Here is a 72,089-nt window from a genome sequence, read left to right as displayed (position 1 = left end):
ATAATATGAAATTCCACCAAAACATGAAAAGACGGACTCTGAGTCCTCAGCATTATGAAAGAGTAAGCAGATGAATATGACTCAGCATTTGATGCTGAAAGGGGTATTGCATTATCATTTTATGATAAAATAAAATATCCACACAAGTTATTTAAAAACAGACTATAAGACAGTTTCTATATTCACTTATTTAGTGGAAGAAAAGCTTTTTATCTCTATATTGAGATAATCAAACCTTTTTCTACTTATTAGTCTACTCTTTTAAATAGCTATAAAAGTCAAAGAAAGACCTACTCAATTAAAAGCCAACCAACCATTCAAACAAAAACAGACACAGAGATCAATGGAACAGAATAGAGGGCCCAGACATAAACCCTCACACTTATGGTCAATTAATCTACAATGAAGGAGGCAAGAATATATAATGGAGATAAGACAGTCTCTTCAATACGTGGTGTGAGGAAGACTGGACAGCTACACGTAAAAGAATGGAATTAGAACATTCCTTAATACCATTTGCAAAAATAAAATGGATTAAAGACATAAATACAAGGCCAGATACTCTAAAACTCCAAGAGGAAAACATAGGCAGAATACTCTTTGACATAAATTGCAGCAGTGTTGTTGTAGATACATCTCCTAAAGCAAAGAAAATAAAAGCAAAAATAAGCTAGTAGGACCTAATTAAATTTAAAAGATATTGCACAGCAAAGGAAACCATTGACAAATGAAAAGATAGCCTACTGAATGGGAGAAATATTTGTAAATAATATGACCAATAAGGGATTAATATCTGAAAATATAAATATTAATAACTCATACAACTCAACATAAAAAACCTCAATTAAAAAAAGGGCAGGAAACTGAAGAGACATTTTTCCAAAGAGGGAGTGCACATGGCCAGTAGGTAAATGAAAAGATGCTCAACATGGCTGAACATCGGGGAAACGCAAATCAGAAATACAGTGAGACATCACCTCACACCTGTCAGAATGATTATCATCAAAAAGACCACTGAAAATAAATGTTGGAGAGGATATGGAGAAAAGAAAACCCTCATACACTGCTGGTGGGAATGTAAATTGGTGCGGTCACTAGGGAAAACAGTATAACGCCGTCCCTGGGATTCTCCAGGCAGGAACACTGGAGTGGGTTGCCATTTCCTTCTCCAATGCATGAAAGTGAAAAGTGAAAGTGAAGACGCTCAGACATGTCCAACTCTTAGCGACCCCATGGACTGCAGCCCACCAGGCTCCTCCATCCATAGGATTGTCCAGACAAGAGTACTGGAGCGGGGTGCCATTGCCTTCTCCAAAAAGCTTCTCAGAATACTACAAATAGAACTACCACATGACCCAGCAATGGCATTCCTGGATATATATCTGAAAAATCCAAAGCCACTATCAGAAAGATATGTGTTCCTCAGTGTTCATATCAGCATTATTTACAATTGCCAAGATATGGAAACAAAGTAAGTGTCCATCAAGAGATGAATGGGTAAAGAAAATGTGTGTGTGTGTGTGTGTGTGTGTGTCTATATATATAATGGAAGACTATTCAGCCATAAAAATAATGACATTTTGCCATTTGCAATGACATGGATAGACTTGGAGGGCATTATGCTAAGTGAAATAAGTCAAGAAAAAGACACATGCTTTATGATATTACTTATATGTGTAAACTAAAAATACAACAAACTAGTGAATAAAACAAAAATGAAGCAGTCTCACTTATACAGAGAACAAACTAGTGGTTACCTAGGAGAGAGGAAAGGGGGAGGGGCAACATAGGATTGATTTTACATAACTAACATTGGGGTAGGGGGAAAGTATGAGTTACTATGGGATTATATGAAATCATGTTTGTGAAACTTTTGAAAATCATAAAGCACTGAAGAATTTTTTAAAAACCTTGATTTATTTTTTCGAAAATGAGAGAAAAAAAGCAACAACAAAAACAGACTGAGTTCTATTCCAAACCAAGTTAATATGTGCATTTACTGGTACACATAGCACAGTTAATGTTTATAATAATTAAATTTTAAATTTATTTTTTATTTTATGTAAGGTTATACAAGTATATGAAACAATTAATGAATTATTAATATTACTACATAACAGTTTTTCCTGAAAAATTTTTCACAGCATTCAAAAACAACAATCCTAATCTTGCACAGAATCCTCTGGAGAATAGAAAGAGAAAAACTCTTCAATTCTCTTTAAGAGCTTAATATTAACTCAAAACCTGTGCACACAATAGCACAGATAATCAGACATAATGTTGAGCAATTATGAAATTCTCAGAAGAATATATAGAATAGATCCCATTTATATAAAGCAAAAGAGTAGGCAAAATGAAATAATATGTTTTAGGGAATTGTAACAATGGTAAAATCGTAATAAGAACCAAGAAAAAGTTTATTATAGAAGTCAAGAAAGTGGTTAGCCCTGGACAAAAGTAGGTAGTTTTGACTGGGAAGGGCAAAAGAGTGTGCTTTAGCAGTGCAACAAAGGTTCTATTTCTTAATCTCAGAGGTGGTTATAACTATATTATCTTAATAATTTTTTAAACTTGAAAATCTATGTATTGTGCATTCTTCTCAGTGTATATATCTCATAATGAAAGATATTTATAAAGATTGAAAGAAGGACACTTGGGAGTATAAATTAATTCTCCAAAGAAGGAAAATTTTATTTCTAAGCCACAAAGAAATGTATGTTTCAAATTAATATCTTGCATTGAAAAACTCATCAGCAATATTCTGATAGCATGGTAATATTTACTAGCAGTAGCTCTTTGTTAACTTTTTTAAAAAAAGTTTTAATTGGAGGATAATTGCTTTACAGTGTTATGTTGGTTTCTACCGTACAGCAATGCAAATCAGTCATAATTGTATATGTACCTCGCCCTCTTAAGCCTCCCCCCTCCCTCCCACACCACCCATCTAGGCTATCACAGAACACCAGGCTAGGCTCCCTGTGCTATATAGCAGCTCCCCACTAGTTACCTGTTTTCCATATGTAGTATATATATGTCAGTGCTACTATTTGTGATTTTTTGATGTGTATGTCTAGCTGCAACTTTTTTCTAGAATAGCAATATTTAAAGTAGTATGCTGTGTCCTTCATTTCTATGGTTAATATGAATTTTATCACATTGCAGAAGCAAAGCATTAGTGTTGGAAATATCATTTCTGTTGTTTCTAACAACATTGCCTATTTGACCTTTAAGCAAAGCTAATTTGGATTAGAAAAGTAAACTATAGCTTGCTATTAGAAAAGAGAATGCATTATTACAAACATGTGAAAGTTTGAGGCCCATACATCTTTTTTGGGCTGTCAAGGTTGAATTTTTCTTTTTTCTTTGATTCATTTAAGATGCAAGAGAGCATGTGTTTGAGATGGTTGATGGGTCTACTTTTAAAGACCTTCAGATAAGGAAATGAAAGTCTTTTAAGACTTTCCATAATTGCAATCTATTTGTCTTATCATCTATATATTTCTAATCTGAGTAATTACTACCCACAGTTTTAATTTGGAAATATTCAGGGAAGTAGTGATCAGTGGTTTTATTTTCCATTATAAAATTTCAATATGGCTTTCATACTTTGCAAATCATATTGTATTTGAAAATCAGAGAAAAGCTATTATAATTAAGGAAAATAAATATGCCTGTCAAAGGACTCTAATGCTGATATTTCAGAGTTTTACCATCATTTTCTGATGAAGCTCTTTTTTGACTTAAAAATATTTATCTATGTGACAAATTGAATGAATTTAAATTCATATCCTTTGTATTATTAAATACTTCTAGCTTGTATATCCATGTTGTTTAGACAGATTTAAACTTTGTACATACACTTTTCTCCTATATGAGGAGCGGTAATTTGTTGGTTTATAAATCTGTTTTGTGTAGTTGCTCATTTAGCACCCTTTTTCAATTCACAAACAACAAAATAAATGTTAACCTTTGACATTACATGAGCAGAAGAAAAGAGCAATGATTTAATTATTTGTTATAAGTAAAGAAAAAACATCTCAAGGACTTGGTTTGAAGGCACAAAGGAAAAAGCATTAAGAGGAGACACAAAATCTCACACGTGTCCTTCCCCTAAAATTACTAGTTCCCCAAATCATTCCTAAACTTTTATGTCACCAGGAAGCTGGGTCATGACGTGCATATTCAAACCAGTGTCACCTGTACACGTAGAATGACTTTCCTATTTATCTTCGTAAGGAAACAGTGTGTAGAATACAAGTTTCCTTACATACTCTTTTGGGAGAGATATCATTAAAATGAAACACAATCCACATTTGTTGAACCTGGATTATAACCTTGATTTGACAAAGCGTGCCATGCATTAGGGCTTCCCTTGTGCCTCAGCTGGTAAAGAACCTGCCTGCAATGTGGGAGACCTGGGTTCAATCCCTGGGTTGGGAAGATCCCCTGGAGAAGGGAAAGGCTACTCACTCCAGTATTCTGGCCTGGAGAATTCCATGGACTTATAGTCCATGGGGTCACAAAGAGTTGGACACGACTGAGAGACTTTCACTCACCATGTATTAGACATTATGATAGATGTTGTAAAATTTATTCCTTTATTTAATTTTCATGACATTTTCATGAGATTAAACCTCCTCCTATTTTACAGACAATTAACCAAAGCTCTGTGTGGTTAAATTCCTGTTCCAATGATGCACAGCTAGTAAATAAAAAATCAGGGGGTGGACACTAGTCTACCTGATCCTAAATGTTTTCTTTATCTCAGTGATAGTTTAAGTAATGTTACAGGCCTGATTTAAGCTGAATTTCGTGGCGCTATTTTATCAATACCCTTACATCTCTAAGCTGGCTTTTAATCTCTTTCCTTTGAATTCTTACCCCATTCAATTCCTTTTCCACCTAGAACTTCATTATCTCAATCTCTGTTAGAGCGTCCTAATTGCTGTGACAATGTATTAACAGTCCACCTCTTTTCAAAGTACAATTCACACTGACGCCATCTTTGCAATGCAAAGTAGCTCAGTGGTTATGAGTGTGAGTTCTGGAATCAGTGCTTGCCTGCATGTGTGCTAAGTCACTTCAGTCATGTCCAACTCTGTGCATGGAATGTAGCCTGCCAGATTCCTCTGTCCATGGGATTCTCCAGGAAAGGATACTGGAGTGGGTTGCCATGCCCTCCTCCAGAGGATCTTCCTGACCCAAGGATCGAACCTGTGTCTCTTATATATCGTGTATTGACCGGGAGGCTTTTTTTACCACTAGTGCCACCTGGGAAGCCCCTCTGGAATCAGACCAGGATTGAAATCCTAGTTTACTTTTCATCTGTCATGAGATCTTGAAGAAGTTATTTTTCAGGATAAAGATACTCTTTAACTTGCTACACAGGACCTTCATGGTTTAATTCCTGCCTGTAACTCTAACCTCATCCCTTGCCACTTGACCTCACAAAATCATTCTACCATTTTGAAAAACTATTTGCAGTCATTCTGCTATTTTATAGTCAGACTTATATGAAAGTTGGGTATCCTACTTAAATATCATCTGAGGGACCAGAAAGATTTAAAATTTGTGTCTAGTCATATGCCATTCTTACTTGTTAGAGTCCTTCCTACCTCCATTAGTTGATTATTTACTCCCCATTCTCTTCCCTCCAGAGACATATCTACTAAAAACCTTGCCCAAAGGTAACCTGTACTATGAAGATCTTAAATATGGAGTCTTTGTTTTTCTTTGTGCTCTATCAGTACACCAAAATATTGCGCTTATTTCTTTGATTATCTCTTACACTTCACTGTAGTTATTGATTTGTGCCTTGCCCCTAATAGAATGAAAGTTCATTAAGGGACATCATTTCTTCTTTGTATTGTTGGAACCTACTTCAGTGCCTGCCATATGGTAACCTCTCCATCACTATGTTTTGAATGAGTGCGTTAAATTTGATATTATTGTTCAGTAGCTAAGTTGTGTGTGACTCTTTGTGAATCCATGAACTGCAGCATGCCAGGCATCCCTTCCTTCACTATCTCCCTGAATTTGCTCAAACTAATGTATGTGGAGTCAATGATGCCATCCAACCATCTCATCCTCTGTTGCCCCCTTCTCCTCCTGCCTTCAATCTTTCCCAGCATCAGGGTCTTTTCCATTAAGTTGGCTCTTTGCATCAAATAGTCAAAGTATTGGAACTTCAGCACAGCACAGTCCTTCCAGTGAATATGCAGGGTTGATTTTCTTTAGGAATGACTGATTTGATCTCAGAGTTTTCTCCAGCACCACAGTTTGAGAGCATCAATTCTTCAGTGCTCAGCTTTCCTTATGGTCCAACTCTTATATCCATCATGACTACTGGGAAAGCCACAGCTTTGACTATACAGACCTTTTTTGGCAAAGTGATGTCTCTGCTTTTTAAATATGATATATTGAGTGCAAATGAAGTCCAACATCCCTATAGATTTAGGAGTAATACTTGTTTATCACCTGTGAATTCAGTTAAGAAAAGCAAATACTATATTGCCAGAGATAATATCTTTTTTGTCAGCTTTAACACATTACTAATAGCAAAAGGTAAGGTATATTATTGGAGAAGACTCTTGAGATTCCCTTGGACTGCAAGGAGATCCAACCAGTCCATCCTAAAGGAGATAGTCCTGGGTGTTCATTGGAAGGACTGATGCTGAAGCTGAAATGCCAATACTTTGGCCATATGATGCGAAGAGCTGACTCATTTGAAAAGACCCTGATGCTGGGAAAGATTGAAGGTGGGAGGAGAAGGGGATGACAGGATGAGATGGTTGAATGGCATCACCAACTCAATGGACATGAGTTTGGGTAAACTCCAGGAACTGGTGATGGACAGGGAGGCCTGGTGTGCTGTGGTCCATGGGGTCACAAAGGGTCAGACATGACTGAGTGACTGAACTGAACTGAAGGTGTAATATTGTAATTTATTTATTTCTTCAAACACAGATGTTCATTAAATAGTCTAATATCTTTTAGTTAAAGTTAGTATAAACTGTATGGCAAATTTGCTTGGTAATGAATGAAAAAGTACTGAACAAATTGAAAATGATAGAAATGAGTACCTGGTGGATTACAGCAGACTGTACTGTAAAGTATAGGTATGTGTACTTTTGAATATGTACCATGGACATTTTAGGATGTGTTGGGGTAAATACCAAAGATTTCCTTGACCAACTGAAATTTCATAAATTTATCCCTGTATCAGGCTACTTTTGGAGAAGAAAATGGCAACCCACTCCAATATTTTTCTGTGAGAAATCCCATGGACAGAGAAACCTGGTGGAGTATAGTCCATGGGGTCTCAAAGTCAGACATGACTTAATGGCTAAACAGCAACAGCAGGCCACTTTGAAAGTGATATTTATTCCATGATCCCTAGGGACTATGCCTGACTATGTGGATGAAATCTCTATGTTTAATATAAATCAGTTCTTTTGATATAAAACATATATCCCCAAAGTACAATGTAATTAGTGTATATCTGAAAGTATTTTCACAAAAGTGAGCTCACCTATGTGACCAGCATTCAGATGAAGAAACAGAATATTAGCATAACAGGAAGTCCCTTCCTCTTTACAGTTACTCACATCAATCCACCTCCTATCCTATACCAAGGGGAAACTGTTTTGAATTCTGATACCATGGATTAATTTGACTTGTCTTTGAACTTTGTGTAAAATGGAGTCAATGGAGTCATACTCTTTTTTTTTTGAAGGGGTGGTCAAGCTTCTTTCATTCAAATTTGTGTTTGTGAAGTTTACCCCTGTTGCTTATGATTCTAGTTCATTTATACTTATTGCTGTTTAGTATTGTATAAATACATAAAATGTTTTGTGTTTCCTATCATAGATGAAAATTTGGATTGTTTTGCATTTGAAACTGTTAACAAGTACTGATGCTCTAAACACTTGTGTTCATGTTCTTTGCTGAACATATATTCACATTTCTGTTGGATATATACCTGAAAGCAAAATTTTCTGGGTTGTAGAATATGCATGTATTTATCTTTAATAGTATAAAATTAATTTTTCATAATGGTTGAAATAATTTATATTCCATATAAATGAGAGTTAATTGAGCTAGAATTTTTTCCTTTTAGTAGTAGATGTTTTAGAGGAAAATTTGAAATCTAACATGCCTAGTTAATGAATATGGACAAATGTGTTATGTTCCATAGTTTAAGAAACTACATCTTAGTACATTTTTCTTAGTACCTATATCATAAAAAATGTATGATATCATATATAAAATATGTGATAAAGGGCTGTTATACTTACTATCTTATCAGTTTGAGTGTTCAGTTCAGTTCAGTTCAGTCACTCAGTCGTGTGGGACTCTTTGTGACCCCATGAATCGCAGCATGCCAGGCCTCCCTGTCCATCACAGCTCCCGAAGTTTACTCAAACTCATGCCCATCAAGTTGGTGGTGCCATCCAGCCATCTCATCCTCTGTTGTCCCCTTCTCCTCCTGCTCCCAATTCCTCCCAGCATCAGGATCTTTTCCAATGAGTCAACTCTTCGCATGAGGTGGCCAAAATACTGGAGTTTCAGCTTCAGCATCAGTCCTCCCAATGAACACCCAGGACTGATCTCCTTTAGGATGGACTGGTTGGATCTAGCAAACTATAGAATTATAGAGGAATCTTTCTTCAACCATGACTATGATAATCATAATTCTAACAATCTACTTAACTTGATCCAAGTTTCTGCTGTAGACCAATGCTGTTGTTTGTTGCAGATAGGTACTAGTTAGTACAGTTTTTAAACTTGGTCACTTTTTAAATCTTGGAAACTATAAACCTGAGGTTCTTTTCTTCCACATTAAATATAACAGAGTGTTAGTGGATTAATGCTGAATTCCAGGTTGTTTGATCATTTTTCTGGGTCACACATAAAATTTTTAAGAATCTTTTACTTTAACACTAAGACAAAGCTTGAACAATTCTTATAAAATGATTTTCCTGGCAAGAGTTAAAAACAGACATTCAAATATGCGTATCTATTTGTGTCTATTTGTAAAAGAATACAGGTAGGTAAGAAGAGTCTGTTTCTTAAAATTTTACCTCCGAGGGGTATCTTCAAACTAGTTTTTTCTCTATTGCTTCTGTCTAGATTTCAGCTGAAGAATATATTGACCTTTCTAACCACAATACCATCCATGAACAACTGATGTAGGTCCCTTTATGATTCATGAGCTCAGAGTCAATAAAACAGTGCAGTGAGTCAAGAGTGAGTAAGAAGACAAAAGTTACCAAAAAAAGGAAAAAAGAATAGGGCATTTAAAAATAGACTTTGCTTGGGGCAAGGCCAAATATAGTATTAATATTCTCCATCCTGCATGCATAAAAATTTTTTATCACTTGATGAGTCATGTTATTATGAATTTGACCCTTACTCATTTTTAATGGTATTCCTTAAAATTGCTATATATAGATACCTAAGGCAAAGATGAAGTTTGGTATAAAAAACAATATCTCATTTATTATTTTTTTTATTTTGTTACAAATCATGCCCTTATTGCATGTATTGGAAGGAAATAGATAGGACAGTGAGCATATAGACTGATACAAGGTTTTAACAAACAAGGAGTCAAAGGAGTCAAGAAATCACCCAACTCCTGATGTGGACATGGCTCCATACATACCAAGAACACCTGGCTTTAAACTTCTCACTGGCCCATCAGGTTTGCTGTAGTCCTTCAGGGATGGCTGAAACTGAAAGCCATGAGAAGATATGCCTGATATCTCTATCCCAGTAAAGCCTGCTGGACTCTTAAGACTCAACTCTAGAGACCAAGCTTTCATATCTACCGGTTACTGTGTTTCTCTTGTACCTTAAATGTTGAAAAACTCGTATTCTCTTAATTAATACATTCATTGGCTATTAATGTCTTTGAAATTGTGAGTTGTGAATATATTAAATTGGTGTCCCTATTGAACTTGAATCAACGCTATTCTGTTAAATCAGTATTCTTTCCATAGTATAATTCTGAGAAATACTCAGACTTCAGATTATGTATAACATTATATATGACAGTTTAGGTAAACTATTTTGGATATTTAGTAAGAAAAGTAAACAATCCATCTCCCTAAACCAACACAAAATTATCTTTGTTTTTATTTACTTAAAAAAATTTTTTTATGGATATCTTAGAGCTATTTAAGATAATCTGGCTAAATTTTGTATGAGTAATATTGGAATATTTAAGAGTATTTTTTCTCTCTTTTTCCTCATGGATTATAATAATCTTGGCTTTTGATTGGGTAAGTATCAGAGGTTATAATTAATTCAAAATGAGAAGTATGATTCCCATTTTTTCCAGGAAATGATTTGGTAAGCAATATTGAGTAAAAAGAAAAGTTAAAAAAGAGGGTTTATTTTTTTTCCTTCTGTTTTTTAGACTGTTTAAGGGAAAACTGGCATGTTAAGTGGGCTTCCCTGGTGGCTCAGCTGGTAAAGAATCTGCCTGCAGTTCTGCAGATCCTGGTTCAATTTCTGGGTCGAGAAGATCCACTGGAGAAGAGGTAGGCTACCCATTCCAGTATTCTTGGGCTTCCCTGGTGGCTCATATGGTAAAGAATCTGCCTGAAATGTGGGAAACCTGGTTTAATCCCTGGGCCGGGAAGATCTCCTGGAGGAGGTCATGACAACCCACTTCAGTATTCTTGCCTGGAGAATCCCTATGGACAGAGGAGCCTGTCTGGCTACAGTCTATGGGGTTGCAAATAGTCGGGTATGACTGAGCAACTAAGTACAGCACTCTTGGCCCCCCGAGTTCCCACTGCTTACCAATTGCATGCAAATTCTAACCTGGGAAATCTTACTATTATCTTCTGGTGTGTCCTCTTTGCTTTCTTGTACCTTGGACACTCAATGTATCTAAGAAAACCAAAAGCTATGACTGAGTTTAAAACACCTCAAAACCGATCTCCCCAAACCAACCAAAACCTAAAACAATCTCAATTCTCCATTTATTGGAAAATACATAAGTTTTTTCATCTTATGTAAAGATGAAAAGTACAATAGTACAAAGTATTTCTTTGTACTAAGAAAAGCCACTATTTGACTCTTAGGTGATAACACATTTGCCATTTGATAGTGTGGAGAAAATAAATTTTCATGTATTTCAGTACAATTGCCTTTCATGGTGAAGGAGTGTAAGGGGTCACATTTTTATGAACACTGATACCAAGAAAGAAGATGTTGTTTCTCTGTTTTCTATATCTGATTTAATTATTAATATAAATCCCACTAGTTGGATTGGGGGCAGTGTTGTATAGAGGTATAGAAGTGTATTTTCAACGAAAACTTAAAAATATGTTAGTTTCTTTTGGTCTTAAGGACGCTGAATGTGTTCATCAAGTCTTTAGTGGGTGAGTTGGTCCCCAGCAACACTGGAGAAAGGTTTCAGTCTGTGTAACCTGGCCCTTGTCCATCTAGGAGGGCTGGCCCAGTCAGCTCCATCTCTGAACTTGCTCTGCTGCACTGTGTGTCACTTTGCCTTTTGGAATGTAATGGCCCATGAGGGCTAATTTGGCCCTTGCCTTCAGATGTTGGTTCTCTGCCACTGGCTGCTCTTCTCAACTGCAGTCTTCTGTGTCACCATTGACAGCTTTACGTGCATGCCAGGCCACTTCAGTCATGTTCGATTCTTTGCAGACTGTAGCCCACCAGGCTCCTCTGTGCATGGAATTCTCCAGGCAAGAATACTGTAGTGAATTGCTATGCCCTCCTCCAGGGAATCTTTCCAACCTAGGACCAAATCTGAGTCTCTACGCAGTCTCCTACATTGGCAGGCAAGTTCTTTATTACCAGTGCCACCTGGGAAGCCCATTGGCACCTTTGTATGTTCCCTATGACAAGTGTGAAAATGGCTGTTACTCCCATGTCATAATGGGTGTCATGCTGAGGTCGCTGAAGGTTGTCTCTTAGGAGCTTATAGACTCCCTCATGCCATGTCCAGGGCATGCTTCCCTATTCTTATCTGGATATTTCTATAGTTTGCCCCCTACCCCCGTTTCACAGAACACATCAGGTTTAAACTAGAATAAGAGATAGGAATAGAAGCATGCTTTCCTCAATTTCTCTCCATTTTGCTTTTTCCTTCCAAAATCCAAAGGATGGAAAGAATAGGGTATACATTGCTTCCTACTTCCTCTTCATGGTGGTAGATCTCTGACTAAGTCACATCTTCTAATTCCTCATTTGCTCTGCTTCATTGTCTTGATGGTGGTTGGGGGCAAGAGGAAGGAACCTGCTTACTAATTAAGACCATTATGTTAGGAGGTACTCAAAAATGATTCTTCATATAGGGTTAGCTCTCTACTTATGGTGAAAACTTGTCACTTTTTGTCTATTGATGAATTCCTGAAGTGCAAGACAAAGGGCATATCAAAATGAATTAGGCACTTTTAGACTTACCCATTTTACCCAGTTTACATGAAATTTGATTTACTGAACAATTCTAACTAAAACTAGAAAGACTCTGAGATAACAGGAAAAGCAATGTCCCCATGGGCTCTGTTATATAAAAAACTTATCTTTGTGATCTTGGTAAAATCTACTAGAGATCACTTCAAGAAAATTAGAATTACCAAGGGAACATTTCATGCAAAGATGGGCTCAATAAAGGACAGAAATGGTATGGACCTAACAGAAGCAGAAGATATTAAGAAGAGGTGGCAAGAATACACAGAAGAACTATACAAAAAAAAATCTTCATGACCCAGATAATCATGATGGTGTGATCACTCACCTAGAGCCAGACATCCTGGAATGTGAAGTCAAGTGGGCATTAGGAAGCATCACTACGAACAAAGCTAGTGGAGGTGATGGAACTCCAGTTGAGCTATTTCAAATCCTAAAAGATGGTGCTGTGAAAGTGCTGCACTCAATATGTCAGCAAATTTGGAAAACTCAGCAGTGGCCACAGGTCTGGAAAAAGTCTGTTTTCATTCCAATCCCAAAGAAAGGCAATGCCAAAGAATGCTCAAACTACCGCACAATTGCACTCATCTCACACACTAGTAAAGTAATGCTCAAAATGCTCCAAGCCAGGCTTCAGCAATATGTGAACTGTGAACTTCTAGATGTTCAAGCTGGTTTTAGAAAAGGCAGAGGAACCAGAGATCTAGTTGGCAACATCTGCTGGATCATCAAAAAGCAAGAGAGTTCCAGAAAATCATCTATTTCTGCTTTATTGACTACGCCAAAGCCTTTGACTGTGTGGATCACAATAAACTGTGGAAAATTCTGAAAGAGATGGGAATACCAGACCACCTGACCCGCCTCTTGAGAAACCTGTATGCAGGTCAGGAAGCAACAATTAGAACTGGACATGGAACAACACACTGGTTCCAAACAGGAAAGGGAATATGTCAAGACTGTATATTGTCACTCTGCTTATTTAACTTATGTGCAGAGTACATCATGAGAAATGCTGGGCTGGATGAAGCACAAGCTGGAATCAAGACAGCTGGGAGAACTATCAATAACCTCAGATATGCAGATTACACTACCCTTATGGCAGAGAGTGAAGAAGAACTAAAGAACCTCTTGATGAAAGTGAAAGTGGAGAGTGAAAAAGTTGGCTTAATGCTCAACATTCAGAAAACTAAGATCATGACATCTGGTCCCATCACTCCATGGCAAATAGATGGGGAAACAGTGGAAACAGTGGCTGACTTTATATTTCTGAGCTCCAAAATCACTGCAGATGGTGATTGCAGCCATGAAATTAAAAGACGCTTACTCTTTGGAAGGAAAGTTATGACCAACCTAGACAGCATATTAAAAAGCAGAGACATTACTTTGCCAACAATGGTCCGTCTAGTCAAGGCTATGGTTTTTTCCAGTTGTCATGTATGGATGTGAGAGTTGGACTATAAAGAATGCTGAGCACTGAAGAATTGATGCTTTTGAAGTGTGTTGTTGAAGAAGACTCTTGAGAGTCCCTTGGACTGCAAGGAGATCCAGTCAGTCCATCCTAAAGGAGATCAGTCCTGGGTGTTCATTGGAAGGACTGATGTTGAAGCTGAAACTCCAATATTTTGGCCACCTGATGTGAAGAGCTGACTCATTTGAAAAGACCCTGATGTTGGGCAAGATTGAAGGCAGGAGGAGAAGAGGACAACAGCGAATGAGATGATTGGATAGTATCCCTGACTCAATGGACATGAGTTTGAGTAAACTCCGGGAGTTGGTGATGGACAGAGAGGCCTGGCATGCTGCAGTCCATGGGGTCGCAAAGATTCAGACACAATGAGCAAGTGAACTGAACTGAAAATCTACTATTGCCAGCTGAATCTATCAGTCCTATATTGTAAATAACAATCTTTAGTATTTTTATAGTTTGCAAATGCCTTTCCCTTCAGACTCTGGATAGATTACTTGAATCCTGGATTATCAAGTAAAAACTTAATGCCACCTTCTAACATCAACCAGAACACAGCTGTCAGTACTCTGTATCATCTTGATATTTTTTATTTATCCTGATAGGTAAGGGACATTTGCCATGGGCTATGCACTGCTCCAAGCAAGTGCTTGAATATTCAATCATTTATTCCTCACAAAATCCCATTAGCTACCTACTAACATCCCCAGTTTGCAAAGGAAACAGGCATAATGAAAAAGCAATTTGGTCAAGAGCACAGAGAATGTGACAGAGCTGAGATCTGAGCCCTCAGGAATAAGGCTTTCCAAGTCTTAGCTCCCTCACCACACTGTGTCTCTGATAGGAAAAAAAAAAATGAATTTTGGTTTTTCGATGTGCAGTTGCTCCCTCATGTCTTGCTATAAATTCTTTACCAGAATGCTAGCAACTGAGCCTATTTTAAAAGTTTGCCTACATAATCATAGCTACACATAAACACAGCAAACATACATGTTAAATTAATTAAACATGGAGCCCATTAGACTGAGGTGGCTTTAATGCTGTGGTAGCTTACAGGAGCCGGACTTCCCAGGTGGAGCCAGGGCAAAGAATCCACCAGCCAATGCGGAGACACAGAGACAGGGGTTTGAACTGGGTCCAGAAGATCCCTTAGAGGAAGGCATGGCAACCCACTCCAGTATTCTTGCCTGGAGAATCCCATGGACAGAGGAGCCTGGCAGGCCACAGTAGGATTGCAGAAAGTTGGACTCCGGCACTACAGGAGCCAACCAAAATCTAAGCCTTCAAATGCCTCAACATTATCAATCCAAAACCTAAGGACAACCAATCACAGCTAACTAGGCTTTTAGCTATAGCCAATCATTTTCCTTGTTTTGCTTCTGCCTTTTCTGTGTAAAAGTCTCTCTGAGTTCCTTTGGGTATAACACTCCTAACCACTTTCAGTTTGGTACTGCCTAAATGAACTCAAAAACTTTCATACACTTATCTTTTAACACAGACAAAGAACAGAATCTCTTTTTAACCAAACAAAAAATGATCAAATGGTTTGAATATGTAAACACAGTCTAAGAATAGAATTCAGCATCTTAATAATAGCCCTCTCAGTAAATGGAGTTTTCCAGAACTCACTCACTCAAACCCAAAGCTTTCTACTAGTATGGCTGCCATTCCATTATGATAACAATGTCATAAGGAGGGAGCATACATTTCTAAGTGATGCCTAGCAATGTGCACTGTGTATTTTCCTCCTGCCTGCCAATCCTCTCACTGATTTTTACTTTGCTTCTAAGCATAATGTGCACTTTCTCTTTTATTTAGAATATCCATTATTCATGTTTTCAAGATTGAACCCGTTAGGACAATTAATGACTGTGAATGCTTCTTCCTTTTCTGTTCATTTATCCATTCTAATTATACTTAAAGGTGGCATTGCATTTTCTTTATTTGAAACTTCAGATGAGAGGGACTAATGGAGCACTCAGACAAAAGGATACAAGCAGGTAGAAATGAAAGATTGTCTTTACTTTATGACTATGTGAACTTATTTGTGTTCGTTTTCAAGGGGCACTTGCACTAAGTGTCTTTCATCTTGTACAAAGCAGACATTAAATGCATGAGAGGAAAAGGACAGACAAAATGCTGTAATTGAAGTGACCAAGCTATTAATATATTATCATCATCCCAAAGCCAGGTAGTAGGATCCCAATATAAAAGGCTTTGGTTGATTGAAGACAAAAAAAAAAAAAAACCTCCTGTGGCTAGTAATTTTAAAAGATGTGAAAATTTTGTTCAGCTATGTAATCTCCTTAAACCTTTAGAGATAGCATTGCAGTTGGGTGTAGGCATGGACGTTCCTGGAATATGCACGCAGAGACTATGGAAACATTAAAAGTCATGTGTGTGACTTTTTACCTTTCCTAGTTGTTTGCTCATCTCTAAAATGTCTTGTGGAGTGTCAGGAATGAGTAGCTCCAGAATTCTTTGCTTTCCATGGATGATGGTTTCATCAACTTTGGTTCAGCAGCTCTAAATAGCAAAACTGGTGGCACTTCAGTCAAGTGGCCAAGCCATGTGTTGAGACATTGTGTGGTTTTAACCATCCCAAGTAGAGTACCATATTACTGGCCTCATTTCTCAATTTTCTTCCTGCTGTAGCGAAAACTATCCATGCCTAACCTCATCGGTAGACAATGGACAAAACAAACACAATCCAGCAAGTCTGTCTATGTTATTGAAAGTGTATATATCTGCCATGAAAGTGACAAATCTGCCATGATGTAATTATGTATGCAAGAGATGTTAATGTTTTAATTGTAAGCACCAAAGGATTTTTGTAATAAATTGGTAAGAATGACTATTTTTAGAAGTAATTTTAAAAACTTTATCTCTAATTCAGAGATGTGGAGAAAAAGAGATGCTTGTGCACTGTTTTTGGGAATGTAAATTGGTGCAGCCACTCTGAAAAACAGTATGGAGATTCCTTAAAAAATTAAAAATAGAACTACCACATTACCCAGCAGTTCCACTTTTGGGTATTTATCTAAAGAAAAGAAAAACATGATTTTGAAAAGGGATATGCACCCCCATATTCACTGGAGCATTATTTGCAATAGTCAAGATATTAAGAGTCCATCAAAAGATGAATGGATAAAGAAATTGTGAATAATTGTGAGTAGTATTTCATTGTGTGTGCATATACCATAAAAAAATGGATGAAATCTTGCCAGTTGTGACAACATAGATGGACACACATCGCATTATACTAAGTGAAATAATAAGTCAGAGAGAGAAATATATTGTATATTTTCATTTATATGCCAAATCTGAAGAACAACAATGGACATAGATACGGAGAACAAACTATTGATTGCCAGAGGGGTATGGGATGGAGGAAACAGAATAAATAAGTCACAAGGATGTAATGTTCAGCATAGGAAAAACAGTCAATAGTATTGTCGTAGCTTTGTGTGGAACATAATGTATAAAAATATCAAGTTACTATGCTATACACCTGAAACTAATTTAATAAGTCAACTATACTTAAAAAAAAAGCAAACAAGAACATGTAGTGCAATGTGTTTAGGTTTGCTTCTGTAGTTTGCCTCTGCCCTAATGGTATATTTTAAATGCTTTTACACCCACCTTTAGCACTCTTGAGCCCTTAATTTTGCTTTAGCTTCACCAGTCCCACCCAGCTGAAATAGGCATAATATTTAGCCGGCAAAGAATATGTTTAGTGTATTTAACTAAAGAATGTTGGGAAATTGCTGTGTAATTAATACTTTTTTTTTTTTTAACTTAAACACTGTTTGGTTTTTAACATAAACCCTGGCTCTAAAAATCAGCCTTTAGAATGCCATGTTTAAACTCTAAATTTTTTGTAAACTTTATATAAAGCTTAAAAATAGGTTAATGTTTTCTTATTTATGTATGTGATCATGGGTATTTCTGTTTATATGTGTTTGTGATCAGGTTTAGGTATATTATCAGAATCTCACTTCCTTTTAAAGGAATAATATGACTACATTTACAAGTTCAGCTTACAATATTAATGGAAGATGGGATTTCATAGTTTGGAATGGTTAAAGACATATAGGAACTTTTATTCTAATCCCTAGCACATATTTAGATCTTTTGGCAGGGATCAACTATCAATGACTTTGTCTCAACTGCAGGAATTCACAGGCTAGCCATGGAAATGGGCAGATGTCAGAACTCTCATTGGCGGTCTTCTTTCTCTCTTTGAACTATTCAGGATGAACAGGGTACTTTGTTATCCCACTGTTCCAAACCCATCAAACTTGACAAGGTTTTGATAAGAAATAGATATTTTACTAAATATTTAGTGGAGAAGAGAACTCACATTGCACAATATATGCCACAAAGTTAACAGATGTCTTCTGGTACATAGGTTCTTCTCTCCAAGGCTTCTCACCACCTCATTTCTTCATTTTTTTTCCTTTTATATACAGACCTGCTACATCTCCTTCATTACACTAATAGTTTTGCCTGGCCACTTCTTTCCATAAAGCAAACGCCCCCAAATTAATGAAACTGTGACTACTTGGTGCTCCTCAAGGAATCCTATTTGAAGGGTTTTACCCTAGCCCAAATGCTTCTCGAAACAGTAATCCAACAAATTAATCTCATATTAACTGATCATGAATAAATAGAAGTGCAGATGAATAGAAAATTAGATCTTCTCTGGATAAGAAAGATTCTCAAAACTAGTGACTTTTGATCTGGATTTTGAAGGATACATAAGAATTCATGAAACTGTTATAATTTAAGCTCTCATTCACATAATAAATAAACTTAATAATTGATAATTATTCAATGCTTAAATATGCACTATGGAAATCACTAACATTAAGTGTATAAAGAAGTGAGGTAATGATTAATAGTATTACAAACCCCATTTTATAGCCAAGAAGACCTAGAATTTGAGGAACTTGTCCAAATTCGTATAGCTAATACAGTAAAGAGCTGAAACCAAGATTTAGGTTTGGGGATACTGACTCTAGCATCTGAGCTACTGTCCTCTTCTGTTAAATAAATCAGTGTTTTAGTTTGCTAAAGTGACTTTAACATACTCTTAATCTTGTATATGTTATTAAAGATTGGGAATAAACTCAGTTTGATTTTGCTGTTGTCTCTCATGCTAAAAGATGAAAAATAAATATAGCATTTACTCTCTTCATTTAAGTTTTTTTCCATAGTGAGAAAAGGCCGGAAGCAAATGTTTGTCATCTTCAAGGTTGTACATTTTTTACCCTAGAGAATTTACTAGAATACGCTTGTATAGCCACATCAACATCAAGTCACATCTGCCTCCCGTCACAGAACACAGTTATTCTCAACAACCTAGAAGCAAAGGTTAAATACATTAGAAGACTGAACAGGTGCTCAGAGGTACCACTAGTTATTTTGCATAACTAGATTCAGCCTTTTTCAAGCCTGTGAACTAAAAGGTCATTCAACTGAAAATGTCTTCCATCTGTTTTTATTATTCTCCTGTCCAGCACTGCACTATGCTGTTTGTACACATAAGTCCATGATTTAACAAAAAATATAAAAATTCATTTGCAACTTGAGACAAAATGCTTTTGATGTAAAGTGTTTGATAGCATGACATTGATGGCTATTTTAAAATTTAAATATTGTAGGCTACTTGGGTTATTTCAATATGACATAATAATGAATGCAGAAATTAAACTAGAAATCTTCTTTATGGCCTGTCCTATCATAATATGGATAAAGAAACTAAAATATTTTAAATTAATTTCAGGAAATTTAGAGCAATTATGATATATTTTGTTTAGATGTCCTTGATTATGAACTGTATATTTATTTGTTGATTCATTCATTTACATTTCTCATTTATTCTCAGTTAATGAAATAAGACGGTGATCCAGAAATGTAAAAAATAGACTATTTCTCTCTTGAGAAACAGCCAATATTAACATAGCATTTGTATAACTAATATAATTATGACATATTTTGGAGAAGTACAATGGTTATTAAGTGCTTATATAATTAAATACTTGTATCAGTAATGCAGGGTTAATGCAACTTATGCCAGCAAGTTCAAACACAGGTTATGAATGCTGCCAAACAATAACTGAGAGAGCTAACTTAGTAAAATTTCCATTTATGCCAATATATAGGTAAGCCTGTTCATAACCTAAAGGAGCTTACAGTCTGAGGTGGAGACAGAAAAGTAAGCAGACATTGGTAGTATAGCTTGCTAAATGTTTTGTTTGAGAAGCAGAGGAGCCTTGGATGTGTAACAGGTGTGCCCTCATACCAACCAAGGGTCCTATGGCAGGGACATTAACTCTGAATCTAAAACCCAAGGAGACTTGAGGTTCTCCACTATATATATAAATAAATATATGAATATATATTTATATAAATATATATATTTCTGTAGCACTGAGAATAACTTAACAGAAACAGTAACATGAGTGATATATGTGATTTTATGACCTCTATGTATCAAAAACTACAGTAAATAAACTTAAAAGGAGAAAACCTTGAAAAACAAATATATAATACAAAAGTAAAAGGTTATCTACATTAACACATAAAAAGTTCTTTATTAAGTAATACAAAGGAAACCATTTGAAAAAATAAGCAAAGGATGGGAAATGGCATTTTATAGAACAAATCAAGTGGCTAGCTAAGATCAACCTTGATAGTAATAAATGATATGTGAGTTAAGCAAGATATTCTATATACAGATAATTTAAAAAAAACCAAAACTCAGTATTAGTGAGAATATAGAAAAGAGGCTCTCTTCAGCCCTGCTGTTAAGAGTGAAAATAAAGTGAAACATTTTGAAGGATTTTGTCAAACTACACTAAAAAGCTAAGTCCTTTGGCATAAGTAATTCTGATGTTAGACACTTATCCTAAGGGAATTAATTGGACAGTCATTCAAAGATTTGGGTATATTTATCATAATATTGTTTATATAAAAAAGCAATGTAAATGTCCAGTTTTATTGAATTGGTAAGTAAAATTTGGTATATGAAATATATAATGAAGGCATTATAGTTACTATATACATACATGGTTATTGTCATGAAGAGACAGCACATATAAGTGAAATAAAGTAATTATAAAACTAGGAGTAATATGACTACATTTTTAAAGTATGGTATATTCATGCACATAAAAATTGTGAAACATATACTGCAAAATCTAAGCTGTGTGGTAGAATTAGAGGTGATTCTTTTTAACTTCCCTTTAGTTTCTACTATTTTTTTAAACAATACATGTGTATTGCTTACATAATGATATAATATATGCAAGTAAAACATTTAAAAAGTTTGAATGTCACAAAACAAGTATTTCTGACTTAAGTTTGATCTGGAACTGTCACTGTGTGTTCTAGTGAAAACTGAGTGCTCAAGAAACTAGAATTCATAGTTTATTTTTAAAATTTGAAAATGAATGTCAAGAAAAATTGTTTATTTACATAATATATTTGCTTTCTTTACCAAATTCCAAGAGGAAATTACTTTTTAAAAACAGTATTACTTGAGACAATTTAGAATAAAGAGGAGTCATAAAGGAAAGTGAAATACTTTACATTAATGAGAGGGACAAAACAAACAGACAAAAATTTTCAAGTAAAAATGCCCATGTAATTAAAATCAGCCTTAGTTTCAGATAAACAAATGAATATGTTTGTACGTACAAGCACACACACATACACAGAAAAGTAAAAGGAGCCTATGGAAGCTTTTGTAGATGGATTGGTGAGTTTTGACTTTTATTTAGTTGTTGATCTTGCCTAGTTTAAAATTAGAACATTTTAGTGAGAACAGGAACAGATATCTTAGTAGCAGAGGAGATATCCTATATTAGGTTTACAGTACTATAAAACTAAAGCATAAGCTTCCCTCATCATGGCACCCTTCACCCTGACTTGACTGATTGCCTGGAATTCTCTATGAACAGTCTAAGCTTTGTCTAAAATGTTTTTCATGTCATATCTTTAATGTCTTTCACTCTCTCCATCATGTGAACATTGACTTTCTCCTGTGATGGAGGAAGGGTAGTTGTTTCTTCACAAATGTAGAGCCTGATGCTCAGGAACAACGCTGGAGCCAAGACCTAAAATTAAGTTCTTCATTTCAAACCTATGCTCTTTTGTGTTGCATTATGGTAAGAGTTAACCAACAAGAAATTAATATGAAAGAATCCAATATATTGAACCATAAGCTCAGGAGATAAACATGATGAAGATGGAGCAATAGCAAAGGATTTTGATGTTCACATAATGAATTTTGAATTGAAAGCTCTTCACTCCTCTGGAAATAGAAACTCTTTTCTTCCTTAAGCAAGATGCTTCTAGTTGTTAAATCATACGTGGAAGCAACAGGAAATTGAAGTTCAACAAAAAGGCAACTGAATCTGTTGAGATATAAGGTTCATACCTAGCCTATTAGAGAAATCGTTTTACCCATTTTGGGAAGACACAGGAAATTTTAAAAGAGCCTTGGTATTTCTCTTTATTATCTTAATAGTCTTGTAGTCAGAATTTATTTACTTATTTTACTGTCATGTCTATCTCTAAGCCTTCTGATGACAAGAAAATCTAACATTTATTAAAGGTTTATCCTTGCTTAGGCACTTGCTTAACTCTTTACACTTGTGTTTGCAACTAATCCTCCCAACAGTACCATGAAGTAAGTATGTAATATTACTCCTGCTTTACAAATGAGATATTTACCTTGAGAAGTTGATTAATTTTACCAGGATCACATGATAAATGAAGATTTGAACATAGGATTTTCTGATTCCAGAGCCTACTGACTTGGAGTACTTCTTTGTACTGGATGCATTTTCTGTGACTTTGAAAAATATTTGTGAAACACATGTTTGATAAACATTTTTAAGATATTAAAAATTTTTACTGTCATCAATGAAACAATATAGCTCCCTTTAAATTGTATTTAGATATGAGATAATAAAATAATTTACCACATTTACATTCAGATAGTTCCTACAAGGTCTTGTCATCTCTATCTGGTTATTATCAGTCTTGTAATTGGAACACTATAACTGGCTAGCAAAGTATATTTTAAGTATTTATATGTCATTTATAGATAACTAATGTTGAAAACTCCAAAGAAGTCATTGACTATTTTTCCAGAGTTAAAGAAAAAAGCAAACCTTTGTGTCAAAGAAGGAAAAAAGATTTAAAGTAGAAGTTGAAAATGATAAAGAGAATAAACTAAAAATATGTTGTATTTTTCCTAATTTACTTAATAGTTTAAATAAACATATGCCTTTATAGCATACTGAGATGCTGTAGATCCTCCAAGTAAACTTCAGAGAAGTCAATGCGTCAAACACAAATAATAGACCATATGATCAAAGTGTTTAAACTGGGTGAATGTAACTATAAAATAAGTATAGCAATGGTTAGAATTGTATACTATATAAAATTCTTCTCTACAATTTATATATTGGGTTGGCCAAAAAACTTTGTTTGAATTTTTCTGTAAGATGTTATGGAAAAACTTGAATGAAGTTTTGGGCCAATCCAATATACTGCAGATGTTACAAGTCATATGTTAGCAGAAAGCACATTTATATTCATTTCTGAGACTAGAATTCTATTAAATGTAAATGTTTTGCAGCTCTTATCATGGTGTATTTTATTGTCTACATTGGAAGATAAAGCACTGTGAATTTATAGCAATTCAATGAAGACAGGGTGTTTCAAAAGGATGAATTGATGTTACCTAATGGTGTCCAAGTGGGCTTCCCAGGTGGGTCTAGTGGTAAAGAACCTGTCTGCAAATGTAGGAGACCTAAGGGATGTGGGTTCAATCGGGTCAGGAAGATCCCCTGGAGTAGGGCATGACCTACTCCTATATCCTTGCCTGGAGAATTTCATGGACAGAAGCGTCTGGTAGGCTACAGTCCATAGAGTCACAAAGAGTAGGACGCTACTTAGCATGTACGTGCACAATGGCATTCAAGAACTTTGCCAATTTAAAGAAATCTTGGTTTATCATATGACATGTCACACATCCTTTTTAGGACATGTTCTTGATGTTTCACATCTTGGCATTAAAATTTATTTCAAATTTAAGAACAAATATATCAGATTTTTCTCCAAATTATCAAATGTTATATAGGATTTAACCTGTACTAAATTTTCTTTATGTATTCCTGTATTACATTCTTGAATAGATCAAATATTGGTATCTTTCATAGGCTGATCCTTCATGTAAATACATTTTGTTGTTCTGAATATAACAATATGTTAACTATGATATTAGTTATATTTCAATTTGGATTCAGTAGTTTTTCTCTAAACACTGTGTACTAAATATATGTTGACATAGTCTCATATATCTGTAGGACCCATGACAAAAATTCACTGATCTGGCTGGAAATGAAAAAATTTTCTTGAATATGTTGATGAGTAAGATGAGTATAAAGCACCCTATATGAACTGGAACACTGGATTAAACAGAAATATTTATTTCAAAAGTGAAACATGTTCACCTGCAGCAAATCCAGCACTCTTTAAAGTATAGACACAAACATGAGAAGTGCAATAGTAACATTTACAACCACCACTGTAGTGCTAGTTACTAAGAGTTATATTTTCCCCATTCTGTTTATACCTGGCTTTTTTGGTTCAGTCGCTCAGTCATGTCCGACTCTTTGTGACCCCATGAACCACAGCACGCCAGGCCTCCCTGTCCATCACCAACTCCCGGAGTTTACTCAAACTCATGTCCATTGAGTCGGTGATGCCATCCAACCATCTCATCCTCTGTCGTCCCCTTCTCCTTCCGCCCTCAATCTTTCCCAGCATCAGGGTCTTTTCCAATGAGTCAGCTCTTCACATCAGGTGGCCAAAGTATTGCAGTTGCAGCTTCAAATTCAGTCCTTCCAATGAACACCCAGGACTGATCTTTAGGATGGACTGGTTGGATCTCCTTGCAGTTCAAGGGACTCTCAAGAAATCTTCTCCAACACCACAGTTCAAAAGCATCAATTCTTCAGCGCTCAGCTTTCCTTATAGTCCAACTCTCACATCCATACATGACTACTGGAAAAACCATAGCCTTGACTAGATGGACCATTGTTGGCAAAGTAATGTCTCTGGTTTTTAATATGCTGTCTAGGTTGGTCATAGCTTTTCTTCCAAGGAGCAAGTGTCTTTTAATTCCATGGCTGCAGTCACCATCTGCAGTGATTTTGGAGCTCAGAAAAATTAAGTCAGCCACTGTTTCCACTGTTTCCCCATATATTTGCCATGAAGTGATGGGACTGGATGCCATGATCTTAGTTTTCTTAATCTTGAGCTTTAAGCCATCTTTTCCACTCTCCTCTTTCACTTTCATCAAGAGGCTCTTTAGTTCTTCTTTACTTTCTGTCATATAGTAAATTTATGTTAAACTTTTTGATGATCTGCCAAATGCTTTCCAAAGTGAATGCATCATTTTACATTCCCATCAGCAATGCAAAAGAATTCCAATGTCTCAATATCACTGGCAATGCATTGTCTGTCATTTTTAATATTGCCATCCTAGTGCTTGTGACATGGTACCTAATTGTGGTTTGATTTTGCATTTCCCTAATGACTAATGATGCTGGATATCTTTTCATGTACTTCTTGGTAACTTGGATACGTCTTATTTGAAGAAACGTCTATTCAAAACCTTTGCTTATTTTTAAATTGGGTTGTCTTTTTGTTGTTGAGTTGTAAGAGTTCCTTATATGTTCTAGATACAAGTCTCTTATTGGGTATATAATTTGCAAATAATTTCCCCATTCTGAAGGTTATCTTTTTACTTTCTTGATAGTATCTTTTAAGGCACTAAAGCCCCACTCAACAACTTTAACCTTTGACTAACTGATTCTAATTATGTTATGTGGCCAACTAATCTGCAAAATGGATTGGAAATGTTTTCTATCAAGGCAAAATTATCATTCTCAACAATGAGAAGGGCTTAGTTAGTAAGAGGGAAGGCAGAATGGATAATGGGGTAGAGAGCAGCAGACCTGCCAAATACTCTTCTACTGATGAATAAATAAAATATAGTATATTCATAGAATGGTTATTATTTGCCAGTAAAAAGAAAATGATACATGCTGCAACGTCTAACCATTGTGCTAGGTTAAAAGCAAGTCACAAAAAATACACATTGTAGGACTCCATTTTTGAGAAATGTCTAGTTTTAGCAGCTCTATAGAGATGGAAATAGTTCAACATTTTCTTTTAGAAGGTGGGAGAATTGTAGAGAAATGGAGAGTGACTGATAATGGGTATGGAGTTTCTTTTTGTGGTGTTGCAAATATTCTAAAAAAGACTAAATTTTAATTTCATTATGTCATCACCCTGCTCTTAGTTTAGGTAAACTTTCTGTCCCTCATTTTTCTTTTTGTAAAATGTGAAGTTTACATTTTACATCATTACAAAGTTTTCATCATTGTACTGTTATGACAATATATATAAAATTATTTTTTAATGTAAAGGATTATTATTATTATTTGCAATTTTATATTTTGTAAGTTCATGATTACCTACAACTTCCTGTCAGAGAGTCTGTTTCTACATTGCACACTAGTCACTTGCTATGCACTTTACCCATCTTATCTCACCAAGTCTTCAAAACAACCTTGCAAAATCAAATTTTTGTGTTTTTACGGCTAAGAAGATTGTCATTTGAGGAGGTAAAGTATTCAAGATGGTGTTGAAACCCTCACCCATCTGAAGCCCACATTTTTTCCCCCATATATCATACTACTTATACAAAGGTTAATTGAGTGTTTTTCAGACTTTCCTCCTTCCACAAACAAGAAAAATCTCAAGATGTGGCATATGATTGCTCTGAGTAAAACATGAGATTATAAATAGCTTTGTTAAATGCCACATCAACAAGATGTTTAGATATTTATGCTGCTGGACTTTGTATTTTATCTTTTTTAATTCACACCAAATGAAAACATGACTTTGATGGCCTATGTAAAACATGTCATATGCAAAAATGAATTGGGAGAGCAACCTAAAATAAATTTACTTCAGGGGATTTTGTGAACCATCAACTCAGCTTTTAGTTCACTTACCATGAGAGATGGATGTGCTAGATAAAAAAAGTAAAAGCTTAGAGTGGTTCTTTCTGACAAATAATGTACATGTAAATACAGGGCTATATCTACATATACAAATCTGTATAGCAGGTTTCATAGAAACTTGAACTATATAGGAGCAGCTTTAAATGCTTACAGCATGCATCTCATAATGTTTAGCAAATGTTAAAATGATCATAAACATAGCAAGCTCATAACTTGTCATTAAAGAAAAATTAAGAATTATCTGAAAAGTACCACTGTAACTCAAAATAACAATAAATTAAAATGTCAAATATCATTGCTGTGCAGGCTTTTCTCTAGCTGTGGCAAGCGGGGGCTACTCTCTAGTTGCAGTGCACAGGCTTCTCATTGTGGTGGCTTCTCTTGTTGCAGAGCTCGGGCCCTAGGATGCATGGGCTTCCATAGTTGAGGCACATGGGCTCAATAGTTGCAGCTTCAGGACTCTAGATCACAGCCTCAGTAGTTGAGTTGCATGGACTTAGTTGCTCCATGGCATGTGGGTTCTTCCTGGATCAGGAGTTGAACCTATGTCTCCTGCATTGGCAGGTGGATTCTTTTTTTTAAATTATAAATTAATTAATTTTCAATTGGAGGATAATTGCTTTACAATGTTGTGTTGTCTTCTGCCATATATCAACATGAATTAGCATAAGTATACATATATCCCCTTTCCTTTGAAACTCCCTCCCACTTCTCACCCCATCTCACCCATCTAGGTTGTCACAGAAAACCAGGTGGAGCTCCCAGTGTCCTACAACTAATTTCTACTGGCTATCTATTTTACATATGGTAATGTGTATGTTTTAATGCTATTCTCTCATTTTGTCCCACCCTCTCCTTTTCCCATTGTGTCCACAAGTCTCTTCTCTATGACTGTGTTGCTATTGTTGCCCTGCAAGTAGGTTCATCAGTACCATTTTTCTACATTCCATATATATGCATTGATGTATGATATTTGTTTTTGTCTTTCTGACTTCACTCTGTACAACAGGTCCTAGGTTCATCCACCTCACTAGAACTGACTCAAATTCATTCTTTTCAATGGTTGAGTAATATTCATTGAATGCATGTATTTATATGTAGATATATGTGTGTGTGTGTGTGTGTGTACCATACTTCTTTTTTCTTCTGTCAATGGACATCTAGGTTGCTTCCATGTCCTGGCTATTGTAAATAGTGCTAGCAAGCAGATTTTTTTTACCACTGGCCACCAAGCGAAGCCTCAATATCTTGTGATTTGATTTGCCTTTTTCTGGTGATTAATGATGCTGAGCATCTTTTCATGTGCCTGTTTGCCGTGTGTGTTTTCTTTGGAAGAAATGTCTATTCAGGTGTATACCTAAGATTTTTATTCATACTAACAAACATCACATTTTATCTTTTTAGTTATATGTAACTGGTTTACTGCTCATGTGATTAACTTGGAATTTGAGTAATTTAGACATGGTTTCTTTTTGTTTTTCCTTTGTGAAGTTCCTTTCCATGTATTTTGGCCACTTTCTACTGGGAAATAAGAATTTATCATTATTAAGAAATTATCATTTCTTTTTAAATTGATTTATAACATATTTATATATTAACAGGAATTTTTTTTCAGTTATAACCACAACAAATACTTTGTCCAGTTGATTGCTTTTCCTTCTGGTTACAATTTCCCACAGGTAAAATATCATATTTCAGGCAGTCAGATCCATCAAAATTTTATTCGTACGTATTTTACTTTGTTTTTTATGCTTAGAATATGAAGTATTCATATATTTTTCTATTTTTAATATTTTCTTTCTTTTAAAGCATTGATGTTCTAATTTATCTAGCATTTATTTTGTTCTTCTTTCTTAGCATCTTTATACAACTGAATATTTATCATTTTCGGGTCACAGCTCATTAAATAGATTTTCCTTGATTTGTCTATTTGTTTTTCCAGGTTCTTTAATCCTGTTGACATCCTTCTAAATACTTTTTACATTGGAAAATGTTCTTGATTACTTGTCTACGAACTAAAATATTGCCTGTGTCCTGTTATCAGAATGCACGTTCAATGAAGACAAGGTTATTTTATGCTTTTTAAAATTAATTTTTATTGCCGTTTAGTTGATTTCCAATATTGTGTTAGTTTCTGCTGTTGTATGTTTATTTAGCTAGATAAATATATCCACTGGTGGCTCAGTCCATAAAAATATTCCTGCAGTTCAGGAGACAACCTGACGTGCAGGAGACCTGGGTTAGATCCCTGGATCAGGAAGATCCCCGGGAGAAGAAAATGGGAACCCACTCCAGTATTCTTGCCTGGTAAATTTCATGGACAGAGGACCTGGCGGGCTACAGTCCGTGGGATCACAAGAATCGGACATGACTTTGCGACTGAACCACCACCACTCTTTTTTAGGTCCTGCTCCCACACAGGTCATTGCAGAATACTAAGTAGAGTTCCTTGTACTATACAGTAATTTCTTATTAGTTATCTATTTTATGTATAGCAGTGTTTATGTCAATCCCAGGCTTTTAGTTCTTCCCTCCCCCCTCTCTTACCGCCTTGGTAACCATAAATTTGTTTTCTGCATCTGTGACTCTTTTCTGTTTTGTAAATAGATTCATTTATGGGAGTTCCCTGATGATCCAGTTGTTAGGACTCTAGGCTTTCACTGCCACAAGCCTGGGGTTCACTTGGTCCAGGAACTAAATTCCCACAAGCTGTGCAGAGCAGCCAAGAAAAAAGGAAATTTTATGCCTTACTTTTCTCTGTATTCTTTTAGTCTGATAACTACCTTGTATAAGTAGAATTTCAAATATATTTATTGAATGAATATTTTATTATACCAATTATTATTGTTATTGCTTCAAAATGTTTTTATTTTGTGGGAGGATCAGAATATTTTTATTTTTGAAATTTTTTCATTTTTATTACGAATTAATGACTCAAGACTATTCTGTCAGTTTATCAAAATAATAAAAATTACATTCAAACTGCCAAAGCATCTAAAAAACAAAACCGAACAAAAGTGTATGTCTAAAGTGAGACTTAGATATCTCTAAGATATAAGTTTCTTTTATAAAGATATAAGTTTCCTTTATATCAATAAAAGAAACAACTTCCATCGATGCTTGTCAGGAGGTAGAAAAAAATTTAAATGTCAACAATGTTCTAAAACAAATAAGTACAATTAATCTTTCTAATTTAATTCAGTCCTTTTGATTATTTCTTGTCCTTTTGGATCTTGGTTTACCATTATTCTTTCTAATATCATCTGGTTCCAGACTAAAAAGAGTTCTGAAAATTTATTACCTGTGGTCCATACATGGTAATGACCACAGCTTACCTGGTTACCTGTGTTCTTTGAACTAGTTCAGCCAGTTTTTTTTTTTTTGTTTTTTTTTAGAATTCCAGACAAGAAAAATTCTACTCATTGCAGAATGGTTTAGCATATCCAATACATGCTTTTCTACCAACGCTCTGAAATGGTCCTTCTTTGTTAAAGACTCAATTTCTTGCCAATATCTTATAGCAGAGCTTTGAGAAAAACACTAAGAATTGCTGATAAGATTGAATGTCTCAGGTTAATTTATTACAGTGTCCATCAATAGCAGAATCAAGAACAGTCAGTGTTCTCTATTGGGATTTAACATGGCCTATTTAATAAGATGATGATCAGTGTTTCCCATATGAGTAAGAACAGATCTATACATTTTACGTATTTATACTAATAAAATTTACTTGTACAAAATTTTAATAATGAAACATAAACTTGAATACATTAATGATACCTATGACAAAGGGGCAATTTTCTTGCTATATAAAAGCTTATATAAATCAACATGAAAAGGATTAACAACCTCAAACACAGGAGAACAAAAGACATGCATGTATGTTTACAAAGAAGCTAATACAATAGCGTTGCTAAAATTTACTAGTCATTTAAAATGCAAACTAAAACATAATAAAATATAAAATTTTGCATAATGTTGAAACATGATAGATTTATTTAAAAAAAAATATTACACAGAGTTTGTGGAACACAGAAACTATGACTAACAGGTGGGAATACAAATTAACTCCTTTAAGTATAATTTTGTAATATGTATTAGAATTTTAAGTGAGCAAAACATTTACCCCAATAATTTCATTTCTAGAAATTTATCCTACTGTTACTGACCAGAGTTCTTAGTGTTCCTTAATCAATAGAAATTGGGAAGAGGTCAGATAAGAAATTGAGGCGAGGTTTCATTGGAGTTTCTGCTGCAACAGTGGGGAAGAAAACAAGTAACAGGTTTCCATGCTCACTTCGGTGGGCAAGCTGGTTTCTTATGTGGGGTGAGGGTAGGGGTGGGGCCAGAGGTCAGGCCAGAGGGGTGGCTTAGATGGCCTGTCCACCCCTTCGGTGGTTCTATCTGTGGGGTGCATCTGCAGTACCCTGCTTTGGCTCCCATTTTCTCAGAAGTAGCAGTTGGGCTTTTGGTCTTTTTTACTGTTATTGTCCATAGTTTGATCCAACTGTATATGCACATGGTTGTTTTTAGACCCTTATAGTTTCTTTGTATTTTGTTACTTTAGGAGATGTTTGTCCATTTGCAAGCACTACAGCAAAGGGTCCTAGGTACCAGCCTGTTTCACTACAAATACTTGTATAATTACATAGATATATCTATATATATACCTATATTTCACATATATATACACACACACGGATGCTAATTACAACATTGTTTCTAATTAAGAAAATTTATTAGCAATCAAAATAATCATTGCCAGGGACTAGTTAAATTAAAAATGGTTTCATTTTTGTAATGGAATATTATGCAAATATTTAGAAGATTGAGAAAATCTTCTAGATCAATCAAAATCTATTTGGTTTGGGAAGACAAATTCTTTTGTCACTTAAAACATTATGCAGTTTACAAGTTAGTTTTTTTTTTGAAAGTTATGAAAAATGAACTGTCTTTCATGAAAATGGAAGGATGACTCCTCCAAGGGCAGAACCAAGAGCCCAGAAGGTAGAGCTGAGAATCACTAGAAAAATTTCCCAGAGTTTGAAACTTAATCCAGAAAAACCTAACATTTTTCCAGCTGGAATTCAGAAATATTATGTCTTTTTCACATTCACTTCTCCAATTTTTGAACTGGAATTTTTCTAACTATTACTCTTTGTTTCAACTACATTGGAGTTGTCTCAGATGTAGTCATTTAACTTGTCTCTTTAGTTTCTTTTTGTCTCTTTAGTCAATAGATGGAGAGGAATTATTCCTTAGCAGCTGTCCTTAATTATGGAGAAGACTCATCTTTCCCTGCATCTGATTTAGGTTTTGCACTGTGAGTTGATGAGATTATGAAATTTTAGACCTTGACCTGTTGCTGTAATGGAAGGAAACTTTTGGCAAACTTCAGAGGGTTAAATGTATTTTGTACTTGGGAAGAACATGAGTTATTTTGGGCTACAGGGTAGACAATAAAAGATTAATAAAAAATGTATTTATTAGGATGGTTGCATTTTATAAACTTACTCTAAATCTATAGAAGAGAGCACCTATCACTTTTTATTTCCTTTGGAAATAACCATGACTACATATATTAATTTTAAATGACTGAATATGTTTAAAAAATTTTTTTAAAATTTTAATTGGAGGCTAATTACTTCACAATATTGTGGTGGTTTGTGACATACATTCACATGAATCAGCCATGGGTGTACGTGTGTTCCCCATCCTGACCCTCCCTCCCACCTCCCTCCCCATCCCATCTCTCAGGGTCATCCTAGTGCACCAGCCCTGAGCACCCTGCCTCTGCATCGAAACTGGACTGGCGATCTATTTCACATATGATAATATACATGTTTCAATGCTATTCTCTCAAATCATCCCACCCTTGCCTTCTCTCACAGAGTCCAACAGTATGTTCTTTACATCTGTGTCTCTTCTGCTGTCTCGCATATAGGGTCATCATTACCATCTTTCTAAATTCCATATATATGCGTTAATACACTGTATTGGTGTTTTTCTTTCTGACTTACTTCGCTCTGTATAATTTGATTTTAGAACACTTAAATTCTTTAATATTTAAAACAATATGTGATTTACTACAATTTATTTTTGGACAGTTTGGACTGCCCTTAGCAACACATTACTTATTAGAAATGCTTTTCTCACTTTTGTGTAAAAATTCTACTGTCAGAGAAAAGAAGACAAAAAGTACAGGGCTTATCAGATCTTACAAAAATACTTTTCAATATTTCGTGAGGAAGTTAAAGAATAGAAAGAAAAGCCAAAATTACAAAGTGAGAGATGTTTTTCATACTTGTCTAAATTTTGTGCACATATGAATCCATTCTTACTCCAATGAACCTGCTGTGTGTACTGCATGGGTTTTTAAAAATCTTTTACTTGTTTGCACTATGGAGATCATATGGCAAAAATAACTTTGCTTATTTCAGGATGCATAGTTATTAATAAATGTGTCATGATGCCTGCGTTATTCAAAAAAAATCTCTGTGAAACTTGACTTCATGCTGTCTGTACTGTAAAAGGTTTAGTAATTCAAGCTAGAGTGTATCAGATAAAAATGGAATCTGTAGTCACTTAAAATAGCATGTTGAGGGTACACTATTAAAGCTAATTTATATATTCTCTTTTTCACTGTTGACTAGGTCTACTTAAGTATAGGTGCCTAGTGTCTGTGCAGACATGCACCAGATATGAATAAAGAAATAAATGGTGGCTGATAAAATGGAGTCAACAAAACAACCTCAAATTTGCAGATTAGTGGGCTAATAATGATAAGCATGAAAGATATTCTGACATGTGGAACAGTTTACTGAAAATTTTAGTAATTCTTCACATAGCACTGAAATGGTCAATGAAATATTTCTAGGAGTTAAAAATCTGTGAAAAATTATTTCTAAAATATTTTTACACTAAAAATAGCTTAGACTGCTTGCCTACCCTGTCTGATAGTTTATCTTCAATATACAATCCTTGTACAGATGTTATTGCCTGATGTTCAAGTGAACATTTTAGAAACCACTTGTCAGTGAAATCTTGGCATCCAGTGGGTGTATGGATCACAAATTATTTTCTTTTTCTAGAAAGCTGAGCTCAGAAAAAAATAAAAATATAATAATAAAGACAAAACTGAGGCAAGTCATAATAGGTTGCACCCTTCCTTCATCCCTTCAATCCCCGCATATGAAAACATTGAAGGGGATTTCACATAAACTTTAACAAAATAGGAAATAGGATGTGGGATCGGTTGTTTTGATGTTAAAATATTAGAGCTAGAAGAATAATGACTGGAGAGGAAGCCATTGCAATAATAACATGTAAATTCAGGTAGCCTATTTTTGATTTGTTATTGTAGATTTTAAAATACAATATTTGAATTGAAGGTTAAATGTTTCAAAGTACAGTACTTTTATAATTGGCATTTAAACTGATTAAAAAAAAAAAAACTTCATGGAGTTTTTTAAACTGATTAAAAAAAAACTTCACCAAAAATAAAAAATCCAAGTTACCTAAACATGTATGTAGAAGGTAGAAAATAAATAACAGTCAAAAATAAAAGCCTGTGTCATTCCAGGAATACTCAAATTCAGTTGTCCATTACCTTTTCTGAAGTTGAACCTGGAGAAAACTCAGCTGACCAATTTCAAGGCTAATATAAGTGGAGAACAGCCACATTTAAGAATCATTACTATAAATCAGCAAGATGCAGACTCTGTATGCAGTCAATTTTTGGTTACCTGAAAATTGACTACCTTATTGGGGATAACCTCCTTTGCCCCCTTCCCAATACAAGTCTATTTCCTGTGTGTTCATCATTTTGCTTTTCAAACTGTAATAGGAAAGACATTATAACTGCATTAACCAAAGAGTGCACACCTCACATAATGTTATTTGTTGTTGCTACTGGGCAAAAAAGATGTTTGAGAGATTATCTCTGAATTCCATTGATCAGTGGAACTTTTGATTTGGTAATAAAGTTTACTATTAACTTTATACCAAGATAGATAATTCACAAATGTTGTAAAATGCTATTCCAACTGGTCTTGAAGATAGGCATCAATTTTATGGAAAACTATTTTACTTCATTTTCTTCTCTTTGTCAATGACCTGACAACTGACCAACAGCTTAAGACATCTAATAAGTTTTAGTTGTCCACTTATCTTAGCTTCAGAATTGGCCAGCTGATTTTTCTCCAGGCTCAACTTCAGAAAAGGGCAAGAGATTTCTGATGAGACATTTGTTAGCATAAAAGAAAAAATGAGTGCTACTTTAAATAATTTCCAATATTTATTTTGAGGTAAGTTTCAGAACCAAATCTCCATATTCTTATGAACTTGGACAGGTAATGGATGATTGACTTTGAATACTACTGGAGTGACACTGACTTTTCACAGTTCTAGACACTAGAAGTCCAAGATCAGGGTGTCAGCAAGTTTGGTTTCTCCTGAGGTCTCTCATCTTGACTTGCAATGGCTGTCTTCTTTCCTCTGTCTTCCCATGAACTTTCCTCTGTGAATGTGCATCCCTGTTGTGTCTTTTAAGGAAACCAGGCCATTTGGATGAGGGTCCCATCCTGATTACCTCATTTAAACTTAATTAGTTATATAAAGTCCCTGGTGGCAAACTCTCACTTTTTAAGACACTGGGGAGTTAGGGCTTCAACATATGAAATTTGACAGGACACAGTTCAGTCTATAACATCTGGTAAGGCACAGAAAAGTTTTCAATGGTGTTCTTGAGAGCAAATAAATCTATATAAATAAAATTTAAATAAACTCACAGAAGAGGTAAAATTTAAGCTAGTAAATCTTGAGCAAAAACATATAAACAGTGTAAGGGAAAAAGCAGATATGTCAGAGTGAACCATGTTTAGGGAATGGTAAATGGTTCCGTGTGAATGGAGCATATGTGGCAGAAAGGAAGTGGTGCAATATGAAGATGGTGGTAGTTTGGGAAAGAACTTTAGAACATCCCTCTGGGACATGCTAAGATAGCTTAACTGTGACCTATTAACCTCTTTAATTTATCTGTCTGTGGTCAATTCATTAGATGAATTTTGTTTACATCTCAGATCTGTTACTTTTGTCCGTCTCTGCCACCTTAGCCTAAAATATTCCAGTCTTTTGTGTAGGACTCTGAAATGCCTCCTATGTCATCCTTAGGATGACAGTCTTCAACATGTTCCTGAAGCCCTTCATTGATTAGGCCCTACCTTTCTTTCAAACCTCAGTTCTTTCTGTAGTTATGCCAACTTTGTCTAACTCTTATCCATATACCCTGTTATTTTCACCCCCAAGCATTTTCACATGTCTCAAGTGAAGTGAAAGTTGCTCAGTCGTGTGTGACTCTTTGTGACCCCATGGACTGTAGCCTGCCAAGCTTCTCTGTCCAAGGGATTCTCCAGGCAAGAATACTGGAGTGGGTACAGTCCCTTCTCCAGGGGATCTTCCCAACAGGGATTGAACCCAGGTCTCCCACATGGCAGGTGGATTCATTACCACTGAGTCACCAGAGAAGCCCAAAAATACTGGAGTGGGTAACCTATCCCTTCTCCAGCGGGTCTTCCTAACTCAGGAATCAAACTAAAGTCTCCTGCATTGCAGGCGGATTCTTCACCACCTGAGCTACCAGGGAATGCATGTTTGGAACACTCTATTTGGAGAGTTTTTTCATTCCCTTTCTTCCTAATTAAGGTTGATGTATCCTTCTGAACTCAGGTCATATCTTCTTCTTGGAAAATTTTTTTTCTACATTCCTAACTAGATTAAAGACATCTATTTGTTCTTTTATTCCCCCCATCATATAAAAACTTTGGCATTGTCTTTGTCTACAAATGAAAACAAGATAATACTGTGAAAAGCTGTTCTGTGTGTGTTCAACACTTTAAAAAGAATAAGAAAACAATGCAGGGCAAGTGCAGAACATCTTTTTTAGGGTTTATAAATTACATATATTTAATTCAGTGCATTTGCTAAGTTGTGTCCAACTCTTTGCAACTCCATGGACTGCAGCACACCAGGCTTCCCTGTCCTTCGCTATCTCCTAGAGTTTGCTGAAACTCATGTCCATTGAGTTGGTGATGCCATCCAACCATCTCATCCTCTGTTGCCCCCTTTTCCTCCTGCCTTCAATCTTTCCCAGCATAAGGGTCTTTTCCAAGGAGTCAGCTCTTCACATCAGGTGGCCAAAATATTGGAACTTCAGTATCAGCCCTTCCAATGACGAAATCAGTCCTTCTAATGAATGAACATATATTTAACCCTATATTTAATGAACATAGAAGTCAATATATATTTAATGCACATAGAAGTCAAGGAAGCACCTACTAGTCAATTGTGAGATCATTTGAGCATCACAAAGAATAATGAATCCAACTGATTGAAATATATTGTCTAAAAATGAAAATTTAAAAAAATTGCTGTTCTAAATTAAAGTTGGATAAAGCAAAGCAGCAACTTAATGCAATGCCTGATCCTTGATATAATAGAATTGAAATGGCCACAAATTCTTTCCCTCTCTTTCCATTATGAAGCGAAGTTTATTCCCTAGCCCCTGAACCTAGGTCAGCCTTGTGAATTGCTCTGACAATAGACTGTAGCAGAAGGAAGACAGTATCCATTCCCAGGCAAGGCTTTTGGCTTGAGTTTGTTTCCTCATCCAAGAACCTTCAGCCTTTGCTCTTGGATCCCAACTTCTATATTTTAAGAAATTCTGGCTACACTCCCAGGTGATTGATGACCACATGGTGAAAGGTCCTATGAAGTGAGAGGTCATTTTGGATATTCCTGTCTCAGTTAACTATCATCTGAATGCAGCCATGAGTGAACTCAGCTAGTATCATGTACATCAAATAGAAAAACCAACTGAACTTGCCTAAATCTCAAACTACAGAGTCATGTGAAATAATAAATCATTATTGTTTAAAGCAACTAAAACTCTTTAGTGAAACAGGAGATAATGAAACATCTTATGATATCCTATACCAACAAACAAAGCAAAAACAGTTTTACAAGAAAGCAAATGTGCCAAAATGTTAATAATTGAGGACTCTAGGTGAAAACTATGAGGTTATTCATTTTACTTTTCTTTTGAATTATTCTGAAGCTTTTATTCCCTTCAAAATAAAGCAGCAGTAAAGTAAGGATGAGCAAATGAATACATGAATAGTAAATGAATATATTGTAATGTTAGAGACCATCTCTCTCAGTGAGTCTTCACATCTCACTTAAATTCATACACTGTTCTCACCAAGCATTTCCTATTTCCCTTCCCTGATTTATTTTTTCACATAAAATTATTTTATATTTATGAGACAACTTAGATCTTTAAAATTTTTTTCATTGGAGGATAATTGCTTTACGATGTTGTGTTGGTTTCTGCCACACAACAGCATGAATCAGCCATAGGTATATATACGTGCCTTTCCTCCTGAAACTCCCTTCCATCCCTCTAGGTTGTTATAGAGTAGTGGGTTGCACACTCTGTATTATATAGCAACTTTCCACTAGCTTATCTGTTTTACATTTGGTAATGTATATGTTTCAATGCTACTCTCTCAAATTCATCCCACCCTCTCTTTCCCATACTGTGTCCACAAGTCTGTATTCTGTGTCAGCATCTTTATTTCTGCCCTGTGAATAGGTTCATCAGTACCATTTCTCTACATTCCATATATATGTGATACTATATAATATTTGTTTCTCTTCCTGACTTGCTTCACTCTGTATTACAGACTCCAGGTTCATTCACCTCACTAGAATTGACTCAAATTCATTTTTTTCTATGGCTGAGTAATATCCCTTTGTATATATGTACCACACCTTATTTACCCATTTATCTGTTGACAGACATCTAGGTTGCTTCCATGTCCTAGTTATTGTAAATAGTGCTGCAATGAACACTGGAGTACATGCATCTTTTTCAATTAAGTATTTTTCAGGTCTATGCCCAGTAGTGGGATTGCTGGGTCATTTGGTAGTTTTTATTCCTAGTTTCTTAAGGAATCTCCATACTGTTGTCCATAGTGACTGCATCAATTTACATTCCTACCACCTGTGAAAGAAGGTTCCCTTTTATCTACACTCTTTCCAGCATGTTTTGTGTGTAGATTTTTTTGATAATGGTCATTCTGACTGGTGTGTGGTAATACCTCAATGTAGTTTTGATTTGCACTTCTCTAATAATGAACAGTGTTGAGCATTTTTTCATGTGTTTGTTGACCATCTGTGTGTCTTCTTTGGAGAAATATCTGTTTCAGTCTTCTCCCCATTTTTTAATTGGGCTATTCATTTTTCTGATGTTGAGCTTTATGTGCTGCTTATATATTTTGGAGATTAATCCTTTGTCAATTGCTTCACTTGCAATTATTTTATCCCATTCTGAGGGTTGTCTTTTAGTCTTGTTTATTGTTTCCTTTGCTGTGCAAAAGTTTTTAAGTTTCATTAGGTCCCATTTGTTTATTTTTGTTTTTATTTCCATTAATCTAGGAGGTGGGTCAAAAAGGATCTTGCTGTGATTTCTGTCAAAGAGTGTACTGCCCATGGTTTCCTCTAAAGGCTTTATATTTTCTGACCTTATGTTTAAGCCTTTAATCCATTTTGAGGTTTTTTTTTTTTTTTGTATGGTGTTAAGAACTGTTCTAGTTTCATTCTTTTATGTGTAGCTGTCCAGTTTTCCCAGCACCATTTATTGAAGATGCTGTCTCTTCTCCACTGTACATTCTTGCTTCCTTTGTCATAGATAAGGTGCCCATAGGTGTTTGGGTTTATCTGTTTTATTTGTTTTTAAGGTAAGTTTTGCATACTTCATTATTGTAGAATATATACAATGGTAAATTTTTATCATCTAACCTATATAATTTTTTACCCTTTCTTGCTTAAGTATGCTAGGTCCATGAAAGTAAAAACCATATGATATTTTGCTCTTACTTGTATCTGTAGGGCCTGATAGAGTTTGGGTGTTTAATTAATGTTCTTTTTTCTTTTTTTTCTTCTTACAACAGAAGTTTCACTTTCCCTTTTTTTATTGGAGTATAATTGCTTTACAGAGTTACATTAGCTTCTGTTATACAACAAAATGAATCAGCAATATGTATAATATGCTAATGTTCTCTTACTATTTGTTGAAAATTATAATTCTGAGTCCTCAAATATAGTAAGACTATTTATCCACAGTGAGCATTGATATTATTTCTCACTGAAATATCAACTGAATGAATCCTACAATACCATGGTCCTCCTTTGGAAATACATTTATTCTGAACAATATATTACAGGAATTGTAAGAATTTAAAGCAATAAAATGACCTATGTTCCCAATTTCACTTAAATTACTTAACTAGTCCATGTTCCCTTTAAGGATTTCTATTTGTATATTTTTCATAGCTGTAATCGTAGGAAATATAAACCTTGGGATTTAGATCTTTTCCTTACTGTGTTGTAAAACATTTCATATGTTACTATATGACTCATAATCTTTTATATTAGGCTGGTGTATACTAATTACCCTGATGCTTAGGATACATCATATACATGTTTCTAATTTTTTGTCAAATAGGCTTTATTTTTTAGAGCAGTTTTAGGTTCACAGCAATTATGAATGGAAAGTACAGTTTCTATTTACCCTCTGATACCTCTCCCCACCCCAGCCTTCCCAACTATCAATATCTTGCACCAGAATAGCACATATGTTACAGTTGATGAACCTCCATTGACACAGCATTGTCGCCCAGAGTCCAAAGTTTACAGTTTATGTTAGGATTCATTACTGGTATTGAACATTTTATGTGAAGTGTGAAAGTGTAAGTCACTCTGTCATGTCTGACTCTTTGTGACACCATGGACTATACAGTCCATGGAATTCTCCAGGCCAGAATACTGGAGTGGATAGCCTTTCCCTTCCTCAGGAGATCTTCCCAACCTCGGGACTGAACCCAGGTCTCCCACATTGCAGGTGGATTGTTTACCAGCTGAGCCACAAGGGAAGCCCAAGAATACTGGAGTGGGTAGCCTATCCCTTCTCCAGCAGATCTTCCTGACCCAGGAATCGAAGCAGGGTCTCCTGCATTGCAGGTGGATTCTTTACCAACTGAGCTATGAGAGAACATTTTATGGGTTTTGACAAACACAAGACATGTGTCTATCATTATAATGACATATAGCATATAAAATAATGTCACTGCCTCAAAAATCCTCAGTGCCCACCTTTTCATTCCTTTGAGCTCTTGGCAATAGCTGATCTTTATACCATCTTCAGTTTTTGCCTTTTCCAAAATGTCATATCACTGGGACTCATGGTATGCAGCCATTTCAGATTGGCTTCTTTAAGTTAGTAGCATGTATTACTATGAATACTTAATAATATGTATTAATGTGGATACATACTAATAGGTATTTAAGGTTCCTTCATGTCTTTTCATAACTTAATATCAAATTTTGGGGGATTGAATAATACTCCATTGTATGGGTGCATTACTGTTCACCCATTCATCTACTAAAGGACAATTTGGGTCCTTCCAACTTTTGGTGATTGTGAACAAAGGTGCTAATAAATATCCAGATACAATTTTTGTTTGCACATAAAGTTTTCAATTTATTCATGTAAATACCAAAGAGCATAATCACTGAATTGGTATGGTTAGAGTACATTTAGCTTTGTTAGAAACTGCCAGTCTGTCTTCCAGAGTGGCCATACCATTTTGTATGCCTATCAGCAGTGAAGGAGAGTTCCTGTTCCTCCACATCCTTGCCAGCGTTTGGTGTTGTCTGTTTCTTATTTATTTATATATTTATTTATTTTTATCAATCTTCATCAGTAAACAGCTTTTTCTTTCTTTGAAATATTTTCTTAAAATAAATTCATCGGGTAATTATACCTGGATAAGAAGAGGCAGAACTTTTTCTAGACTCTTGGTCTGTATTGCCAAGTAAGTGCTAGTTCTTCATCATCCACCTGCAAATGATACCCTGATATGTGTCTCTAGGACTGATTTTCATTCCTTCTCCATTTTTGTACATTTCACTGTCATTTAGAAATCATTGCTTTAAAAGAATCTCAGATCTTGTCTGTTTATAATACTCTAGTTATAAATATACTTATAATCAAACATTTCAACTCTCAAGCTGATAACATATTTAATGAAATGTTGTGTGTTTTCTAATCCTGGATAAAAATTGAAAAAATAAACAGTAGTGTGCATATTGTACTTGTGCTACATTGTAATCTCACATTGTCTGTATTAGTTAATCATCAAATATTTGTTGAATACCTATTCTGAAACTTTAAGTAAGTGGTCATTGTCCTTCTCTTTGTTGTTGGTATTATTATTTGTATTTTTTCAAAGGAAGTTGGCAGTCATTTCTGTTACTAGATGTGAAGACATCAAGTCCTCTTGAAATTGAAGAGGAAAAGTTAAAATTTTACATAACCTCCTGCTCATTCTGCCTCTGTAACTCAGCTTGCTCCTTGCAAAGTCTGGATTATGTAAGTCACGTAGTCTCAGAAAGTGGGGACTCACAATACTAGGAACTGGAGCTTATCTCACTCACCCTTGTCCTGCTCTTTGCAATCGCCCAGCCCCTGCAAACCTGCTTAATAATGCCTGTCCGTGTAAAGGTCAGACATCCCCCTCCCTGTCTTGACTGCTGTTCTTGTGCGCTCGAAACCCCTTAGTTTAAACCAGCCTGTTAGCAGCTAGTGTTGCCCACTCTAGTCTGTCTGTAAAAACTCTGTAACCTCTTTGCTTGGGGCTCAGAGCTTGGAGTGTTAATTCCTCTGGGCCTGCCAGCATAATAAACCTGAGTTCTCCAACTCTCTGAGTGTGGGGCTTGGTTTCTAGATTCCCAGTTTCTACAACAAAATAACTATTTATCTACCTACGTGGTTCATTTTGACTGTATACATAAAAAATGAACAAATACAACTATTTCAGGGTGAAATATGCAGGCTGCAATTCCAGCTTTGTAGCTATATCGAGTTAAATTTTCAAAGGCCCAAGAATTAGAGTGTTTTGAGATTTTGAGCTGCAAATTCGCAGAGAGGCTAAGGAATGTTTTTGGAGGACTGCTATGGAGAACCTTTTATTTTGCAGTTCAAAGCTATTATAATATCTCTATGGACTGAGATGACCCCAACTGTGGGAAAATGACATGGAATAATACAAAAGGCTCCCCAAAGCCAGCAAAGACCCTTCATTCAATTAGGGGAGAAACAACTCTAGTAAGCCAGATAATAAAGAATCAACTCAAGGTGTCTTATGAAGAAATGGCTCAGGGAAGAGGCTTTTTGAAGTTGTATTTTGGTTCCTTTCCATACGCAGCCACCCTGGTACCATGATATACACATTATGGTAATAGTTAGGCAATTACTATTGTGTCAAGTGAAAGGATATGTATCACATACACCTGTAGGGCAGCTTTTATAATTTAGAATAATAGAGAGGGAAGTTCCCCATATGTTAGGAGACCACTTTCAGACAGTCCTTCAGAGATCAGTGGTGTTTGCCAGATAAATAAGTTGTTTTCCTCCCTTTGAGGAAATATATGCAGGACTGAGTACTGTAGAAATGATAAGCACCCTCATTTATATTTGGCTTAGCACAAAATAGGGCTTCCCTGGTGACTCAGATGGTAAAGAATCTGCCTGCGATTCAGGAGACTCCGGTTCAATCCCTTGGTTGGGAAGATCCCTTGGAAGAGGGAATGGCTACCCACTCCAGTATTCTTGCCTAGAGAATTCCACGGACAGAGGAGCCTGGCAGGCTAGAGTCCATAAGGTTGCAAAGAGTCGGTCATGACTGAGTAACTGACACTTCCACTTCCATTTCCATAGCACAAAATAAAGTTCTCATCATAGGAAGGAATCTGGTGCTGGGAAGAAATACGGATTTCCATGATTTCATGAATGGTTGCTCTGACCTTGCTTTGTAACTCAAGTTGCTAAAGACAGTACATCAGTTATATCACAATAGTTTTTAAAGCAGTTGCCATAATGGGAAAAATGTAGTTGCCAGACATGGTCTCAAAATGAGTGTAGTGGAATATTACCTGTTTGGATACAATACTTCTGGTAATGACTTTGAAACTGGAGTAGATTCAAGTCAACTTTTTTTCCCTTTTTTTTTCTAGTTTTGCCTTGTGATTTCATATTGCGCTTAAGTATAGTCAAATATTGTGCTATTACTTCTAGTTAGTTGGTGGTTTAGAAATACAGCTGCTAAATATTCCCCCCACATGTATTATTTAGAAAGAATTTTCAGCTCAGGCATTTGCATGATACAATTATAAGAATTTCAATTAATCCATAATTGTGTATGATATTATTATAAGGATGCAGACTCACTGGTTTCACATTTATTACAATGCTGCAATTATTTAGGCAGTGTCAACATAATTCTGCTTTCTCATCTTGACAGATATCATATTTCTGTGTGGAAAAATATTAAAAATTGAAATCCAGCTAGAAAATTGCCGGGACATTCTGAGAATAACAATAACCTATTTTTTCACAACTCTGTTCTTTTTAGCACCTTAAAGATGAAAATATGCCTAAATTTGTTTTATTCTTATAGTAATCAGGAAACAAAAAAAGGATGTTTTATATTTAAAATCTCATATGTATACACAGATAACATTGCTTTAAATCTGATCAAATCATTTGGTTGCTTAAAATGTATCTGTTGCTTTAGTTGAACCCCATATCATTCCAAAGTTCTTTAAAATAAGAACTCTAAGTCACAGTCTCATTTCCTATAATCTTGTGGCCTTCTCCATTTGTTCTAACTTCATTTACTCCTGTAGTTCTTCCATTTCATCTTGTGCAGAAGCTCCACCACTATGAGTACATGGCTTTTTCACCTAACTTTATTCTTCCCTATCTTTCCTACCTGGCAAACTCTTCACACTTATGATCTTTTTTCTCATGAAGAATTTCTTAATTCTCCCAGAAATTACATTAGAATCTCTTGTTTAATGTCTCGATAATTATCTTTTGTAATATTTATTATATAACTTGTTTAGTTCTTTTCAGTATTTTTTCCTTATGACAAAATGAAATTGAATACACTATAGCCCATTCCATCTATTTATTGGCATTCTTGTGTAAGAGAAACTTTTGATTCTTTTAAATAACTTCACATTTTTAAGATTTGAAAGAAACCCTCGGCAGAAAATGGCTCAGCCCTACAGTCTCAACTCTTATCTTCAACAAATCATCTTTTTCTTGAGGATCACTTATTAATTTCACTCCTGGAAACACATATAAAAATGTATTACAAAATAAAACCTGGATCCTCCAATGTTTTCAGTGGAAAAATAATCTCTAATTTTAAGAGGATTACAGGGAGAGCAGTGGTTGGACCTCAGAGCCCATTCATGGGGTGAGAAATGAATTGACCACTTTTCCTTTAGAATCTCTCTTTATTTACCTCAGATCTTGGGAGCTGGGAGAGCTTAAATCTTTTCAGTCACATAGAATTGTTTTCCATAGCATCTATTTATAAGAAACCTGTTATAGTTTCATAAAAATAAATTTATCCTTTACTCTGATATAGTGATTTAAAATGTTAGTGTAGGTGTTCAGTGGAAAGACTGAATTGAGAATTTCATTTAAAAGCATGACATATAAAATAACCTGAAAGAAAATTTAAAGAGGTGTACTGACTGAAGTATGTGTGTGTGTGTGTGTGTTTGTGTGTGTAAGCAATTGGAACCTTAATATCTTAATCTTATTTCTTTCTCTATTGTAGTCCCTGAAGTGCACCTACAGAGCTACTACATTTATAGACATATCTAGGAGAGATTTGGCTGTCCTGTACCCTACAGATGATTGTTTTCAGGTATAGACATCACCACTGACCAATCCCATGATTAGGCAGATGATTCTAATATATCACACTTTCACTTTCTGATCTTCAAGGTCCCATAGCCTCTGATTAATTTTCAACATGTACTTCATGTAGCCACTTCTATTAATTAAGAATCGACCCAAAAATAAAAACCTATTTTCCATCTCTGATTAGTATAAACTCCTTCATTTTACATTAGGTGAAGCAGTAGCATACAGGCATTAATGTACTTGCCCAAAATTATTCTGAAAAGTAGTAGAGTTAGAGATAGGAATCTCTCTGTTGTCCTCCATTATCCTACAGAGAATTCTCCAATCTCGCATGTCTTTAGGAAGATCTTTCTTAAATATTATTGTCTTAGGTAGACAATATGATTTACTTTACAAAATATGATTTTACTAATCTTATCTTTTAAGGAATATCTTGAACATTTATGAATGGGCCAACTCATGGAAAAGATAATTCAAACAATAAGATTGGGCAGTATTATTTCCTCCTATTTAATTTAGAAAATATGTGTCCATTTTAGTGTAGTACTTCTTTTTTAAAGGAGTAGAAGGGCTTCTATAATTCAGTGTCATTACTAAATGATTAAGAAAATACATTAACAAATTATAGCATAGTCCATTTTTTCCTCATCTGTCAACTTTTCCTGAGTGAGAGATCCTGCTCTTTAAATGTGTTTTTCCAGGATCAGTTTGCTGAATTTGATAGAATTGCAATAATAGGGAGAAGCATCTGGTCTTAGGGTCAGAAATAGGAAAGATGATGGAATTTTAGGGGGATGGTTTGTTCTTATATAGGTCTAAACTTGAAAGCATTGAAAGCTTTCATCTTACAAAGTGATTCTAAGCTGAAACAATGTATTTTCCATTTCATTTCCTAAAAGCTTTGGCAGAAATTTAAAGACTTACAGCTCTCACTGAACTTTATCTTGGTCTTTAAATATAATGTCCTAATGTGAATAATCTTGGGAACATAAATATGTTGACAGCTTAATGCTCTGACATTCTATTCTCATTGTCTGATTTTATTTTCTTCTTCTCCACTGATGCTTGAGCATAATTATAAGCACTGCCTTAGAAAAGCATTATTCAAAACTCACAAAAGGCTATTTTGCACTAGGGAATTAAAAAGTCATTCATTTCAGAAAATAGGGAACCAACTTTGATTCTAAAATAATTTTCCCAAAGCCCCCATCACATTCAAGAGAAGAATTTCTACAGGGAACATTTGGCAAATTCTTACATAAAATATCTACAGAATAATCAGGCTGCTGCTAATTGTTAGTGTATTCAGTAATATAACAGCTTAGCATAGACTTAAAAAAAAAACTTATTCAAGGATTAGAAAAAGTACATTTTGAGTATTCACAAGGGAGGGAACAGTATAATGTTAATGATTTGATGAATAGCTTGACAATAAGCTCTTGAAATTATGTTTTATAAATGGAATACATAAAGAACTCTTCAGTAAATCTGCGGCATGATAATGTATACAGAAAAGCTAATTATGTGGGCTTTGGCATAAAAACTTATTTTTTCAGTGTTATTCAATAAGACACTATACCATTTGAAAAATTATAATAAATATACAATCAATACACCCTCTTTATATAGCTTTTCTTAGCAACCATGCATTTTGTATCTTAAGTTCCCTGTAAGATATTTATGAGTCCCCAAATACAATAGTCTCTTTCTAAAACAATTTTGTAAAATTCTTTGTTATAGAAATGCCATATAATTGACATCTTAAGAGCATAATACTCCAAAATTTTCAGGAAAATTACTTGAAGTAAAGTGCCCATTTGGCTTAAGACCTTTGCTTTTTTAGCTTTTTTTTTTTAATGCCTGTGACTAGGGCATTAGGGAACATTTCCATCTTTCTCGCATGACCAGAACTTTGTCCACCTTGAAGGAAGTACCAAACCAAGAGAGGAGAAGCAATTATCTCATGAACCGCCCTTACTCAAACCTCTCTTCTGGGCAATTTTATTACAATAATTGAGAACTGAACTGCTTTTTTTCTTTCAAAATGAAAGTGTTAATAGATTAACAGTAACTAGGAGATGAATTGACATTTAACTGCTTTAGTGCTTTTAATAAATTTGTCTAATTTGTAACCTCAGAAAAGTTACTTTTATTCTCAGAAATTATTTTTATAAAGATCTTGAAATCATTTATTAAATGGAATATAATGTTTTACTTTTAAAAGAAAACATGCTGTTGTAGTAAGAGATGTAAAACATAGGTTAGAATTGTGTTTGTGCCATAAGAGATGACAGATTAACTTCAGAATCAAGTATATTTGGGTTTAGATACTAGTTCCACTGATTTTTAATCAGTGAGGCCCTATATAGCCTATTTATTCTTTTCAAATCTGTATTTTTTTCTATAAATGGAATTAAAACTATATTTAATAGGTTTTTATATCAATATTTTAAAACAATCTGGTATTTCATTGTTTCTTTAGAGAAGGCATCCATTAAATGATCATTCTTATTGCTGTTTCTATTATTAGTATCAAAAAATTATATTGAATTATTAAATTCTTCCATTGTAATAAGTCACCTCTGTGATGGAATTTGGACTTACTTGGTTTTGTGTTTCTATGCTACACACATATTAGACTTAGCTGGTTTTGTGTTGTGTGCTAACCCACTCCGGTATTCTTGCCTGGAGAACTCCCATGGATAGAGGAGCCTGGCAGGCTCCATGGGGTTGCAAAGAGACGGACACAACTGAGAGACTAAACACAGCACACAAAAGATATTTATGGGAAGTGGATAGACTGTGAATACAAAAGTGATGGTAAAGATAAGTTCACGAGAACCATGGCATTAACTTGCTTAACACTTCATTGGCTCATAATTATCTACAACTAACTTTCAGACATCTTTAAAGGACCTACATAACCTTTATCAACATGGTCCTACATTGTCTTTCTATTCATGTTTCTTTATTCAATCCTTTATTTATTCACTATTTCATCTGATCATTTAATATTGCACAGATGTTTTTGATGGCCTATTCTGTTTTAGATGCTGAGGTAGGTATTAGGAAAAGATCAATGAATAAGAGAAAATTGCTGATGTAATTGATCCGGTGGTCCCACAGGGGTTGACATTCAGAGAAATTAATGATACCATAAATTAACAAATGTTATAGCAGACTCATAAACAAATTACTATGAGAAGACTGAAAGAGAGTACATTTACAAAGATAGCATGTATATATTAAAAACTGACAGTTAAACTGTTCAAGAGTTAGCAGATGATTTTTAGATAGGAAGATGAGGAAATACAGTCAGAAAAGAGAGGATAGCATATGTAAAAGTAGAATCTAGAAAGGTAGAATGGTCCTGCAATATTGATTTATAATAGAAGAAAATTGGAAACTATCCAGATGTACAACAGGACAGTTTTAAATAAATTTTGCTATATCCATAGAATACAATGTTTAATGATACAGTTATCTCAGAACTGGAAATTAATGGTAATATAATGTTATATTTGAAAAATAGGAAGTCAAACTGATTATATAATCTAATTTTTATAAATATATTCAGTGAAATGTTAGTGAACAATTTGGGAAACATTGACATCTGTTTTTTAAAAATTCTTTATGAAAAGGAACTGATGGATTTGGACTAAATATTGAAATGTATCTCGAAATGAAAGACAATACTTCACATAGTGGTAAAACATTAGAGGAATTCCCACTACCATAAAGGTCAAAAAGAATGACTGTTACTTTCACTATCATTTAACATTATTCTAAAATTTCTATGCCATATAATTAGTTCATAGAAAAAAATCAATGGGAAGAAGCAAAATTCTAATTATTTTAAATGATATGATTTGTACTTGCTACTCTAGGAGGAAAAACTGAACAACCTATAAGAAATAATCAAAACCACAATGAGGTACCATTTCACACCAGTTAGAATGGCTGCTATCCAAAAGTCTACAAGCAATAAATGCTGGAGAGGGTGTGGAGAAAAGGGAACCTGCTTACACTGTTGGTGGGAATGCAAACTAGTACAGCCACTATGGAGAACAGTGTGGAGATTTCTTAAAAAACTGGAAATAGAACTGCCATTAGACCCAGCAATCCCACTGCTGGGCATACACACTGAGGAAACCAGAATCGAAAGAGACATACACACCCAATGTTCATCGCAGCACTGTTTATAATAGCAGGACATGGAAGCAACCTAGATGCCCATCAGCAGACGAATGGATAAGAAAGCTATGGTACACAATGGAATATTACCCAGCCATTAAAAAGAATACATTTGAATCAGTTCTAATGAGGTGGATGAAACTGGAGCCTATTGTACAGAGTGAAGTAAGCCAGAAAGATAAAGACCAATACAGTATACTAACGCATAAAAATGGAATTTAGAAAGGTGGTAACGATAACCCTACATGCAAGACAGCAAAAGAGACACAAATGTATAGAATAGTCTTTCGGACTCTGGGAGAGGGCGAGGCTGGGATGATTTGGGAGAATGGCATTGAAACATGTATATTACCATATGTGAAAAGGATCGCCAGTCCAGGTTGATGCATGAGACATGGTGCTCGGGGCTGGCTCACTGGGATGACCCAGGGGGATGGGATGGGGAGAGAGGTGGGAGGGGGGTTCAGGATGGGGAACACATGTACACCCGTGGCAGGTCCATGTCAATGTATGGCAGAACCACTACAATATTGTAAAGTACTTAGCCTCCAATTAAAATAAATAAATTTATATATAAAAAAAGAGTGTGCAGACAAAATCTTATTAAAAAGTGATTTAAAAGGGTATGCAGAAAAAGGAGCATTAATGAAATGTGTCTAGAGGTTGTTGATCAGAATATTATGTAATTTTGAGGGGGGAATTTTGTTTGTTGTCAAACAAACCACTGCTTCATTCAATTGATAACTTATCTAATGTGAACATTAAATTTATAATTTGTGATTTGTTTCTCTACATAAAAAAAGAAATAATAAAATAATTTGATTAAGGAGATAGACACATGGTTATTTTTCAAAAAGCTTATACACAATAATTAATAATCAGTTAAAATATAATAAAAATACCATTTGCAACAGCAGCAATAACATAACAAAGAATTGTGTATGTTACAAAATCCATAAAGGAAAATTATAAAGAAAAAAGTAATACATTACATAGAAATTTTATGTTTCATTTGTCAAAAACAATAAAGAACATGAAAATAAAAACAAAATGGCAGTGGAGGGAATAGGTATTGACAAGGAGGAAACATTTTTAAATTTCAAATCAGTACCAAAAAGACAAATAGTACCTGCCAAGTAGAAAAAGGAGAAAATATATTTTAAAAAAATCCCCCAGGGGAAAAAATAACTATTTGTCCACAAATCTTGATATGTTAAACTTAACTTATAACTAAAGGTGTGCAAATTAAGATAATATCATAATATCACTTAAACTTATAATATTGGCATAATATTCCTTTTAAATGATAGTACTGAAAGATAACAAGTGGGTAGAAAGATTAAGAAAGAGATTTGGCAAAATTCATCAAAACCTCAAATATATACAGTCTGATACTCTAAGTCTAAATTTAAGAGTTTCAGAGACATATAATTGTACAGCTATGTACAGCAAACTATTCAATATGGGTTATATAGTGTAAAATGTAAGAGTGTAGGCTTTGGATTCAAATGTCTGAACGAAAATTCACAGATGTGTTATTTGTTCTCTTGAAGGCTGTTTTATTAATCTGTAGAATGAGAAAAGCAGATGTTTTCTGTGTGGATTACAAAAATATTTAATTAGAATAATTTAGTAAAAGGGGCTTCCCAGGTGGCTCGGTGGTAGAGAATCAGGACATGTGGGTTTGATCCCTGAGTTGGGAAGATTGCCTGGAAGAGGAAATGGCAACCCACTCTAGTATTCTTGCCTGGAAAATTTCATGGACAGAAGAACATGGTGGGCTATAGTCATAGGGTTTTAAAAAGTCAGACATGGCTCAACAAGCACACACAACTTAATTAATAAGAAAAGCAATGTAGAGAGAAATGTTCTAAGTATAATTTGATAAAAATCAAGTCATTCTGTGGGTGAAAAGGAACTACAAAGATAGTTAAAAGGTCAGCTGCAAACTGGGAGAAGACAAAAAAATTGTATCTTGCAAGGCAGCAAGAAAGAGACAATCCAATTAGAATTGGTCAAAAGTCATTGTATGGAAACTGTCCCTCCTGATGGCCTTCTCTTTCCCCTCCCCTGTGCTCTCTGAACCAAGAAACTGACTTGTGTGACCTCATTACTAGGATGCTCATGGTCTTCTTTCTTCACATTTATTTTGGAGAGTAAGTAAAATCTCATTTTAGAGAGTAAGTAAAAGATATTGAAACTTCTTGATACTTTTCTTATTTGTCAACTTTTATGATATTAATGATATTTAGGAATGATTTTTCAGTTTGAACTTCAAAGACACTATGTCTTTGTGTCCATTCTGCCATTTTAAAATCTGAGGAAATTTTTAATTCAAAAATTAAATTAAAATTAAATTTATACCTTTGGAAATGGTGCTTTTCATAACTTTTCCTGCTTTATTACTGTGCTTCATTGTGAATATGCTTCATTCTTTATCTTTATGCACATATGAAATGCATTTGTTTTACATCACTGTTATGATTACTCTTTTAAGTCTCTTTTCTTAGATGTAAGTTCTACATATTGTATTTGTGGTTCTATTTCAGTGTCTTGACTTTCCTAAAAATGTTGATAATTCATGAGTTTGGTCTAATATTCTGTGGTAGAATTATTGTCTGCAACTGAAGATTACTGTGGAGCTTCTTATTTGCTTTCTACTTTTAGATATTTCATACAGCTTCTATTTAACAGAGAGCTCTCCTTCTGATTAAATATGATTATAAATTTATCAATTAAAATGTAGATTTTCTGTAAACTTTTGTCAGAAATTCATAACTGTGTTTGAATTTTTTTCCTAAGAGTCAGGGAGAGGTTTGTGTTCTTATTTTGTTGCTTCATACATGATTAAGATCTAACTATTTTACTTAATTTTTTCTCTTAAATATTATATGTCCTGCACTGTAGTAAGAATATATGTTTTGTACTATTTTTAATTTGGGGAATTTATTGAGATATCCTTTATGGATTAAATTAAAATATATTTAAGAAAATATAAATTAAATCATTTAATTAATACACTATTTATAACACTTGAAAACAAATATTTCAGGATGATTAAAAATGAAAACCAAATAATTAGATTAAATTTACTTTCTCACAGACAGCACTAATGTTTTCCAGACACAATCACAAGATTATATTTATATTACATTAATATGAGAATAATATAGAAATAGTGAAACTCAATTACTAATTGATTTAGGAATAGGATATTCCTAAATGTTAGAATGTTTTGAGGGTGACTATAATCCTTGATCTCAGATCCTTTTATAGAACCCATCACTAGAGGCAAGACCTAAATACAAGACAGTTTCCAGAATGCCAGTTCATAAATAATGCAAAAATATAACTGAAATAAATAAAATTGGCCCCATAAGTTTTGACATAAGAGTTGATATAAGATTTCTCAAATCTCATTTGATTTGAGGAAAACTAAGCTTTGTTTTGCATCTTATTTATCTGGCATACTACATAATAAATTAAAATTGATTTGGCTGTGAAATTTTACTCGGGAGAAAAATATTGATGTGTTAATTTTCAAATGGCTATTAATGGGACTCTTCTTAATGGCTGAAGCATTTATAACCATGTTATTTCTATGGTATATACTTCTTGGCAAGTCAAATCATAAGCATTAAAAAAAATCTTACCAGTGGTATTCTTTTTTGTTTGTGTCGCAAATTTGAAGCAAAACTTTATGAGTCTCAGCAGAAAAGAAAAAAAAATACATTAAAAAAACCAGTGGAGAGATTCAGTTTTTATGGAGATAAAAGAAAATTTGGAACTTCATCCTTTTAGTTCTTTGAGGAAAATATACATGTAGGCTGTAAAGAAATCCATGGGGCATTATAAAGTGGTCTTCAGAAGTCGGCAGAGAAAGTTGTAATGGCACAGAAGTTAAAAATCTGACTGGGTAAACCACTTGGGAATAGAGACCATGTAATGAGTAATAATCTTTCAAAATAATGAGCTGGATGATCTAATGAGACATTTCCATTCCCAAAATCTATGAACCCTATAGTTTCATTGCACAAAGCAAGAATTTTGTTGGTAGGAGTTATGTAGCAAAATCCCATGTGTTGCTTTGAAACTCATGGGCTGGTAGCTTAGCCAGTTGGGTAATGATGTGTAAAGGCAATTGAAGGCCTAATAAAATTGGGCTTCTGTGTATAATGGAGGCAAAGTATAAATTTATTGTTCAGACTAAATTGTACATTCCTTAGTGATGGACCCATATACTGTCCATTTAGATACAAGTTAATTTCATTCCGGAATAAATAATTACATCATTGATCAATGTCCATCTTCATAATAGATGTGAATAAAAATAATATAAATATTAAACCCTAACTGGTGCTAGCAAAATTCAGTTGAGAAAAGTGGCTATCTTACTCAGAAATTTCAGTTTAAAAATAAATACTTCATTCATCAAAGCCTGAACAATAGAAATTGTTACTTGTATATTTAATTCTTTACCACATAGGCTGCAATTTGAATTTTAGATTTATTCCTGTGGCTCTTGTATTATCTTTTTATGAATCTATTTTTGTGGGCATTTTTCATCAAGTAGTAGGCTTAAGTACTCTGTCACAATGTTCAGAAACTCCTTGAGATATCTATTAAAACACCTTTTTTGGTTTCTAGATATTTTTTGTATCACATAAATTTTTTCATAGACACAGTTCTGTTACAAAATAAGAATTTTTCTTTCTAATTTTTTTTACATAATTTGAAACTTAGTTTGAAATTGGAAGAACAGTACAATTAAATTCTAAACATTCTTACTCAGATTCAATATTTGTTTACATATTTTTCCATTTCTATTTGCTTTATCATTCTCTCTCTATATAGACACATTAACACTCATGTATTACACACAGATATACAGTGCTTAATACAGTTATATATTTTTCCTAAATCACTGGCAAGTAAATTGGAGATATAACGCTCTTTTAGTGCTTCCCTGATAGCTCAGTTGGTAAAGAATCTGCCTGCAATGCAGGAGACCCCAGTTCAACTCCTGGGTCGGGAAGATCCACTAAGAAGGGATAGGCTACCCATTCCAGTATTATGGGGGTTCCCCTGTGGCTCAAATGGTAAAGAATCTGCCTGCAATGTGGGAGACCTGGGTTCAATCCCTGGGTTGGGAAGATCCCCTGGAGAAGGGAAAGGCTACCCACTCCAGTATTCTGGCCTAGAGAATTCCATGGGCTCCATGGGGTCACAAAGAGTCAGACATGACTGAGCAATGCTCTTTTATTACTAAATAGTATGTATTTACTAGGAAGAAAGATATTCTCTTATATAGCTACAGTATGAATTTCAAAGAAAAAATTTTATATTGATGTTTTATTTATTTAATCATGTTACGTATTAAACTTTTGTCATGTTAGTTTTCTTAATCCCCTTGTCCAAGATTTAATCCACGACCAAGCATTGCATTTGTTTGTCTCCCCTCTCAAATATTCTTTAATGGACTGCATACATTTTTTTCTAGTTTAGAAGTTTTCTTCATGGGAGAGATAGCCCAGTATTAACTAATCTGTCATGGCCGAGAGCAAACCTCAAGTAAGAATTTTAAACAATTGGCTTATGAAAGAGCATATGTGTCAATTTAATGTGAAAGTGATGGATCTTGGCTATAGTAATATTTTAATATGTTTATAGACAACAAAACACTAAGTATTCCCAATTCAATATGTGGATAAAGGAAGAAAGAAAATAATTTATTTCTATCCTCTTATTCAAACAAAATTTAAAAGTACTAAACTCAAACTTTCCTTGATGTCTTTTTTTGTTAGAAGGTGCACAGTTATCACATGTTTTCGATTTAGCAAGAACAGTTGATACTTTCTTGCTTTTATTTAGTCAGCAGCATGTTTCAGGAAGAAAGGAATATTGTGTCACATTATCTGTAGAAAATCACTTGGATTATACATATACAAAGAAATTATCCAGCCTTGTTCTGCTCTTATAAGCTTGGATTTATTCAAGTGATATTGGTGCTTAAGCACTAATGCATTCCATTTGCAAAACACTGCCATTTAAACATTCAGATAGATATCCCACACATCCACCAAACCGTTAAGCAATGTAACTCTCCTTTACTACTTTTGCGTGTGGGCTCCTACCTTTCTAATACGTGTCATTTGAATCACATTAGAATACTTATTAGGTGGATTCTTTTATTCTGCTGTCTTAGCCTAGATTTACTTATGAATAATAGTTGTAAATCTTTTTTTGAATAAGTTATTTCTAATTGGTAAACTATTGTTATAATTAGTGACTTAAAAAATAAAACTATAAATAACAGTATAATCACATATATATGATACCTTCTCTGGGATTCAAAAGATTATTTTGATACTTTATAGTAAAGATATTTGAGTAGAATATTGACAGGAAAATATCAGCAGAAAAATAAATATTTAAGAAGAGAGAGTCTGTAGTATGACCTTTCTACTCAAGGATGATCTTTTTCATTTGCAGATCCCTAGCGCTTAGCGTATAATAGTTTTTCAATTATTTTTTGAATAGATGAATAAACATATGAACAAATGGATGTCAATGCTTTAATATCCATATTTATTTATATATTTATATGCATTCGTACAAATTCTAACTTTGTACTGTATGAAAGCTGTTTTATATGTTTTATTCATTTATATCCTATGAAATAATTCATGGTCTGGAAGAAATGTTCTAAATATGCTTCTCTCTTGAATTTTTATTACCCATGTTTCTCTTCTTTTGAATAATTTTACAATAAAATAGTCTTTAGGAAATCTTGTCCATCTAAAGTCCAATCCATTTTCCCCCAGAAGAATGTTCTGTAATAATTATTAGTTGCATAGTTGAAATGGCTGACTGGATATATCCATCATCAATCTCCTGATGAAACAAGTGACAGACATGCTATCTATAAAACATGCTTTTTAAAAAAAAATGCAAAACCTGAGATAATAAGGAGTAATGGATTATTGATCTGAGCTAGGTTTTTATATGGGAAAGTGAAAGTGTTAGCCACTCAGTTTTGTCTGACTCTTTGAGACCCTATGAATTATAGCCCACAAGGCTCCTCTGTCTGTGGAATTCTCCAGGCAAGAATACTGGATTGGGTTGCCATACCCTTCTCCAGGGGATCTTCTGGACCCAGGGATTGAACCTGGGTCTCCTGCATCTGAGCCACCAGGGAAGCTCTTATCTTAAAAATATCTACTCTAATCTGTTAAACCACTGGTTGTCTAACAAATGGGCTGGGCATTTTGGTCATTTTAGAAGAAAAGAAGTTGAAACAATTTTTGTTTATATACCCATAATAAATCTGAAATGTGAGATTATGATTTTATGAAAACATCATATTCTTCTAAATAATTTTATTTTTAAGGCTGCACATAGACCATAGGCACTGAATTGATAATTTAGCTAACATTCATCTCAGGTCTTCCCTTGTGGCTCAGCTGGTAAAGAATCTGTCTGCAGTGTGGGAAACCTGGATTCAGTTCTTGGGTTGGGAAGATCATCTGAGGAAAGGAAAGGTTATCCACTCCAGTATTCTGGCCTGGAGAATTCTATGGACTGTATAGTCCATGGGGTCACAAAGAGTTGGACATGACTGAGCAATGCTCTTTTACTTTTACCATCTCAGGAAACATGTTTTAGTTCATTTGGATTACACTGCTTTTGTCTAACTTTGGATTCTTTTTTGCTGTTATTGATGTAATTCATTGTATCTCCAGCTTGCAAAAAGAAATCAATTTCTCAATGTAGTTTGTAAATTTGTAAAATAATGCTGAAAATAAAGTAAATATTACTATTTTGAAAAACATTTTGAATGTATTAGTAAATGAAATTCAGTGTGCATATAGAATATGAATTTAAACTCACACTTAGTTCATCTTTTAGTGTGTTGATTTTGTACAAGTAATCAAAACAGAAATGTGAAATAAGAAGTATGACTAATCTAGTAATACATTCAACAGCTATAGTATTTATTGAGCATGTACTATGTACCAAGCGTTTTTGTAGATCCTAGGGAAATGGCAATGAAAAAAAAGCCCAGTTCCAATTCTTATGAAGCTTCTATTCTAGTTGTAGAAGAAAGACAGCAACATTGTTTTAGAATGTGTGTGTGTGTGTATATATATATATATATATATATATATATATATATGCTAAGTCACTTCAGTCATATAAAACTCTTTGCAACCCTATGGATTGTAACCTGCAAGGCTCCTCCGGATTCTCCAAGCAAGAATACTCAAATGGGTTACCATGCCTTCCTCCGGGAAATCTTCCCGACCCAGGGATCAAACCCATGTTTCTTACATCTCTTGTATTAACAGGCAAGTTCTTTACCACTTGTGCCACCTGGAAGCTTATATACATATATATGTATATGTAACATATATATACTGATATATTAAGTATATATATACATATTTAATAATAATATAGATGATGGTAATAACCATTATAAAGAATATTAAAGCAGAATCAAGGAAATATTGAGTGATAGAACAGGGAGAAGGAGATTTCATATTAGCATGGTCAGACTTTCCCTTATGTAACACTGGAGCAGAGATGAGAAGGAAGAGGGTGGACATCTGAGGAAAGACACTTCCAGGTAGAGGGAAGAGCAAGCACAATGGCCCTGAGGCAGGAGGGCGCTTGGCATTTTTGAAGAACAGAAAATGGATGCACATAACTGAAGTTCAGTCTGTAAGACTGACTTTAAATAATAATCCACAAATAATTATTAAAACATGGTATATAAATAGAGAGTATAGTAACATGTGTCTGAATGTTACAGAATTCTACGTAAGAAAGCAATTTTCAGTATGAAGTGTGAGGAGGAGTTATCATATGATGGGTTTTGGGAAAAACAGGATAATTTTTCTTGAAAAAGCAGTTTGTGTCAAGGTCTAAAGTAGGAAGGATTGGAGAGAATCTTGCCTACCAGAAATATATTCATGGATAATAGGAAGATTCAGTTCTCCAATAAAACATTCCACAATTTGTTGTCTTGGACTTACCTGGTGACTCAGCAGTAAAGAATATGCCTGCCAATATAGGAGACGTAGGAAACGTGGGTTCAATTCCTGAGTCAGGAAGATCCCTTAGAGTAGGATATGACAACCCACTCCAGCATTCTTGCCTAGAAAATCTCATATTCAGAGAAGTCTGGCAGGCTGTAGGCCATGGGGTCACAAAGAGTTGGACACATCTGAGAGACTGAGTATGCACATCACTAAGAATTTAGTCATTTCACAAACTAAGAGACAGTCTGGTTAATTTGAAAACCCTTGACCAACAGTTAGAAAGCACAGATTCAGTGAGGAGCTTTGCTATTCAGTGGCTAATGTCCTTGGACAAGTTACTCAATCTAAGTTTCCATCTTCTAAGACACACATTAAAGTTGATGATTATGATGACTCTGAAGATACTTCTCTAAAAAGCTTAATATGAGTATTATATCTGATAAGGGGGAGGGGGCAGGATGAAAGATTCTCTCAACCCTTTTCAAAAGCTTTGCATATTTTACAAAATTCAAAGAGGAAAAACAAATTGTACCACTAGTTTCTCTCTGGTACCAGTTGAAGAGAAATTTCTTTGACTGTTAAGAGAATGTACTCTTTTCCAGAATGGGGAGTTTAGGAAGGAAACCCAAGGGACCTATAAGTCTGTGCAGCCTTGTCAGAGACAGTAAACCCAGATAAATGATATTGATGGCTTTGGTTTGTGAATTGGGAACTGTTATGCACAACCCCAGGCAGATAGTCCCACACTGAACAGAGGGTGAGAAACACATGCTTGCTCCTTTTTGTACTTAGATTGTTTGCAAGATTTATCACTTTGAGATGTTGGGACCCCATTCTTGAGTTCAGTGGTTTTATGTCCCTTCAGGTACTAAAAACACTTGGAAGTCCTTAAAACCTTAGTGCCAACCTGCAAATTTCCTTCCACCTCCAAACTGATTGGCTTTCCTGTGTACCAAAAATATCCTTTCCCTTACTTACCCTCCTGCGGTTTATTTTTTCACTATCTATTTCCTCTTTTTCAAAGTTCTTGGAAAGTAGCCTAATACTGATATTTGTAAATATTTATAGACAGATATTTATAAAATAAAAATACAGATATTTATAAAACTTTCTGGTTATTTAAAAAAATTCTTTCAATTTGGCATTTTGTCAAATTTAATTGAACAATCCAGCCAGTTCTCTTCTCTCTGTAGAATTTGAAACTAATTATCTTTTCTTCCTTGAAATTCTCTCCTTTTTGCTTCTAATATGTTGTGCTTCTTTTTATTCTCCAGCTCTCTAAAACTTCTAGTCTGTCTCTTGTTTACCCTGTCTTGGCTGTCTTCATGTTTCCTAGATTGATTTACATGTTTCAACTACAACCTCTCTAAAGATAACTTCTTATATATGGCTCAAGTTTTCTCAGGGTCAGTGATTACTGATAGTTAAAAATTAAAGAAATATAGTTTGAAAGTAATTTACAACTTGAATAGAGAATTCTTAAGTACCAGAAACTTCAGCTGAAAGTAAGAGTCTTTTGCTTTTACATTTTAGAACATCCCCTTAATGGTCAATTTCTTTTTTTTCCTTTCCACAGCATGGAAATATATTTATTCAACATGATATACTAAATTATTTTCTGAGTATTAATCTAATAAACAGTCAGTATATAAACATAAAAATATAAAGACTAAAAAGACCAATTGCAATATTAGATAATATTAAACATTTGACTCTGTGATAGGTACTATACTAAAAGCTGTTATGTATTATTTATTTCTCACAACACTACAAAAGAGATATTAATATTATTTCCCTTCTATTGATGGAAAACCAAGAGCAGATACTTGCCTCAGTTCACACAGCTATTTACTGGTAGAGATGGGATGCAAACACACATCTCTCCTAACTTAAGAGCTCAACTTGTTCATCACGATCTTGTCCTAATTATGGATAACAGTAGTGTAAAGTAGGTGCATCTTCCTCCAGCCTCCCTTTTACATGCTACATCATCTCTCTAATAAAAGTACCCTCCTTTGAATATGTAAGAAAAAGGAAGGTTGCTACATATCCATTCTGGCCCGTATCTGAAACTCCATCCCAGGGGTGCATGCGCCCCCATGTTGTTTCTAACTTCACCGAGGCCCGGCCCTTCCTTTGCGCAGGATACCCCGACTCCTTCAGCCTGCCACTCCTCTCGCTATGTGGTACTGCCTCTGTGTGGGCCTGGGATGAGGAGATGGGTACAGAGCAAGCCGCATCTCTCTTTTTTTGTTCCATTCCATTGCTCTTCCATCAACATCAACTGAAGGTTGGCCAGGTGTGTCAGATTTCACTGAAGTGTGAAATAAATATATAATGGTTTCCGCGTTTAAAACTGTTTTCTAAATATGACTCTTTCCTTATTCTGATGGCAAGCATAGAAGGGTTAAACCCCACCTGTGGGAGTTCTCTTATGGACTCAGTCTAGTTCCTAGCCATAATGCTCTCCAGGTAGGTTTTCCTACCTCTCAAAGAGGGCCTTCTTTCTCAAAACTCTATAGTCTGAATCTCTGTCCTCCACGCTTTGGGAAACCCTACTTCATACCCACAGAAATTTGGTCTTTGGATCTTCCCTCCTTTCTCAATGCATGCCTGCTGTGTAGATAAACTGGGAGACACAGTACCCTCCAACAGTAAATACTCCAAGCATCATTTATTTAATATAAATAACAGGAGGATATGTCAAGCAGGTCTTTTGTACTCCAAGTACAAGAAAACAGTCCAGTTATAATGTTTGACATTCAACTGCAAGTTGTATCCCCAGGTGGCCTCCCCACTTATGTGAGATGCAAACATATCTGTTCATTCTTAAAGGTCCTCAGTTGAATAACTCTTGAATTAAACATTGGCATTCACATATACCTCTTACAGATAAGCTTTAAATCTCAGAGACAGCACAGTGTAAATCCATTCAGCTTTTTTTCTTGTTGCTAAGAGTATTTATGTATACAAAAAGAGGACATAATAGAATTCCTGTGTATAACATCATAAAAGGAGTACACAGACTTGGCAGGAGGAGGAACTACTCAGTCAGAAATTTCCTGTAGAACATGATATTGTTAACAATGAATGACTATTTTCTACCAACTAATTAACTACTAGGAAATGGAAGATAATGATGCCATAACAATTTCTTTGGGAGTAAATTATTCCTAATGAGTTTTTCTTCTTTATTTTTCTTTATAATCTTCTCTGGATGATTGATAGCACTGACTTTTTTATTTTGGGATATATGTTTTTTATCATATAAAATATATTCTAGAGTTCCCTAGGTTCATATGATTATTAAAATGAGGATTACATTTGATTTTATTTAACTTAATTGAAACTATGATAAATTAAATTCCCTTTATCACTTATTTATATAGTGAGAAGGAATGATTTGATGTGGAAATATGAATAGGAAGCAAGATGATGCAAAATAGAGGCATGCAAGAAATATTGTTTCAAGACATACACCCTATGGCATCATTTTTTAATTCTTAATTTATTCATCATATCCTGCATCTTATGGTTATTTCTATATATGTTCTGTAAGATTATTGAGGTCAGAGAGAGTAATAATGAGCTGGTATCTACAATAACTATTTGATTCTTCATTAAGTTTTTAAAACTCAGTAGGACATACTGAAGGCATGTATATCCTTAAAAAAAAGCACAAAAGATTTGGAAACAGTTGGTAGAGGATGAAGAAGACCCTCGAGACCTCTACTGTCCAATACAGCAGCCTCTAGCCATATGAGGCTACTGAGCACTTAAAATGTGGCTAGTCCTCATGGAGATATGCCTTAAGTGTAAAAGACATACTGGATTTTGAAGACTCAGTATAAACAAAGAATATATCAACAGTTTTATATTGATTGTATTTTGAAATAGTATTTTGGATGTATGAAATATATTACTGAAATTAGTTAATCTCACCTATTTTTTTAACTTTAATATGGCTACTAGAAAAATTTTAAACTTAAGATTTAAAATTAATTGTATGCCTTGTATTTGTGGCTTATATTATATTTCTATTGGATAGCGCTGTTGTGTATTTTTTTTTTAGAATTGACCCTATTTAGAAAAAATGAATCTCTTTTACTTTGAAGAATAGTTTACTTGGATGCAGCTTCCAACAAGAAAAAAAACTTTCTCTATCTCAATTTACTGTTAACCTTCTTATCTGTAGGTTAAGAAAAGTTTGATTCTCAGCTTTTAAATCTAGGACAGCCACCAACTGGTGTTAGTAACAGGGAAAATAATAGTTAATTGGATCAGAGAAAAGCCTTGCAATTAATGCGATTACCAACAATTCACAACACACAAATATTCTTCAGGAAAAATATGTGTTTAGCCCTCAAACCAATAAATAAATTTTTTTTTACATCTCAAAAATTGTTTTGTTTCCAATAATTCAAAAAATATATTTGCTTACCTACTTTATTTCCTAAAGAGAGGCTGTTGTAGTTTTATTTTTAAACCCAGGTGACATAGTAAGTCATGCTACGGGCATACTGAATTTACTTCTGTAAACTTCAATAGTGTTGTTTTCCTGACTCACTAGGTTTGTGTAAGAAGACTCTTCTTGAGTAACTAGTTGAAATTGATTACATAAAAATGCCTGCTGATATTCTTCACTAGCATACCATTTAAGCCATTTTCACATTAGTGTTCTTTTAATCTATTTCTCAAGACACACCTTATATAAACTTAAAGATAATAATAATTTAAAAGCTGCCTCTTGGGAGGGGGGATTGGGATGGGGAACACATGTAAATCCAAGGCTGATTCATGTCAATGTATGGCAAAAACCACTACAATATTGTAATTAGCCTCCAACTAATAAAAATAAATGGAAAAAAAATAAAAGAAACAACACTACAGAATTGGATTAAAAGGCAACACAAATATACCTATATCTATGTATTTAGATAAATGGCAAAATGAAAATTAGTATTAAAAAAAAAAAGCTGCTTCTTCAGCTATTTAGACTTTTCACTGTGTCTTAAAGCTGGGTTCCCATGGTAATGTGTCTCAACTAGGGAGCTATTGGCATTTGGGGCAAGATATTTATTGTTTTGTGGTCCCTTCTTTCCCAGCGAACAACCTTTAGCCTCTCCTTTCTCTATTCTCTAAATGATAGTAGCCAGCACTCCCCTTGCCTACATTCCTGAGTCCGTAAGATAACTCCAACTCAGCCCTCACCAACACACCTATTTCCATGTATCACCTGGGCAGTACCATTCCAGTAAACAACTCCTGATTTGAAATTGTTATTATTTCCCTCATCATCTTTAAAGGAAAACCTATAGCTTCTCATATAAAATATTATGAATCACTGTAAATTGTCAAACATTTTTTATCCCCTTACTCTGGGCACTATTCTAAATGCTTTACCTTACTTACTTGTCCCAACAATGCTATAAATTACCGATTATCCTATTTTATAGATAAGAGATCTAGAGGCAACAGCATTCAAGGAACTGTCTGACTAATCAACCGAGTCAGTGGACAGGAACCCAGATCAATCGGGAAGTTTGGGTCTAGAGCCTAAAGCTCTTCCAAAGTTGGCTTTACCTATATATTCTTCAAAAAAAAAAAAAAGAAAAACTGCTTTTCATTCGATAGCTCTTAGCTAGGGCCCTGCATTTACAGGGTGCTTTTGCTTCTCAAACTTAATGAAAGTCTGGCAATTATCTTATATAAAAATAAGACTAAATTTAAAACCTCACCATACTGGGAATCTGATGTAGAAAGTCAATAGCACAGCAGTAACTAAAGCCAGTAGTTCTCAAACTTTAGCCTGCATCCCAGTCACCAGGAAGGCCCACCTCCTAGAGTTTCTGAGGACTGGACGGAGCCTGAGTCCCTGAAGTTCTAGCATGTCCCAAGAGATGCTTGTGCTGCTCATCCAGGAAGCCCAGGTGAGAACCACTATCCAACTGTAAGAATACAGCGCCGTCTCCATCTCTGCTCAACATAGAAAAGTGTCCACCTTCTGTCAGCCACGGTTATCCTGCTAGAGGACAGCGTGAAGGGGCTGCTCAGGATGGATGCCAGTGCCCACTACTTATGGTCAGAAAGAAGTCCTGGGCTGGTTGTCAGGTCACCGGAGCACTGCTCTGCCAGCCTGCGAAGCAGTTTACAACTAAGGTTATACACGATATATGTGAAGTGTGTATTCAATGCTGAGAGTTTACCCTAGGGGACAAAAGAATGTAAAAAGAAAGAAACATTGGTAATGATGAGTTTGTTTTTTTTTTCCAAATAACTTTGCTTTAATGTAACTTCAAGATCAAACATTCTGGGAGGTAAACAGTCTTGATAGCTACGTGGGAGGAGAGCAGGATGAGCCTGGGGAGGAGGTGTGTGGCCACTCCATCCACTCTAGAGCAGGGTCTTGGGCACAAGAACCACCAGAAGCTGGAAAACAAAGGACTCCTCAAGTTCCAGCAGGAAGGTGCCATGCACGCCTACAAAAGAGTGCCCTTGAGAACATCTCTAGATCAGTTCAATTCAGTCGCTCAGTTGTGTCCGACTCTTTGCAACCCCATGAACCGCAGCACACCAGGCCTCCCTGTCCATAACCCACTCTGGGAGTTCACACAAACTCATGTCTATTGAGTTGGTGATGCCATCCAACCATCTCATCCTCTGTTGTCCCCTTCTCCTCTTGCCCTGAATCTTTCCCAGAATCAGGGTATTTTCAAATGAGTCAGCTCTTCGCATCAGGTGGTCAAAGTATTGGAGTTTCAACTTCAACATCAGTTCTTACAATGAACACCCAGGACTGATCTCCTTTAGGATGGACTGGTTGGATCTCCTTGTAGTCCAAGGGACTCCCAAGAGTCTTCTCCAAAACCACACTTCAAAAGCATCAATTCTTCACTACTCAGCTTTCCTTAGAGTCCAACTCTCACATCCATACATGACCACTGGAAAAACCATAGCCTTGACTAGATGGACCTTTGTTGGCAAAGTAATGTCTCTGGTTTTTAATATGCTGTCTAGGTTGGTCATGACTTTCCTTCCAAAGAGTAAGCGTCTTTTAATTTCATGGCTGCAATCACCATCTCCAGTGAGTTTGGAGCCCCCCAAAATAAAGTCAGCCACTGTTTCTACTGTTTCCCCATCTATTTGCCATGAAGAGATAGGACTGGAAGCCATGATCTTAGTTTTCTGAATGTTGAGCTTTAAGCCAACTTTTTCACTCTCCTCTTTCACTTTCATCAAGAGGCTCTTTTGTTCTTCTTCAATTTCTGCCATAAGGGTGGTGTCATCTGCATATATGTGGTTATTGATATTTCTCCTGGCAATCTTGATTCCAGCTTGTGCTTCTTCCAGCATGGCGTTTCTCATGATGTACTCTGCACATAAGTTAAATAAGCAGGGTGACAATATACAGCCTTAACATACTCCTTTTCCTATTTGGAACCAGTCAGTTATTCCATGTCCAGTTCGAACTGTTGCTTCCTGACCTGCATACAGGTTTCTCAAGAGGCAGGTCAGGTGGTCTGGTATTCCCATCTCTTTCAGAATTTTCCACAATTTATAGTGATCCACACAGTCAAAGGCTTTGGCATAGTCAATAAAGCAGAAATAGATGTTTTTCTGGAACTCTTGATTTTTTGATGATCCAGCAGATGTTGGCAATTTGATCTCTGATTCTTCTGCCTTTTCTAAAACCAGCTTGAACATCTGGAAGTTCACAGTTCAGCTATAGCTAAAGCCTTGATTGGAGAATTTTGAGCATTACTTTACTAGCAGGTGAGATGAGTGCAATTGTGCAGTAGTTTGAGCATTCTTTGGCATTGCCGTTTATTGGGATTGGTATGAAAACTGACCTTTTCCAGTCCTGTGGCCACTGCTGAGTTTTCCAAATTTGCTGGCATACTGAGTGCAGTACTTTCACAGCATCATCTTTTAGGATTTGAAATAGCTCAACTGGAATTATGCCATCACCTCCACTAGCTTTGTTCGTACTGATGCTTTCTAAGGCCCACTTGACTTCACATTCCAGGATGTCTGGCTCTAGGTGAGTGATCACAGCATCGTGATTATCTGGGTCATAAAGATCTTTTTTGTACAGTTCTTCTGTGTATTCTTGCCACCTCTTCTAATATCTTCTGCTTCTGTTAGGTCCTTATCATTTCTGTCCTTTATTGAGCCCATCTTTGTATGAAATATTCCCTTGGTATCTCTAATTTTCTTGAAGAGATCTCTAGTCTTTTCCATTCTGTTGTTTTCCTCTATTTCTTTGCATTGATTGGTGATGAAGGCTTTCTTATCTCTCCTTGCTATTCTTTAGAACTCTGCATTTGGATGCTTATATCTTCCCTTTTCTCCTTTGCTTTTCGCTTCTCTTCTTTTCATAGCAATTTGTAAGGCCTCCTCAGACAGCTATTTTGCCTTTTTGCATTTCTTTTTCTTAGGGATGATCTTGATCCCTGTCTCCTGTACAAAGTCACAAACCTCTGTCCATAGTTCATCAGGCACTTTGTCAGAAATAGTGCCTTAAATCTATTTCTCACTTTCACTGTATACTCATAAGGGAATTTGTTTAGGTCATACCTGAATGGTCTAGTGGTTTTCCCTACTTTCTTCAATTTAAGTCTGAATTTGGCAATAAGGAGTCATGATCTGAGCCACAGTCAGCTCCCAGTCTTATTTTTGCTGACTGTATAGAGCGTCTCCATCTTTGGCTGCAAAGAATATAGTCAGTCTGATTTTGGTGTCGACCATCTGGTGATGTCTATGTGTAGAGTCTTCTCTTGTGTTGTTGGAAGAGGGTGTTTGCTATGATCAGTGCGTTCTCTTGGCAAAACTCTATTGGCCTTTTCCTTGCTTCATTCTGTACTCCAAGGCCAAATTTGTCTGTTATTCCAGGTGTTTCTTGACTTCCTACTTTTTCATCCCAGTCCCTATAATGAAAAGGACATCTTTTTTGGGTGTTAGTTCTAAAAGATTTCGTACGTCTTCATAGAACCGCTCAGCTTCAGCTTCTTAGGTGTTACTGATTGGGGCATAGACTTGGATTACCCTGATATTGAATGGTTTGACTTGGAAATGAACAGAGATCATTCTATCATTTTTGAGATTGCATCCAAGTACTGCATTTCGGACTCTTTTGTTGATTATAACAGCTATTCCATTTCTTCTAAGGGATTCTTGCCGACAGTAGTAGATATAATGGTCATCTGTGTTAACTTCACCCATTTCAGTCCATTTTAGTTCACTGATTCCTAGAATGTCGATGTTCACTCTTGCCATCTCCTGTATGACCCACTTCCAATTTGCCTTGATTCATGGACCTAACATTCCAGATTCCTATGCAATATTGCTCTATACAGTCACATTCACAACTGGGTGTTGTTTTTGCTTTGGCTCCATCCCTTCATTCTTTCCAGAGTTATTTCTCCACTGATCTCCAGGAGCATACTGGTCACCTACTGACCTGGGGAGTTTATCTTTCAGTGTCCTATCTTTTTGTCTTTTCATACTGTTCATAGGTTTCTCAAAGCAAGAATACTGAAGTGGTTTGCCATTCCCTTCTCCAGTGGGCCACATTCTGTCAGACCTCTCCACCATGACCCGTCCGTCTTGGGTGGCCCCACATGGCATGGCTTAGTTTCATTGAGTTAGACAAGGCTGTGGTCCATGTGATCAGTTTGGCTAGTTGTCTGTGACTGTGGTTTCAGTCTGTCTGCCCTCTGATGCCCTCTCTCAGCTCCTACTGTCTTACTTGGGTTTCTCTTATCTTGGACGTGGGGCGTCTCTTCACGGCTGCTCCAGCAAAGCGCAGCCACTGCTCCTTACCTTGGACATCTCTAAGTAGGGCTGGGCAAAGACACCCCTGAGTGGGTCAAGACAGTGAACCAAAGAAGCGGTGCCCAGGATTTAAGGCCTCCAGGGGCTCCTCTAGCCCTCACCTAGCCAAGCGCCTAATGCCACACACCACTCAAGTAAGATCCGTGGCCATTCTCAGTGAAAGTGGTACTTGCTAGTGGGGTGAAAACCCTGGAGGGAGCTAATGCGAGAATGCTTGGTTGTGAACTTTCTAAAGCGAGTTCTTCCAAGTAAAATGCACACAAGTTCTAGGAGCAGCAAGTTCTAAGAGCAGCAGCCTCCCCAGGAGGGGAGGCTCAGTGTTCTGGCAGTCTGCACTGGGCCCTGCATCCCCCTAGACCCTGGGGAGCCTGCTGAGCATCATTGTGCCTCCCATGGTGAGCTCCCCAGTGGTTGGATTTCAGGGCTCCAGGCTCAAACTCTGGCACTGCCAGTGGTCATGGGGAAGCTCTGTTTGGCCAAATTGTTCAATACCAGATTCCTCTTTGCAAGTCCCTTTGGATGCCCATCCTGCCCTTCCCCAGCCTCTCGTCCACCTGCCCTGCCCTGTTCCCACCCAAAATGCCATGTAGCTGTGATGGTTGTCATGGGTGGCTGTGGGGCAGTGGGCGGATCTTAGATCAGAGAGTGAAACTGGTGGCCAGACAGGGACAGCATGACAGTTATATACCAGTGGTAAGAAACACAAATAAAAGGAAATTTCCCAATCTCATCGTAATATTCTACAAACTGAACACTTAAATGCAATCATCTTAAAGTACTATGTTTAGGGCGAGATTATTAATAAAATATACATGTATTTGTCTCCCCCTTGACCTAAGATTGTTACTAGCTTTTTCAGAGGACCATAAAAAGAATTTATATCCTAAAATAAGCCCTCGATTTGTTTAAAAAAGAGAAACAATGGGGAAAAAGTTTTTCCTCTCTCCCCTACTTCCCCTCCCCTGGTCCTTTTGACTCATAAGCTTTATACCATCATTCCAGCTTTCACAGCAACTCGGCTTCAGGAAGCACCCCTGGATATCCACCCACTCTCCCAGAATGAGGAAGTTTAAAATCCTTAAGAACGTTGTCCAGGTAGCTGGGAAGGTGGCTCTTGGAGGGGATGCCCTGCCTTTCCTGGAGGTGGCCCTTGATGATGATGGCCTTCACAGTCACACAGCACGTGGGGCTGAGGTTCAGCGAGCTGCAGAGCGCCTTATTGCAGTCTGACAAGAGCTCGAAGACAGGCAGGTTCTTAATGGCGGCAAGCTTGCCATCCTTACAATTCTCCTTGCTCGCTTGGAGCTGCCTAGGTTCTTGTTCTCCTTCCTCCTCTCACTGTTGTGCCAGGTTGCCTCTTACTTGGCCACCTCCTCCATCTTCGTGATGCTGTTGCTCCGGGACCACTGCAGCTCCCGGATCTTGGTGCACACAGCCTCTTCTTCTGCATGTTCTCAAACAGATAGTGGAATTACTTGCAGGACATGAACCGGGAGAGCAACCACAGCTTCAGTTGCAGCTCCTCCTACTCCTTGGTGACTTTGTGCGTGGCCATCTCCTCTTTCTCCTTCTTGTCCTTGCCCAGGAAGGTGGGCACTAGGTTGTAGTCACGGGTGATGGTCTTGCGCTGCTGCCGCTCCTTGAGCTTCTGCATGTGTATGTCCACGTGCGTGTGCATGTCCAAGTGCATGTGCTTCAGCTTGATTGTCGTGGTAGTTGATGGAGAGTCAGCTAACGAGTGCCTCCGCATCCTGGTCACACTCAGTCTAGTAGTCATCCCTCAGCAACATGTAGCCCGGCTGCTGCTGCTGCTCGGCCATCACTTCCTGGGGAGCTCAGAAAGCACCCACCGGAGTAGTCATATTCGCCCAGTTGTTGAAGCCGAACTTCTCTATGGCATCCAGCAGCAACTGCTCCTCCTGGCTGGCCCAGCCACCTTCAGCCTCAAGCCCCCACAGTGTGAAGTGCCCCTCAGCCCACCAGCTGGTAGAGTTACCCAGTCCATCTCCTTCTGTGCTGACTTGAGAAGATATGTCTCAAAATAACCATCTTGTCTGGGGTCTGGATGCTATGTTACAGATCGGCAATGCGGGAGGCGAGGAAACAAAGTAAAAAGGCCATTAATCTTGTAAATGTCTCCTAGAATGGCAAGCCTCAGGCAGGGGATGTGTTAATTTCTTCCTTTCTGCCATCTACAGGTGAACAGGGTTCTGAACAAAGGCACTTTAGTTTAACCAGCGGGCAGAGAAGCAGGATTCTCTGCAGCAGGCCAGTATGTATGATTATAATAACAAAACCAACAAAGAGCAAGTCAGAGAAACTTTTCCAACATGGAGTCAGAATTGGCTTTTCCCCAAAACAGTAGCCACGGTAGTGGCAGTGCTGGCTGATCTCAGAGCTGGTCAAGGAGTACCCTGGGCTCTGCCCCGTGTCCTGACACTTGAGCAGTGGAAGCACAACAGGCTCTCCTTGGCCAGGCGGTGCTCTCAGTATCCTTAACAACCTCTGCTATCTTCCCCCACCCACTGCCGTGGACGCCACCTACTGATATAATCTTTTTTTTTTTTTTAGGTTTCCCCAGTTTTATTTGTATATGTCTGTATCTTTTTTTTTCTTTTTATTTTTTATTAGTTGGAGGCTAATTACTTTACAACATTTCAGTGGGTTTTGTCATACATTGATATGAATCAGCCATAGATTTACACGTATTCCCCATCCTGATCCCCCCTCCCACCTCCCTCTCCACCCGATTCCTCTGGGTCTTCCCAGTGCACCAGGCCCGAGCACTTGTCTCATGCATCCCACCTGGGCTGGTGATCTGTTTCACCCTAGATAATATACATGCTGCTCTTTCGAAACATCCCACCCTCACCTTCTCCCACAGAGTTCAAAAGTCTGTTCTGTACTTCTGTGTCTCTTTTTCTGTTTTGCATATAGGGTTATCGTTACCATCTTTCTAAATTCTATATATATGTGTTAGTATGCTGTAATGTTCTTTATCTTTCTGGCTTACTTCACTCTGTATAAGGGGCTCCAGTTTCATCCATCTCATTAGAACTGATTCAAATGAATTCTTTTTAACGGCTGAATAATATTCCATGGTGTATATGTACCACAGCTTCCTTATCCATTCATCTGCTGATGGGCAT

The 72,089-nt window shown here is 35.8% G+C and overlaps 1 pseudogene; it reads right to left on the bottom strand.

The window, feature by feature from the left end:
* Positions 1 to 69,961: 69,961 nt before the first annotated feature.
* LOC122705652 overlaps positions 69,962 to 72,089 on the bottom strand; it is an 8,528-nt pseudogene continuing 6,400 nt past the window's right edge.

This window comes from Cervus elaphus, chromosome 12 (assembly GCF_910594005.1).
Source record: "Cervus elaphus chromosome 12, mCerEla1.1, whole genome shotgun sequence".
NCBI classification, from domain to species: Eukaryota; Metazoa; Chordata; class Mammalia; order Artiodactyla; family Cervidae; genus Cervus; species Cervus elaphus.
Note: the sequence above shows the minus strand (reverse complement) of the source record. Positions and strands in the feature narration are given on the sequence as shown.